The following is a 71646-nucleotide window of genomic DNA, read 5'->3' as shown; positions in this document are numbered from 1 at the left end:
GGGGCCTGAGGACACAGCCGTGTGTATACAGGGAGTACAGTGAGGGGCTGAGGGACACAGCCGTGTGTGTACAGGGAGTACAGTAGGGGGCTGAGGGACACAGCCGTGTGTGGACAGGGAGTACAGTAGTGGGCTGAGGACACAGCTGTGTGTGTGCAGGGAGTAGAGTAGGGGGCTGAGGGACACAGCCGTGTGTGGACAGGGAGTACAGTAGGGGGCTGACGGACACAGCTGTGTGGGTACAGGGAGTAGAGTAGGGGGCTGAGGGACACAGCCGTGTGTGTACAGGGAGTACAGTAGGGGGCTGAGGGACACAGCCGTGTGTGTACAGGGAGTACAGTAGGGGGCTGAGGACACAGCCGTGTGTGTACAGGGAGTACAGTAGGGGTCTGAGTACACAGCCGTGTGTGCACAGGGAGTACAGTAGGGGGCTGAGGGACACATCCGTGTGTGTACAGGGAGTACAGTAGGTGGCTGAGGACACAGCCGTGTGTGTACAGGCAGTAGAGTAGGGGGCTGAGGGACACAGCCGTGTGTGTACAGGGACTACAGTAGGGGGCTGAGGGACGCAGCCGTGTGTGTACAGGGAGTACAGTAGGGGGCTGAGGACACAGCCCTGTGTGGACAGGGAGTACAGTAAGGGGCTGAGGGACACAGCCGTGTGTGTACAGGGAGTACAGTAGGGGGCTGAGGGACACATCCGTGTGTGTACAGGGAGTACAGTAGGGGGCTGAGGGACACAGCCGTGTGTGTACAAGGAGTACAGTAAGGGGCTGAGGGACACAGACGTGTGTGAACAGGGAGTACAGTAAGGGGCTGAGGGACACAGCCATGTGTGGACAGGGAGTACAGTAGGGGGCTGAGTACACAGCCGTGTGTGGACAGGGAGTACAGTAGGGGCTGAGGAACACAGCCGTGTGTGTACAGGGAGTACAGTAGGGGGCTGAGTACACAGCCGTGTGTGGACAGGGAGTACAGTAGGGGCTGAGGAACACAGCCGTGTGTGTACAGGGAGTACAGTAGGGGGCTGAGGACACAGCCGTGTGTGGACAGGGAGTACAGTAGGGGGCTGAGGGACACAGCCGTGTGTGTACAGGTATTGTAGTAGGGGGCTGAGGGACACAGCCGTGTGTGTACAGGGAGTACAGTAGGTGGCTGAGGGACACAGCCGTGTGTGTACAGGGAGTACAGTAGGGGGCTGAGGACACAGCCGTGTGTGTACAGGGAGTACAGTAGGGGGCTGAGGGACACAGCCGTGTGTGTACAGGGAGTACAGTAGGGGGCTGAGGGACACAGCCATGTGTGTACAGGGAGTACAGTAGCGGGCTGAGGACACAGCCATGTGTGGACAGGGAGTACAGTAGGGGGCTGAGGACACAGCCATGTCTGGACAGGGAGTAGAGTAGGGGGCTGAGGGACACAGCCGTGTGTGGACAGGGAGTACAGTAAGGGGCTGAGGGACACAGCCGTGTGTGTGCAGGGAGTACAGTAAGGGGCTGAGGGACACAGACGTGTTGTTACAGGGAGTACAGTAAGGGGCTGAGGGACACAGCCGTGTGTGTACAGGGAGTACAGTAGGGGGCTGAGTACACAGCCGTGTGTGGACAGGGAGTACAGTAGGGGGCTGAGGGACACAGCCGTGTGTGTACAGGGAGTACAGTAGGGGGCTGAGGACACAGCCGTGTGTGGACAGGGAGTACAGTAGGGGGCTGAGGGACACAGCCGTGTGTGTACAGGTAGTATAGTAGGGGGCTGAGGGACACAGCCGTGTGTGTACAGGGAGTACAGTAGGTGGCTGAGGGACACAGCCGTGTGTGTACAGGGAGTACAGTAGGGGGCTGAGGACACAGCCGTGTGTGTACAGGGACTACGGTAGGGGGCTGAGGTACACAGCCATGTGTGTACAGGGAGTACAGTAGGGGGCTGAGGGACACAGCCGTGTGTGTACAGGGAGTACAGTAGGGGGCTGAGGACACAGCCATGTGTGGACAGGGAGTACAGTAGGGGGCTGAGGACACAGCCATGTCTGGACAGGGAGTAGAGTAGGGGGCTGAGGGACACAGCCGTGTGTGGACAGGGAGTACAGTAGGGGGCTGAGGGACACAGCCGTGTGTGTGCAGGGAGTACAGTAAGGGGCTGAGGGACACAGACGTGTTGTTACAGGGAGTACAGTAAGGGGCTGAGGGACACAGCCGTGTGTGTACAGGGAGTACAGTAGGGGGCTGAGTACACAGCCGTGTGTGGACAGGGAGTACAGTAGGGGGCTGAGGGACACAGCCGTGTGTGTACAGGGAGTACAGTAGGGGGCTGAGGACACAGCCGTGTGTGGACAGGGAGTACAGTAGGGGGCTGAGGGACACAGCCGTGTGTGTACAGGTAGTATAGTAGGGGGCTGAGGGACACAGCCGTGTGTGTACAGGGAGTACAGTAGGTGGCTGAGGGACACAGCCGTGTGTGTACAGGGAGTACAGTAGGGGGCTGAGGACACAGCCGTGTGTGTACAGGGACTACGGTAGGGGGCTGAGGTACACAGCCATGTGTGTACAGGGAGTACAGTAGGGGGCTGAGGGACACAGCCGTGTGTGTACAGGGAGTACAGTAGGGGGCTGAGGACACAGCCATGTGTGGACAGGGAGTACAGTAGGGGGCTGAGGACACAGCCATGTGTGGACAGGGAGTAGAGTAGGGGGCTGAAGGACACAGCCGTGTGTGGACAGGGAGTACAGTAGGGGGCTGAGGGACACAGCCGTGTGTGTGCAGGGAGTACAGTAAGAGGCTGAGGGACACAGACGTGTGTGTACAGGGAGTACAGTAAGGGGCTGAGGGACACAGCCGTGTGTGTACAGGGAGTACAGTAGGAGGCTGAGTACACAGCCGTGTGTGGACAGGGAGTACAGTAGGGGGCTGAGGGACACAGCCGTGTGTGTACAGGGAGTACAATAGGCGGCTGAGGGACACAGCTGTGTGTACAGGGAGTACAGTAGGGGACTGAGGGACACAGCCGTGTGTGTACAGGGAGTACAGTAGGGGGCTGAGGGACACAGCCGTGTGTTTACAGGGAGTACAGCAAGGGGCTGAGGGACACAGCCGTGTGTGTATAGGGAGTACAGTAGGGGGCTGAGGGACACATCCGTGTGTGTACAGGGAGTACAGTAGGGGTCTGAAGACAGAGCCGTGTGTGTACAGGGAGTACAGTAGGGGGCTGAGTACACATCCGTGTGTGTACAGGGAGTACAGTAGGTGGCTGAGGACACAGCCGTGTGTGTACAGGCAGTAGAGTAGGGGGCTGAGGGACACAGCCGTGTGTGTACAGGGACTACAGTAGGGGGCTGAGGGACACAGCCGTGTGTGTACAGGGAGTACAGTAGGGGGCTGAGGACACAGCCCTGTGTGGACAGGGAGTACAGTAAGGGGCTGAGGGACACAGCCGTGTGTGTACAGGGAGTACAGTAGGGGGCTGAGGGACACATCCGTGTGTGTACAGGGAGTACAGTAGGAGGCTGAGGGACACATCCGTGTGTGTACAGGGAGTACAGTAGGTGGCTGAGGACACAGCCGTGTGTGTACAGGCAGTAGAGTAGGGGGCTGGGGGACACAGCCGTGTGTGTACAGGGACTACAGTAGGGGGCTGAGGGACGCAGCCGTGTGTGTACAGGGAGTACAGTAGGGGGCTGAGGACACAGCCCTGTGTGGACAGGGAGTACAGTAAGGGGCTGAGGGACACAGCCGTGTGTGTACAGGGAGTACAGTAGGGGGCTGAGGGACACATCCGTGTGTGTACAGGGAGTACAGTAGGGGGCTGAGGGACACAGCCGTGTGTGTACAAGGAGTACAGTAAGGGGCTGAGGGACACAGACGTGTGTGAACAGGGAGTACAGTAAGGGGCTGAGGGACACAGCCATGTGCGTACAGGGAGTACAGTAGGGGGCTGAGTACACAGCCGTGTGTGGACAGGGAGTACAGTAGGGGCTGAGGAACACAGCCGTGTGTGTACAGGGAGTACAGTAGGGGGCTGAGGACACAGCCGTGTGTGGACAGGGAGTACAGTAGGGGGCTGAGGGACACAGCCGTGTGTGTACAGGTATTGTAGTAGGGGGCTGAGGGACACAGCCGTGTGTGTACAGGGAGTACAGTAGGTGGCTGAGGGACACAGCCGTGTGTGTACAGGGAGTACAGTAGGGGGCTGAGGACACAGCCGTGTGTGTACAGGGAGTACAGTAGGGGGCTGAGGGACACAGCCATGTGTGTACAGGGAGTACAGTAGGGGGCTGAGGGACACAGCCGTGTGTGTACAGGGAGTACAGTAGCGGGCTGAGGACACAGCCATGTGTGGACAGGGAGTACAGTAGGGGGCTGAGGACACAGCCATGTCTGGACAGGGAGTAGAGTAGGGGGCTGAGGGACACAGCCGTGTGTGGACAGGGAGTACAGTAGGGGGCTGAGGGACACAGCCGTGTGTGTGCAGGGAGTACAGTAAGGGGCTGAGGGACACAGACGTGTTGTTACAGGGAGTACAGTAAGGGGCTGAGGGACACAGCCGTGTGTGTACAGGGAGTACAGTAGGGGGCTGAGTACACAGCCGTGTGTGGACAGGGAGTACAGTAGGGGGCTGAGGGACACAGCCGTGTGTGTACAGGGAGTACAGTAGGGGGCTGAGGACACAGCCGTGTGTGGACAGGGAGTACAGTAGGGGGCTGAGGGACACAGCCGTGTGTGTACAGGTAGTATAGTAGGGGGCTGAGGGACACAGCCGTGTGTGTACAGGGAGTACAGTAGGTGGCTGAGGGACACAGCCGTGTGTGTACAGGGAGTACAGTAGGGGGCTGAGGACACAGCCGTGTGTGTACAGGGACTACGGTAGGGGGCTGAGGTACACAGCCATGTGTGTACAGGGAGTACAGTAGGGGGCTGAGGGACACAGCCGTGTGTGTACAGGGAGTACAGTAGGGGGCTGAGGACACAGCCATGTGTGGACAGGGAGTACAGTAGGGGGCTGAGGACACAGCCATGTCTGGACAGGGAGTAGAGTAGGGGGCTGAGGGACACAGCCGTGTGTGGACAGGGAGTACAGTAGGGGGCTGAGGGACACAGCCGTGTGTGTGCAGGGAGTACAGTAAGGGGCTGAGGGACACAGACGTGTTGTTACAGGGAGTACAGTAAGGGGCTGAGGGACACAGCCGTGTGTGTACAGGGAGTACAGTAGGGGGCTGAGTACACAGCCGTGTGTGGACAGGGAGTACAGTAGGGGGCTGAGGGACACAGCCGTGTGTGTACAGGGAGTACAGTAGGGGGCTGAGGACACAGCCGTGTGTGGACAGGGAGTACAGTAGGGGGCTGAGGGACACAGCCGTGTGTGTACAGGTAGTATAGTAGGGGGTGAGGGACACAGCCGTGTGTGTACAGGGAGTACAGTAGGTGGCTGAGGGACACAGCCGTGTGTGTACAGGGAGTACAGTAGGGGGCTGAGGACACAGCCGTGTGTGTACAGGGACTACGGTAGGGGGCTGAGGTACACAGCCATGTGTGTACAGGGAGTACAGTAGGGGGCTGAGGGACACAGCCGTGTGTGTACAGGGAGTACAGTAGGGGGCTGAGGACACAGCCATGTGTGGACAGGGAGTACAGTAGGGGGCTGAGGACACAGCCATGTGTGGACAGGGAGTAGAGTAGGGGGCTGAAGGACACAGCCGTGTGTGGACAGGGAGTACAGTAGGGGGCTGAGGGACACAGCCGTGTGTGTGCAGGGAGTACAGTAAGAGGCTGAGGGACACAGACGTGTGTGTACAGGGAGTACAGTAAGGGGCTGAGGGACACAGCCGTGTGTGTACAGGGAGTACAGTAGGGGGCTGAGGGACACAGCCGTGTGTGTACAGGGAGTACAATAGGCGGCTGAGGGACACAGCTGTGTGTACAGGGAGTACAGTAGGGGACTGAGGGACACAGCCGTGTGTGTACAGGGAGTACAGTAGGGGGCTGAGGGACACAGCCGTGTGTTTACAGGGAGTACAGCAAGGGGCTGAGGGACACAGCCGTGTGTGTATAGGGAGTACAGTAGGGGGCTGAGGGACACATCCGTGTGTGTACAGGGAGTACAGTAGGGGTCTGAAGACAGAGCCGTGTGTGTACAGGGAGTACAGTAGGGGGCTGAGGGACACAGCCGTGTGTGGACAGGGAGTACAGGAGGGGGCTGAGGGACACATTCGTGTGTGTACAGGGAGTACAGTAGGGGGTGACGGACACAGCCGTGTGTGTACAGGGAGTTCAGTAGGGGGCTGAGGACACAGCTCTGTGTGTACAGGGAGTACAGTAGGGGGCTGAGGGACACAGCCGTGTGTATACAGGGAGTACAGTAGGGGGCTGAGGGACACAGCCGTGTGTGTACAGGGAGTACAGTAGGTGGCTGAGGGACACAGCCGTGTGTGTACAGGGAGTACAGTAGGGGGCTGAGGACACAGCCGTGTGTGTACAGGGACTACGGTAGGGGGCTGAGGTACACAGCCATGTGTGTACAGGGAGTACAGTAGGGGGCTGAGGGACACAGCCGTGTGTGTACAGGGAGTACAGTAGGGGGCTGAGGACACAGCCGTGTGTGTACAGGTATTGTAGTAGGGGGCTGAGGGACACAGCCGTGTGTGTACAGGGAGTACAGTAGGTGGCTGAGGGACACAGCCGTGTGTGTACAGGGAGTACAGTAGGGGGCTGAGGACACAGCCGTGTGTGTACAGGGAGTACAGTAGGGGGCTGAGGGACACAGCCATGTGTGTACAGGGAGTACAGTAGGGGGCTGAGGGACACAGCCGTGTGTGTACAGGGAGTACAGTAGCGGGCTGAGGACACAGCCATGTGTGGACAGGGAGTACAGTAGGGGGCTGAGGACACAGCCATGTCTGGACAGGGAGTAGAGTAGGGGGCTGAGGGACACAGCCGTGTGTGGACAGGGAGTACAGTAGGGGGCTGAGGGACACAGCCGTGTGTGTGCAGGGAGTACAGTAAGGGGCTGAGGGACACAGACGTGTTGTTACAGGGAGTACAGTAAGGGGCTGAGGGACACAGCCGTGTGTGTACAGGGAGTACAGTAGGGGGCTGAGTACACAGCCGTGTGTGGACAGGGAGTACAGTAGGGGGCTGAGGGACACAGCCGTGTGTGTACAGGGAGTACAGTAGGGGGCTGAGGACACAGCCGTGTGTGGACAGGGAGTACAGTAGGGGGCTGAGGGACACAGCCGTGTGTGTACAGGTAGTATAGTAGGGGGCTGAGGGACACAGCCGTGTGTGTACAGGGAGTACAGTAGGTGGCTGAGGGACACAGCCGTGTGTGTACAGGGAGTACAGTAGGGGGCTGAGGACACAGCCGTGTGTGTACAGGGACTACGGTAGGGGGCTGAGGTACACAGCCATGTGTGTACAGGGAGTACAGTAGGGGGCTGAGGGACACAGCCGTGTGTGTACAGGGAGTACAGTAGGGGGCTGAGGACACAGCCATGTGTGGACAGGGAGTACAGTAGGGGGCTGAGGACACAGCCATGTCTGGACAGGGAGTAGAGTAGGGGGCTGAGGGACACAGCCGTGTGTGGACAGGGAGTACAGTAGGGGGCTGAGGGACACAGCCGTGTGTGTGCAGGGAGTACAGTAAGGGGCTGAGGGACACAGACGTGTTGTTACAGGGAGTACAGTAAGGGGCTGAGGGACACAGCCGTGTGTGTACAGGGAGTACAGTAGGGGGCTGAGTACACAGCCGTGTGTGGACAGGGAGTACAGTAGGGGGCTGAGGGACACAGCCGTGTGTGTACAGGGAGTACAGTAGGGGGCTGAGGACACAGCCGTGTGTGGACAGGGAGTACAGTAGGGGGCTGAGGGACACAGCCGTGTGTGTACAGGTAGTATAGTAGGGGGCTGAGGGACACAGCCGTGTGTGTACAGGGAGTACAGTAGGTGGCTGAGGGACACAGCCGTGTGTGTACAGGGAGTACAGTAGGGGGCTGAGGACACAGCCGTGTGTGTACAGGGACTACGGTAGGGGGCTGAGGTACACAGCCATGTGTGTACAGGGAGTACAGTAGGGGGCTGAGGGACACAGCCGTGTGTGTACAGGGAGTACAGTAGGGGGCTGAGGACACAGCCATGTGTGGACAGGGAGTACAGTAGGGGGCTGAGGACACAGCCATGTGTGGACAGGGAGTAGAGTAGGGGGCTGAAGGACACAGCCGTGTGTGGACAGGGAGTACAGTAGGGGGCTGAGGGACACAGCCGTGTGTGTGCAGGGAGTACAGTAAGAGGCTGAGGGACACAGACGTGTGTGTACAGGGAGTACAGTAAGGGGCTGAGGGACACAGCCGTGTGTGTACAGGGAGTACAGTAGGAGGCTGAGTACACAGCCGTGTGTGGACAGGGAGTACAGTAGGGGGCTGAGGGACACAGCCGTGTGTGTACAGGGAGTACAATAGGCGGCTGAGGGACACAGCTGTGTGTACAGGGAGTACAGTAGGGGACTGAGGGACACAGCCGTGTGTGTACAGGGAGTACAGTAGGGGGCTGAGGGACACAGCCGTGTGTTTACAGGGAGTACAGCAAGGGGCTGAGGGACACAGCCGTGTGTGTATAGGGAGTACAGTAGGGGGCTGAGGGACACATCCGTGTGTGTACAGGGAGTACAGTAGGGGTCTGAAGACAGAGCCGTGTGTGTACAGGGAGTACAGTAGGGGGCTGAGGGACACAGCCGTGTGTGGACAGGGAGTACAGGAGGGGGCTGAGGGACACATTCGTGTGTGTACAGGGAGTACAGTAGGGGGTGACGGACACAGCCGTGTGTGTACAGGGAGTTCAGTAGGGGGCTGAGGACACAGCTCTGTGTGTACAGGGAGTACAGTAGGGGGCTGAGGGACACAGCCGTGTGTATACAGGGAGTACAGTAGGGGGCTGAGGGACACAGCCGTGTGTGTACAGGGAGTACAGTAGGTGGCTGAGGGACACAGCCGTGTGTGTACAGGGAGTACAGTAGGGGTCTGAGGACACAGCCGTGTGTGTACAGGGACTACGGTAGGGGGCTGAGGTACACAGCCATGTGTGTACAGGGAGTACAGTAGGGGGCTGAGGGACACAGCCGTGTGTGTACAGGGAGTACAGTAGGGGGCTGAGGACACAGCCATGTGTGGACAGGGAGTACAGTAGGGGGCTGAGGACACAGCCATGTCTGGACAGGGAGTAGAGTAGGGGGCTGAGGGACACAGCCGTGTGTGGACAGGGAGTACAGTAGGGGGCTGAGGGACACAGCCGTGTGTGTACAAGGAGTACAGTAAGGGGCTGAGGGACACAGACGTGTGTGAACAGGGAGTACAGTAAGGGGCTGAGGGACACAGCCGTGTGCGTACAGGGAGTACAGTAGGGGGCTGAGTACACAGCCGTGTGTGGACAGGGAGTACAGTAGGGGCTGAGGAACACAGCCGTGTGTGTACAGGGAGTACAGTAGGGGGCTGAGGACACAGCCGTGTGTGGACAGGGAGTACAGTAGGGGGCTGAGGGACACAGCCGTGTGTGTACAGGTATTGTAGTAGGGGGCTGAGGGACACAGCCGTGTGTGTACAGGGAGTACAGTAGGTGGCTGAGGGACACAGCCGTGTGTGTACAGGGAGTACAGTAGGGGGCTGAGGACACAGCCGTGTGTGTACAGGGAGTACAGTAGGGGGCTGAGGGACACAGCCATGTGTGTACAGGGAGTACAGTAGGGGGCTGAGGGACACTGCCGTGTGTGTACAGGGAGTACAGTAGGGGGCTGAGGACACAGCCATGTGTGGACAGGGAGTACAGTAGGGGGCTGAGGACACAGCCATGTCTGGACAGGGAGTAGAGTAGGGGGCTGAGGGACACAGCCGTGTGTGGACAGGGAGTACAGTAGGGGGCTGAGGGACACAGCCGTGTGTGTGCAGGGAGTACAGTAAGGGGCTGAGGGACACAGACGTGTTGTTACAGGGAGTACAGTAAGGGGCTGAGGGACACAGCCGTGTGTGTACAGGGAGTACAGTAGGGGGCTGAGTACACAGCCGTGTGTGGACAGGGAGTACAGTAGGGGGCTGAGGGACACAGCCGTGTGTGTACAGGGAGTACAGTAGGGGGCTGAGGACACAGCCGTGTGTGGACAGGGAGTACAGTAGGGGGCTGAGGGACACAGCCGTGTGTGTACAGGGAGTACAGTAGGGGGCTGAGGGACACAGCCGTGTGTTTACAGGGAGTACAGCAAGGGGCTGAGGGACACAGCCGTGTGTGTATAGGGAGTACAGTAGGGGGCTGAGGGACACATCCGTGTGTGTACTGGGAGTACAGTAGAGGTCTGAAGACAGAGCCGTGTGTGTACAGGGAGTACAGTAGGGGGCTGAGGGACACAGCCGTGTGTGGACAGGGAGTACAGGAGGGGGCTGAGGGACACATTCGTGTGTGTACAGGGAGTTCAGTAGGGGGCTGAGGACACAGCTCTGTGTGTACAGGGAGTACAGTAGGGGGCTGAGGGACACAGCCGTGTGTATACAGGGAGTACAGTAGGGGGCTGAGGGACACAGCCGTGTGTGTACAGGAAGTACAGTAGGGGGCTGAGGGACACAGCCCTGTGTGTACAGGGAGTACAGTAGGGGCCTGAGGACACAGCCGTGTATATACAGGGAGTACAGTAAGGGGCTGAGGGACACAGCCGTGTGTGTACAGGGAGTACAGTAGGGGGCTGAGGGACACAGCCGTGTGTGTACAGGGAGTACAGTAGGGGGCTGAGGACACAGCCGTGTGTGGACAGGGAGTACAGTAGGGGGCTGAGGGACACAGCCGTGTGTGTACAGGTAGTATAGTAGGGGGCTGAGGGACACAGCCGTGTGTGTACAGGGAGTACAGTAGGTGGCTGAGGGACACAGCCGTGTGTGTACAGGGAGTACAGTAGGGGGCTGAGGACACAGCCGTGTGTGTACAGGGACTACGGTAGGGGGCTGAGGTACACAGCCATGTGTGTACAGGGAGTACAGTAGGGGGCTGAGGGACACAGCCTTGTGTGTACAGGGAGTACAGTAGGGGGCTGAGGACACAGCCATGTGTGGACAGGGAGTACAGTAGGGGGCTGAGGACACAGCCATGTGTGGACAGGGAGTAGAGTAGGGGGCTGAAGGACACAGCCGTGTGTGGACAGGGAGTACAGTAGGGGGCTGAGGGACACAGCCGTGTGTGTGCAGGGAGTACAGTAAGAGGCTGAGGGACACAGACGTGTGTGTACAGGGAGTACAGTAAGGGGCTGAGGGACACAGCCGTGTGTGTACAGGGAGTACAGTAGGAGGCTGAGTACACAGCCGTGTGTGGACAGGGAGTACAGTAGGGGGCTGAGGGACACAGCCGTGTGTGTACAGGGAGTACAATAGGCGGCTGAGGGACACAGCTGTGTGTACAGGGAGTACAGTAGGGGACTGAGGGACACAGCCGTGTGTGTACAGGGAGTACAGTAGGGGGCTGAGGGACACAGCCGTGTGTTTACAGGGAGTACAGCAAGGGGCTGAGGGACACAGCCGTGTGTGTATAGGGAGTACAGTAGGGGGCTGAGGGACACATCCGTGTGTGTACAGGGAGTACAGTAGGGGTCTGAAGACAGAGCCGTGTGTGTACAGGGAGTACAGTAGGGGGCTGAGGGACACAGCCGTGTGTGGACAGGGAGTACAGGAGGGGGCTGAGGGACACATTCGTGTGTGTACAGGGAGTACAGTAGGGGGTGACGGACACAGCCGTGTGTGTACAGGGAGTTCAGTAGGGGGCTGAGGACACAGCTCTGTGTGTACAGGGAGTACAGTAGGGGGCTGAGGGACACAGCCGTGTGTATACAGGGAGTACAGTAGGGGGCTGAGGGACACAGCCGTGTGTGTACAGGGAGTACAGTAGGTGGCTGAGGGACACAGCCGTGTGTGTACAGGGAGTACAGTAGGGGGCTGAGGACACAGCCGTGTGTGTACAGGGACTACGGTAGGGGGGTGAGGTACACAGCCATGTGTGTACAGGGAGTACAGTAGGGGGCTGAGGGACACAGCCGTGTGTGTACAGGGAGTACAGTAGGGGGCTGAGGACACAGCCATGTGTGGACAGGGAGTACAGTAGGGGGCTGAGGACACAGCCATGTCTGGACAGGGAGTAGAGTAGGGGGCTGAGGGACACAGCCGTGTGTGGACAGGGAGTACAGTAGGGGGCTGAGGGACACAGCCGTGTGTGTGCAGGGAGTACAGTAAGGGGCTGAGGGACACAGACGTGTTGTTACAGGGAGTACAGTAAGGGGCTGAGGGACACAGCCGTGTGTGTACAGGGAGTACAGTAGGGGGCTGAGTACACAGCCGTGTGTGGACAGGGAGTACAGTAGGGGGCTGAGGGACACAGCCGTGTGTGTACAGGGAGTACAGTAGGGGGCTGAGGACACAGCCGTGTGTGGACAGGGAGTACAGTAGGGGGCTGAGGGACACAGCCGTGTGTGTACAGGTAGTATAGTAGGGGGCTGAGGGACACAGCCGTGTGTGTACAGGGAGTACAGTAGGTGGCTGAGGGACACAGCCGTGTGTGTACAGGGAGTACAGTAGGGGGCTGAGGACACAGCCGTGTGTGTACAGGGACTACGGTAGGGGGCTGAGGTACACAGCCATGTGTGAACAGGGAGTACAGTAGGGGGCTGAGGGACACAGCCGTGTGTGTACAGGGAGTACAGTAGGGGGCTGAGGACACAGCCATGTGTGGACAGGGAGTACAGTAGGGGGCTGAGGACACAGCCATGTGTGGACAGGGAGTAGAGTAGGGGGCTGAAGGACACAGCCGTGTGTGGACAGGGAGTACAGTAGGGGGCTGAGGGACACAGCCGTGTGTGTGCAGGGAGTACAGTAAGAGGCTGAGGGACACAGACGTGTGTGTACAGGGAGTACAGTAAGGGGCTGAGGGACACAGCCGTGTGTGTACAGGGAGTACAGTAGGAGGCTGAGTACACAGCCGTGTGTGGACAGGGAGTACAGTAGGGGGCTGAGGGACACAGCCGTGTGTGTACAGGGAGTACAATAGGCGGCTGAGGGACACAGCTGTGTGTACAGGGAGTACAGTAGGGGACTGAGGGACACAGCCGTGTGTGTACAGGGAGTACAGTAGGGGGCTGAGGGACACAGCCGTGTGTTTACAGGGAGTACAGCAAGGGGCTGAGGGACACAGCCGTGTGTGTATAGGGAGTACAGTAGGGGGCTGAGGGACACATCCGTGTGTGTACAGGGAGTACAGTAGGGGTCTGAAGACAGAGCCGTGTGTGTACAGGGAGTACAGTAGGGGGCTGAGGGACACAGCCGTGTGTGGACAGGGAGTACAGGAGGGGGCTGAGGGACACATTCGTGTGTGTACAGGGAGTTCAGTAGGGGGCTGAGGACACAGCTCTGTGTGTACAGGGAGTACAGTAGGGGGCTGAGGGACACAGCCGTGTGTATACAGGGAGTACAGTAGGGGGCTGAGGGACACAGCCGTGTGTGTACAGGAAGTACAGTAGGGGGCTGAGGGACACAGCCCTGTGTGTACAGGGAGTACAGTAGGGGCCTGAGGACACAGCCGTGTATATACAGGGAGTACAGTAAGGGGCTGAGGGACACAGCCGTGTGTGTACAGGGAGTACAGTAGGGGGCTGAGGGACACAGCCGTGTGTGGACAGGGAGTACAGTAGTGGGCTGAGGACACAGCTGTGTGTGTAAAGGGAGTACAGTAGGTGGCTGAGGGACACAGCTGTGTGTGTACAGGGAGTACAGTAGGGGGCTGAGGGACACAGCCGTGTATGTGCAGGGAGTACAGTAGGGGACTGAGGGACACAGCTGTGTGTGTACAGGGAGTAGAGTAGGGGGCTGAGGGACACAGCCGTTTGTGTACAGGGAGTACAGTAGGGGGCTGAGGGACACAGCCGTGTGTGTACAGGGAGTACAGTAGGGGGCTGAGGGACACAGCCGTGTGTGTACAGGGAGTACAGTAGGGGTCTGAGTACACAGCCGTTTGTGCACAGGGAGTACAGTAGTGGTCTGAGGGACACAGCCGTGTGTGTACAGGGAGTAGAGTAGGGGGCTGAGGGACACAGCCGTGTGTGTACAGGGAGTACAGTAGGGGGCTGAGGGACACAGCCATGTGTGTACAGGGAGTACAGTAGGGGGCTGAGGACACAGCCATGTGTGTACAGTGAGTAGAGTAGGGGACTGTGGACACAGCCATGTGTGTACAGGGAGTAGAGTAGGGGACTGAGGACACAGCCGTGTGTGTGCAGGGAGTAGAGTAGGGGGCTGAGGGACACAGCCGTGTGTGGACAGGGAGTACAGTAGATGGCTGAGGGACACAGCTGTGTGTGTACAGGGTGTACAGTAGGGGGCTGAGGACACAGCCGTGTGTGTACAGGGAGTACAGTAGGGGGCTGCGAGACACAGCCATGTGTGTACAGGGAGTACAGTAGGGGGCTGAGGGACACAGCCGTGTGTGTACAGGGAGTACAGTAGTGGGGCTGAGGACACAGCCATGTGTGTACAGTGAGTAGAGTAGGGGACTGTGGACACAGCCATGTGTGTACAGGGAGTAGAGTAGGGGACTGAGGACACAGCCGTGTGTGTGCAGGGAGTAGAGTAGGGGGCTGAGGGACACAGCCGTGTGTGGACAGGGAGTACAGTAGATGGCTGAGGGACACAGCTGTGTGTGTACAGGGTGTACAGTAGGGGGCTGAGGACACAGCCGTGTGTGTACAGGGAGTACAGTAGTGGTCTGAGTACACAGCCGTGTGTGCACAGGCAGTACAGTAGGGGACTGAGGGACACAGCCGTGTGTGTACAGGAAGTACAGTAGGTGGCTGAGGACACAGCCGTGTGTGTACAGGGAGTAGAGTAGGGGGCTAAGGGACACAGCCGTGTGTGTACAGGGAGTACAGTAGGGGGCTGAGGGACACAGCCGTGTGTGTACAGGGAGTACAGTAGGGGACTGAGGACACAGCCGTGTGGGTACAGGGAGTACAGTAGGGGGCTGAGGGACACAGCCATGTGTGTACAGGGAGTACAGTAGGGGGCTGAGGACACAGCTGTGTGTGTACAGGGAGTACAGTAGTGGTCTGAGGGACACAGCCATGTGTGGACAGGGAGTACAGTAAGGGGCTGACCGACACAGCTGTGTGTGTACAGGGAGTACAGTGAGGGGCTGAGGGACACAGCCGTGTGTGTACAGGGAGTACAGTAGGGGGCTGAGGGACACAGCCCTGTATGCACTGGGAGTACAGTAGGGGACTGAGGACACAGCCGTGTGTGCACAGGGAGTAGAGTAGGGGGCTGAGGACACAGCCGTGTGTGTACAGGGAGTACAGTAGGGGGCTGAGGACACAGCTCTGTGTGTACAGGGAGTACAGTAGGGGGCTGAGGGACACAGCCGTGTGTGTACAGGGAGTACAGTAGGGGGCTGAGGACACAGCTCTGTGTGTACAGGGAGTACAGTAGGGGCCTGAGGACACAGCCGTGTATATACAAGGAGTGCAGTAAGGGGCTGAGGGACACAGCCGTGTGTGTACAGGGAGTACAGTAGGGGGCTGAGGGACACAGCCGTGTGTGTACAAATGTACAGTAGGGGACTGAGGGACACAGCTGTGTGTGTACAGGGAGTAGAGTAGGGGGCTGAGGGACACAGCCGTGTGTGTACAGGGAGTACAGTAGGGGGCTGAGGGACACAGCCGTGTGTGTACAGGGAGTACAGTAGGGGGCTGAGGTCATAGCCGTGTGTGTACAGGGATTACAGTAGGGGTCTGAGTACACAGCCGTGTGTGCACAGGGAGTACAGTAGGGGTCAGAGGGACACATCCGTGTGTGTACAGGGAGTACAGTAGGTGGCTGAGGACACAGCCGTGTGTGTACAGGGAGTAGAGTAGGGGGCTGAGGGACACAGCCGTGTGTGTACAGGGAGTACAGTAGGGGGCTGAGGGACGCAGCCGTGTGTGTACAGGGAGTACAGTAGGGGGCTGAGGACACAGCCCTGTGTGGACAGGGAGTACAGTAAGGGGCTGACGGACACAGCTGTGTGTGTACAGGGAGTACAGTAGGGGGCTGAGGGACACAGCCCTGTGTGCACTGGGAGTACAGTAGGGGACTGAGGACACAGCCGTGTGTGCACAGGGAGTAGAGTAGGGGGCTGAGGACACAGCCGTGTGTGTACAGGGAGTACAGTAGGGGGCTGAGGGACACAGCCGTGTGTGTACAGGGAGTACAGTAGGGGGCTGAGGACACAGCTCTGTGTGTACAGCGAGTACAGTAGGGGCCTGAGGACACAGCCGTGTATATACAGGGAGTACAGTAAGGGGCTGAGGGACACAGCCGTGTGTATACAGGGAGTACAGTAGGGGGCTGAGGGACACAGCCGTGTGTGTACAAATGTACAGTAGTGGACTGAGGGACACAGCTGTGTGTGTACAGGGAGTAGAGTAGGGGGCTGAGGGACACAGCCGTGTGTGTACAGGGAGTACAGTAGGGGGCTGAGGGACACAGCCGTGTGTGTACAGGGAGTACAGTAGGGGGCTGAGGACATAGCCGTGTGTGTACAGGGATTACAGTAGGGGTCTGAGTACACAGCCGTGTGTGCACAGGGAGTACAGTAGGGGTCAGAGGGACATATCCGTGTGTGTACAGGGAGTACAGTAGGTGGCTGAGGACACAGCCGTGTGTGTACAGGGAGTAGAGTAGGGGGCTGAGGGACACAGCCGTGTGTGTACAGGGAGTACAGTAGGGGGCTGAGGGACACAGCCGTGTGTGTACAGGGAGTACAGTAGGGGGCTGAGTACACAGCCGTGTGTGGACAGGGAGTACAGTAGGGGGCTGAGGGACACAGCCGTGTGTGTACAGGGAGTACAGTAGGGGGCTGAGGACACAGCCGTGTGTGGACAGGGAGTACAGTAGGGGGCTGAGGGACACAGCCGTGTGTGTACAGGTAGTATAGTAGGGGGCTGAGGGACACAGCCGTGTGTGTACAGGGAGTACAGTAGGTGGCTGAGGGACACAGCCGTGTGTGTACAGGGAGTACAGTAGGGGGCTGAGGACACAGCCGTGTGTGTACAGGGACTACGGTAGGGGGCTGAGGTACACAGCCATGTGTGTACAGGGAGTACAGTAGGGGGCTGAGGGACACAGCCGTGTGTGTACAGGGAGTACAGTAGGGGGCTGAGGACACAGCCATGTGTGGACAGGGAGTACAGTAGGGGGCTGAGGACACAGCCATGTGTGGACAGGGAGTAGAGTAGGGGGCTGAAGGACACAGCCGTGTGTGGACAGGGAGTACAGTAGGGGGCTGAGGGACACAGCCGTGTGTGTGCAGGGAGTACAGTAAGAGGCTGAGGGACACAGACGTGTGTGTACAGGGAGTACAGTAAGGGGCTGAGGGACACAGCCGTGTGTGTACAGGGAGTACAGTAGGAGGCTGAGTACACAGCCGTGTGTGGACAGGGAGTACAGTAGGGGGCTGAGGGACACAGCCGTGTGTGTACAGGGAGTACAATAGGCGGCTGAGGGACACAGCTGTGTGTACAGGGAGTACAGTAGGGGACTGAGGGACACAGCCGTGTGTGTACAGGGAGTACAGTAGGGGGCTGAGGGACACAGCCGTGTGTTTACAGGGAGTACAGCAAGGGGCTGAGGGACACAGCCGTGTGTGTATAGGGAGTACAGTAGGGGGCTGAGGGACACATCCGTGTGTGTACAGGGAGTACAGTAGGGGTCTGAAGACAGAGCCGTGTGTGTACAGGGAGTACAGTAGGGGGCTGAGTACACATCCGTGTGTGTACAGGGAGTACAGTAGGTGGCTGAGGACACAGCCGTGTGTGTACAGGCAGTAGAGTAGGGGGCTGAGGGACACAGCCGTGTGTGTACAGGGACTACAGTAGGGGGCTGAGGGACACAGCCGTGTGTGTACAGGGAGTACAGTAGGGGGCTGAGGACACAGCCCTGTGTGGACAGGGAGTACAGTAAGGGGCTGAGGGACACAGCCGTGTGTGTACAGGGAGTACAGTAGGGGGCTGAGGGACACATCCGTGTGTGTACAGGGAGTACAGTAGGAGGCTGAGGGACACATCCGTGTGTGTACAGGGAGTACAGTAGGTGGCTGAGGACACAGCCGTGTGTGTACAGGCAGTAGAGTAGGGGGCTGGGGGACACAGCCGTGTGTGTACAGGGACTACAGTAGGGGGCTGAGGGACGCAGCCGTGTGTGTACAGGGAGTACAGTAGGGGGCTGAGGACACAGCCCTGTGTGGACAGGGAGTACAGTAAGGGGCTGAGGGACACAGCCGTGTGTGTACAGGGAGTACAGTAGGGGGCTGAGGGACACATCCGTGTGTGTACAGGGAGTACAGTAGGGGGCTGAGGGACACAGCCGTGTGTGTACAAGGAGTACAGTAAGGGGCTGAGGGACACAGACGTGTGTGAACAGGGAGTACAGTAAGGGGCTGAGGGACACAGCCATGTGCGTACAGGGAGTACAGTAGGGGGCTGAGTACACAGCCGTGTGTGGACAGGGAGTACAGTAGGGGCTGAGGAACACAGCCGTGTGTGTACAGGGAGTACAGTAGGGGGCTGAGGACACAGCCGTGTGTGGACAGGGAGTACAGTAGGGGGCTGAGGGACACAGCCGTGTGTGTACAGGTATTGTAGTAGGGGGCTGAGGGACACAGCCGTGTGTGTACAGGGAGTACAGTAGGTGGCTGAGGGACACAGCCGTGTGTGTACAGGGAGTACAGTAGGGGTCTGAGGACACAGCCGTGTGTGTACAGGGAGTACAGTAGGGGGCTGAGGGACACAGCCATGTGTGTACAGGGAGTACAGTAGGGGGCTGAGGGACACAGCCGTGTGTGTACAGGGAGTACAGTAGCGGGCTGAGGACACAGCCATGTGTGGACAGGGAGTACAGTAGGGGGCTGAGGACACAGCCATGTCTGGACAGGGAGTAGAGTAGGGGGCTGAGGGACACAGCCGTGTGTGGACAGGGAGTACAGTAGGGGGCTGAGGGACACAGCCGTGTGTGTGCAGGGAGTACAGTAAGGGGCTGAGGGACACAGACGTGTTGTTACAGGGAGTACAGTAAGGGGCTGAGGGACACAGCCGTGTGTGTACAGGGAGTACAGTAGGGGGCTGAGTACACAGCCGTGTGTGGACAGGGAGTACAGTAGGGGGCTGAGGGACACAGCCGTGTGTGTACAGGGAGTACAGTAGGGGGCTGAGGACACAGCCGTGTGTGGACAGGGAGTACAGTAGGGGGCTGAGGGACACAGCCGTGTGTGTACAGGTAGTATAGTAGGGGGCTGAGGGACACAGCCGTGTGTGTACAGGGAGTACAGTAGGTGGCTGAGGGACACAGCCGTGTGTGTACAGGGAGTACAGTAGGGGGCTGAGGACACAGCCGTGTGTGTACAGGGACTACGGTAGGGGGCTGAGGTACACAGCCATGTGTGTACAGGGAGTACAGTAGGGGGCTGAGGGACACAGCCGTGTGTGTACAGGGAGTACAGTAGGGGGCTGAGGACACAGCCATGTGTGGACAGGGAGTACAGTAGGGGGCTGAGGACACAGCCATGTCTGGACAGGGAGTAGAGTAGGGGGCTGAGGGACACAGCCGTGTGTGGACAGGGAGTACAGTAGGGGGCTGAGGGACACAGCCGTGTGTGTGCAGGGAGTACAGTAAGGGGCTGAGGGACACAGACGTGTTGTTACAGGGAGTACAGTAAGGGGCTGAGGGACACAGCCGTGTGTGTACAGGGAGTACAGTAGGGGGCTGAGTACACAGCCGTGTGTGGACAGGGAGTACAGTAGGGGGCTGAGGGACACAGCCGTGTGTGTACAGGGAGTACAGTAGGGGGCTGAGGACACAGCCGTGTGTGGACAGGGAGTACAGTAGGGGGCTGAGGGACACAGCCGTGTGTGTACAGGTAGTATAGTAGGGGGTGAGGGACACAGCCGTGTGTGTACAGGGAGTACAGTAGGTGGCTGAGGGACACAGCCGTGTGTGTACAGGGAGTACAGTAGGGGGCTGAGGACACAGCCGTGTGTGTACAGGGACTACGGTAGGGGGCTGAGGTACACAGCCATGTGTGTACAGGGAGTACAGTAGGGGGCTGAGGGACACAGCCGTGTGTGTACAGGGAGTACAGTAGGGGGCTGAGGACACAGCCATGTGTGGACAGGGAGTACAGTAGGGGGCTGAGGACACAGCCATGTGTGGACAGGGAGTAGAGTAGGGGGCTGAAGGACACAGCCGTGTGTGGACAGGGAGTACAGTAGGGGGCTGAGGGACACAGCCGTGTGTGTGCAGGGAGTACAGTAAGAGGCTGAGGGACACAGACGTGTGTGTACAGGGAGTACAGTAAGGGGCTGAGGGACACAGCCGTGTGTGTACAGGGAGTACAGTAGGGGGCTGAGGGACACAGCCGTGTGTGTACAGGGAGTACAATAGGCGGCTGAGGGACACAGCTGTGTGTACAGGGAGTACAGTAGGGGACTGAGGGACACAGCCGTGTGTGTACAGGGAGTACAGTAGGGGGCTGAGGGACACAGCCGTGTGTTTACAGGGAGTACAGCAAGGGGCTGAGGGACACAGCCGTGTGTGTATAGGGAGTACAGTAGGGGGCTGAGGGACACATCCGTGTGTGTACAGGGAGTACAGTAGGGGTCTGAAGACAGAGCCGTGTGTGTACAGGGAGTACAGTAGGGGGCTGAGGGACACAGCCGTGTGTGGACAGGGAGTACAGGAGGGGGCTGAGGGACACATTCGTGTGTGTACAGGGAGTACAGTAGGGGGTGACGGACACAGCCGTGTGTGTACAGGGAGTTCAGTAGGGGGCTGAGGACACAGCTCTGTGTGTACAGGGAGTACAGTAGGGGGCTGAGGGACACAGCCGTGTGTATACAGGGAGTACAGTAGGGGGCTGAGGGACACAGCCGTGTGTGTACAGGGAGTACAGTAGGTGGCTGAGGGACACAGCCGTGTGTGTACAGGGAGTACAGTAGGGGGCTGAGGACACAGCCGTGTGTGTACAGGGACTACGGTAGGGGGCTGAGGTACACAGCCATGTGTGTACAGGGAGTACAGTAGGGGGCTGAGGGACACAGCCGTGTGTGTACAGGGAGTACAGTAGGGGGCTGAGGACACAGCCGTGTGTGTACAGGTATTGTAGTAGGGGGCTGAGGGACACAGCCGTGTGTGTACAGGGAGTACAGTAGGTGGCTGAGGGACACAGCCGTGTGTGTACAGGGAGTACAGTAGGGGGCTGAGGACACAGCCGTGTGTGTACAGGGAGTACAGTAGGGGGCTGAGGGACACAGCCATGTGTGTACAGGGAGTACAGTAGGGGGCTGAGGGACACAGCCGTGTGTGTACAGGGAGTACAGTAGCGGGCTGAGGACACAGCCATGTGTGGACAGGGAGTACAGTAGGGGGCTGAGGACACAGCCATGTCTGGACAGGGAGTAGAGTAGGGGGCTGAGGGACACAGCCGTGTGTGGACAGGGAGTACAGTAGGGGGCTGAGGGACACAGCCGTGTGTGTGCAGGGAGTACAGTAAGGGGCTGAGGGACACAGACGTGTTGTTACAGGGAGTACAGTAAGGGGCTGAGGGACACAGCCGTGTGTGTACAGGGAGTACAGTAGGGGGCTGAGTACACAGCCGTGTGTGGACAGGGAGTACAGTAGGGGGCTGAGGGACACAGCCGTGTGTGTACAGGGAGTACAGTAGGGGGCTGAGGACACAGCCGTGTGTGGACAGGGAGTACAGTAGGGGGCTGAGGGACACAGCCGTGTGTGTACAGGTAGTATAGTAGGGGGCTGAGGGACACAGCCGTGTGTGTACAGGGAGTACAGTAGGTGGCTGAGGGACACAGCCGTGTGTGTACAGGGAGTACAGTAGGGGGCTGAGGACACAGCCGTGTGTGTACAGGGACTACGGTAGGGGGCTGAGGTACACAGCCATGTGTGTACAGGGAGTACAGTAGGGGGCTGAGGGACACAGCCGTGTGTGTACAGGGAGTACAGTAGGGGGCTGAGGACACAGCCATGTGTGGACAGGGAGTACAGTAGGGGGCTGAGGACACAGCCATGTCTGGACAGGGAGTAGAGTAGGGGGCTGAGGGACACAGCCGTGTGTGGACAGGGAGTACAGTAGGGGGCTGAGGGACACAGCCGTGTGTGTGCAGGGAGTACAGTAAGGGGCTGAGGGACACAGACGTGTTGTTACAGGGAGTACAGTAAGGGGCTGAGGGACACAGCCGTGTGTGTACAGGGAGTACAGTAGGGGGCTGAGTACACAGCCGTGTGTGGACAGGGAGTACAGTAGGGGGCTGAGGGACACAGCCGTGTGTGTACAGGGAGTACAGTAGGGGGCTGAGGACACAGCCGTGTGTGGACAGGGAGTACAGTAGGGGGCTGAGGGACACAGCCGTGTGTGTACAGGTAGTATAGTAGGGGGCTGAGGGACACAGCCGTGTGTGTACAGGGAGTACAGTAGGTGGCTGAGGGACACAGCCGTGTGTGTACAGGGAGTACAGTAGGGGGCTGAGGACACAGCCGTGTGTGTACAGGGACTACGGTAGGGGGCTGAGGTACACAGCCATGTGTGTACAGGGAGTACAGTAGGGGGCTGAGGGACACAGCCGTGTGTGTACAGGGAGTACAGTAGGGGGCTGAGGACACAGCCATGTGTGGACAGGGAGTACAGTAGGGGGCTGAGGACACAGCCATGTGTGGACAGGGAGTAGAGTAGGGGGCTGAAGGACACAGCCGTGTGTGGACAGGGAGTACAGTAGGGGGCTGAGGGACACAGCCGTGTGTGTGCAGGGAGTACAGTAAGAGGCTGAGGGACACAGACGTGTGTGTACAGGGAGTACAGTAAGGGGCTGAGGGACACAGCCGTGTGTGTACAGGGAGTACAGTAGGAGGCTGAGTACACAGCCGTGTGTGGACAGGGAGTACAGTAGGGGGCTGAGGGACACAGCCGTGTGTGTACAGGGAGTACAATAGGCGGCTGAGGGACACAGCTGTGTGTACAGGGAGTACAGTAGGGGACTGAGGGACACAGCCGTGTGTGTACAGGGAGTACAGTAGGGGGCTGAGGGACACAGCCGTGTGTTTACAGGGAGTACAGCAAGGGGCTGAGGGACACAGCCGTGTGTGTATAGGGAGTACAGTAGGGGGCTGAGGGACACATCCGTGTGTGTACAGGGAGTACAGTAGGGGTCTGAAGACAGAGCCGTGTGTGTACAGGGAGTACAGTAGGGGGCTGAGGGACACAGCCGTGTGTGGACAGGGAGTACAGGAGGGGGCTGAGGGACACATTCGTGTGTGTACAGGGAGTACAGTAGGGGGTGACGGACACAGCCGTGTGTGTACAGGGAGTTCAGTAGGGGGCTGAGGACACAGCTCTGTGTGTACAGGGAGTACAGTAGGGGGCTGAGGGACACAGCCGTGTGTATACAGGGAGTACAGTAGGGGGCTGAGGGACACAGCCGTGTGTGTACAGGGAGTACAGTAGGTGGCTGAGGGACACAGCCGTGTGTGTACAGGGAGTACAGTAGGGGTCTGAGGACACAGCCGTGTGTGTACAGGGACTACGGTAGGGGGCTGAGGTACACAGCCATGTGTGTACAGGGAGTACAGTAGGGGGCTGAGGGACACAGCCGTGTGTGTACAGGGAGTACAGTAGGGGGCTGAGGACACAGCCATGTGTGGACAGGGAGTACAGTAGGGGGCTGAGGACACAGCCATGTCTGGACAGGGAGTAGAGTAGGGGGCTGAGGGACACAGCCGTGTGTGGACAGGGAGTACAGTAGGGGGCTGAGGGACACAGCCGTGTGTGTACAAGGAGTACAGTAAGGGGCTGAGGGACACAGACGTGTGTGAACAGGGAGTACAGTAAGGGGCTGAGGGACACAGCCGTGTGCGTACAGGGAGTACAGTAGGGGGCTGAGTACACAGCCGTGTGTGGACAGGGAGTACAGTAGGGGCTGAGGAACACAGCCGTGTGTGTACAGGGAGTACAGTAGGGGGCTGAGGACACAGCCGTGTGTGGACAGGGAGTACAGTAGGGGGCTGAGGGACACAGCCGTGTGTGTACAGGTATTGTAGTAGGGGGCTGAGGGACACAGCCGTGTGTGTACAGGGAGTACAGTAGGTGGCTGAGGGACACAGCCGTGTGTGTACAGGGAGTACAGTAGGGGGCTGAGGACACAGCCGTGTGTGTACAGGGAGTACAGTAGGGGGCTGAGGGACACAGCCATGTGTGTACAGGGAGTACAGTAGGGGGCTGAGGGACACTGCCGTGTGTGTACAGGGAGTACAGTAGGGGGCTGAGGACACAGCCATGTGTGGACAGGGAGTACAGTAGGGGGCTGAGGACACAGCCATGTCTGGACAGGGAGTAGAGTAGGGGGCTGAGGGACACAGCCGTGTGTGGACAGGGAGTACAGTAGGGGGCTGAGGGACACAGCCGTGTGTGTGCAGGGAGTACAGTAAGGGGCTGAGGGACACAGACGTGTTGTTACAGGGAGTACAGTAAGGGGCTGAGGGACACAGCCGTGTGTGTACAGGGAGTACAGTAGGGGGCTGAGTACACAGCCGTGTGTGGACAGGGAGTACAGTAGGGGGCTGAGGGACACAGCCGTGTGTGTACAGGGAGTACAGTAGGGGGCTGAGGACACAGCCGTGTGTGGACAGGGAGTACAGTAGGGGGCTGAGGGACACAGCCGTGTGTGTACAGGGAGTACAGTAGGGGGCTGAGGGACACAGCCGTGTGTTTACAGGGAGTACAGCAAGGGGCTGAGGGACACAGCCGTGTGTGTATAGGGAGTACAGTAGGGGGCTGAGGGACACATCCGTGTGTGTACTGGGAGTACAGTAGAGGTCTGAAGACAGAGCCGTGTGTGTACAGGGAGTACAGTAGGGGGCTGAGGGACACAGCCGTGTGTGGACAGGGAGTACAGGAGGGGGCTGAGGGACACATTCGTGTGTGTACAGGGAGTTCAGTAGGGGGCTGAGGACACAGCTCTGTGTGTACAGGGAGTACAGTAGGGGGCTGAGGGACACAGCCGTGTGTATACAGGGAGTACAGTAGGGGGCTGAGGGACACAGCCGTGTGTGTACAGGAAGTACAGTAGGGGGCTGAGGGACACAGCCCTGTGTGTACAGGGAGTACAGTAGGGGCCTGAGGACACAGCCGTGTATATACAGGGAGTACAGTAAGGGGCTGAGGGACACAACCGTGTGTGTACAGGGAGTACAGTAGGGGGCTGAGGGACACAGCCGTGTGTGTACAGGGAGTACAGTAGGGGGCTGAGGACACAGCCGTGTGTGGACAGGGAGTACAGTAGGGGGCTGAGGGACACAGCCGTGTGTGTACAGGTAGTATAGTAGGGGGCTGAGGGACACAGCCGTGTGTGTACAGGGAGTACAGTAGGTGGCTGAGGGACACAGCCGTGTGTGTACAGGGAGTACAGTAGGGGGCTGAGGACACAGCCGTGTGTGTACAGGGACTACGGTAGGGGGCTGAGGTACACAGCCATGTGTGTACAGGGAGTACAGTAGGGGGCTGAGGGACACAGCCGTGTGTGTACAGGGAGTACAGTAGGGGGCTGAGGACACAGCCATGTGTGGACAGGGAGTACAGTAGGGGGCTGAGGACACAGCCATGTGTGGACAGGGAGTAGAGTAGGGGGCTGAAGGACACAGCCGTGTGTGGACAGGGAGTACAGTAGGGGGCTGAGGGACACAGCCGTGTGTGTGCAGGGAGTACAGTAAGAGGCTGAGGGACACAGACGTGTGTGTACAGGGAGTACAGTAAGGGGCTGAGGGACACAGCCGTGTGTGTACAGGGAGTACAGTAGGAGGCTGAGTACACAGCCGTGTGTGGACAGGGAGTACAGTAGGGGGCTGAGGGACACAGCCGTGTGTGTACAGGGAGTACAATAGGCGGCTGAGGGACACAGCTGTGTGTACAGGGAGTACAGTAGGGGACTGAGGGACACAGCCGTGTGTGTACAGGGAGTACAGTAGGGGGCTGAGGGACACAGCCGTGTGTTTACAGGGAGTACAGCAAGGGGCTGAGGGACACAGCCGTGTGTGTATAGGGAGTACAGTAGGGGGCTGAGGGACACATCCGTGTGTGTACAGGGAGTACAGTAGGGGTCTGAAGACAGAGCCGTGTGTGTACAGGGAGTACAGTAGGGGGCTGAGGGACACAGCCGTGTGTGGACAGGGAGTACAGGAGGGGGCTGAGGGACACATTCGTGTGTGTACAGGGAGTACAGTAGGGGGTGACGGACACAGCCGTGTGTGTACAGGGAGTTCAGTAGGGGGCTGAGGACACAGCTCTGTGTGTACAGGGAGTACAGTAGGGGGCTGAGGGACACAGCCGTGTGTATACAGGGAGTACAGTAGGGGGCTGAGGGACACAGCCGTGTGTGTACAGGGAGTACAGTAGGTGGCTGAGGGACACAGCCGTGTGTGTACAGGGAGTACAGTAGGGGGCTGAGGACACAGCCGTGTGTGTACAGGGACTACGGTAGGGGGGTGAGGTACACAGCCATGTGTGTACAGGGAGTACAGTAGGGGGCTGAGGGACACAGCCGTGTGTGTACAGGGAGTACAGTAGGGGGCTGAGGACACAGCCATGTGTGGACAGGGAGTACAGTAGGGGGCTGAGGACACAGCCATGTCTGGACAGGGAGTAGAGTAGGGGGCTGAGGGACACAGCCGTGTGTGGACAGGGAGTACAGTAGGGGGCTGAGGGACACAGCCGTGTGTGTGCAGGGAGTACAGTAAGGGGCTGAGGGACACAGACGTGTTGTTACAGGGAGTACAGTAAGGGGCTGAGGGACACAGCCGTGTGTGTACAGGGAGTACAGTAGGGGGCTGAGTACACAGCCGTGTGTGGACAGGGAGTACAGTAGGGGGCTGAGGGACACAGCCGTGTGTGTACAGGGAGTACAGTAGGGGGCTGAGGACACAGCCGTGTGTGGACAGGGAGTACAGTAGGGGGCTGAGGGACACAGCCGTGTGTGTACAGGTAGTATAGTAGGGGGCTGAGGGACACAGCATTGTGTGTACAGGGAGTACAGTAGGTGGCTGAGGGACACAGCCGTGTGTGTACAGGGAGTACAGTAGGGGGCTGAGGACACAGCCGTGTGTGTACAGGGACTACGGTAGGGGGCTGAGGTACACAGCCATGTGTGTACAGGGAGTACAGTAGGGGGCTGAGGGACACAGCCGTGTGTGTACAGGGAGTACAGTAGGGGGCTGAGGACACAGCCATGTGTGGACAGGGAGTACAGTAGGGGGCTGAGGACACAGCCATGTGTGGACAGGGAGTAGAGTAGGGGGCTGAAGGACACAGCCGTGTGTGGACAGGGAGTACAGTAGGGGGCTGAGGGACACAGCCGTGTGTGTGCAGGGAGTACAGTAAGAGGCTGAGGGACACAGACGTGTGTGTACAGGGAGTACAGTAAGGGGCTGAGGGACACAGCCGTGTGTGTACAGGGAGTACAGTAGGAGGCTGAGTACACAGCCGTGTGTGGACAGGGAGTACAGTAGGGGGCTGAGGGACACAGCCGTGTGTGTACAGGGAGTACAATAGGCGGCTGAGGGACACAGCTGTGTGTACAGGGAGTACAGTAGGGGACTGAGGGACACAGCCGTGTGTGTACAGGGAGTACAGTAGGGGGCTGAGGGACACAGCCGTGTGTTTACAGGGAGTACAGCAAGGGGCTGAGGGACACAGCCGTGTGTGTATAGGGAGTACAGTAGGGGGCTGAGGGACACATCCGTGTGTGTACAGGGAGTACAGTAGGGGTCTGAAGACAGAGCCGTGTGTGTACAGGGAGTACAGTAGGGGGCTGAGGGACACAGCCGTGTGTGGACAGGGAGTACAGGAGGGGGCTGAGGGACACATTCGTGTGTGTACAGGGAGTTCAGTAGGGGGCTGAGGACACAGCTCTGTGTGTACAGGGAGTACAGTAGGGGGCTGAGGGACACAGCCGTGTGTATACAGGGAGTACAGTAGGGGGCTGAGGGACACAGCCGTGTGTGTACAGGAAGTACAGTAGGGGGCTGAGGGACACAGCCCTGTGTGTACAGGGAGTACAGTAGGGGCCTGAGGACACAGCCGTGTATATACAGGGAGTACAGTAAGGGGCTGAGGGACACAGCCGTGTGTGTACAGGGAGTACAGTAGGGGGCTGAGGGACACAGCCGTGTGTGGACAGGGAGTACAGTAGTGGGCTGAGGACACAGCTGTGTGTGTAAAGGGAGTACAGTAGGTGGCTGAGGGACACAGCTGTGTGTGTACAGGGAGTACAGTAGGGGGCTGAGGGACACAGCCGTGTATGTGCAGGGAGTACAGTAGGGGACTGAGGGACACAGCTGTGTGTGTACAGGGAGTAGAGTAGGGGGCTGAGGGACACAGCCGTTTGTGTACAGGGAGTACAGTAGGGGGCTGAGGGACACAGCCGTGTGTGTACAGGGAGTACAGTAGGGGGCTGAGGGACACAGCCGTGTGTGTACAGGGAGTACAGTAGGGGTCTGAGTACACAGCCGTTTGTGCACAGGGAGTACAGTAGTGGTCTGAGGGACACAGCCGTGTGTGTACAGGGAGTAGAGTAGGGGGCTGAGGGACACAGCCGTGTGTGTACAGGGAGTACAGTAGGGGGCTGAGGGACACAGCCATGTGTGTACAGGGAGTACAGTAGGGGGCTGAGGACACAGCCATGTGTGTACAGTGAGTAGAGTAGGGGACTGTGGACACAGCCATGTGTGTACAGGGAGTAGAGTAGGGGACTGAGGACACAGCCGTGTGTGTGCAGGGAGTAGAGTAGGGGGCTGAGGGACACAGCCGTGTGTGGACAGGGAGTACAGTAGATGGCTGAGGGACACAGCTGTGTGTGTACAGGGTGTACAGTAGGGGGCTGAGGACACAGCCGTGTGTGTACAGGGAGTACAGTAGGGGGCTGCGAGACACAGCCATGTGTGTACAGGGAGTACAGTAGGGGGCTGAGGGACACAGCCGTGTGTGTACAGGGAGTACAGTAGTGGGGCTGAGGACACAGCCATGTGTGTACAGTGAGTAGAGTAGGGGACTGTGGACACAGCCATGTGTGTACAGGGAGTAGAGTAGGGGACTGAGGACACAGACGTGTGTGTGCAGGGAGTAGAGTAGGGGGCTGAGGGACACAGCCGTGTGTGGACAGGGAGTACAGTAGATGGCTGAGGGACACAGCTGTGTGTGTACAGGGTGTACAGTAGGGGGCTGAGGACACAGCCGTGTGTGTACAGGGAGTACAGTAGTGGTCTGAGTACACAGCCGTGTGTGCACAGGCAGTACAGTAGGAGGCTGAGGGACACATCCGTGTGTGTACAGGAAGTACAGTAGGTGGCTGAGGACACAGCCGTGTGTGTACAGGGAGTAGAGTAGGGGGCTAAGGGACACAGCCGTGTGTGTACAGGGAGTACAGTAGGGGGCTGAGGACACAGCCGTGTGTGTACAGGGAGTACAGTAGGGGGCTGAGGGACACAGCCGTGTGTGTACAGGGAGTACAGTAGGGGGCTGAGGGACACAGCCGTGTGTGTACAGGGAGTACAGTAGGGGACTGAGGACACAGCCGTGTGTGCACAGGGAGTAGAGTAGGGGGCTGAGGACACAGCCGTGTGTGTACAGGGAGTACAGTAGGGGGCTGAGGGACACAGCCGTGTGGGTACAGGGAGTACAGTAGGGGGCTGAGGACACAGCCGTGTGGGTACAGGGAGTACAGTAGGGGGCTGAGGGACACAGCCGTGTGTGTACAGGGAGTACAGTAGGGGGCTGAGGGACACAGCCGTGTGTGTACAGGGAGTACAGTAGGGGGCTGAGGGACACAGCCGTGTGTGTACAGGGAGTACAGTAGGGGGCTGAGGGACACAGCCCTGTATGCACTGGGAGTACAGTAGGGGACTGAGGACACAGCCGTGTGTGCACAGGGAGTAGAGTAGGGGGCTGAGGACACAGCCGTGTGTGTACAGGGAGTACAGTAGGGGGCTGAGGGACACAGCCGTGTGTGTTCAGGGAGTACAGTAGGGGGCTGAGGACACAGCTCTGTGTGTACAGGGAGTACAGTAGGGGCCTGAGGACACAGCCGTGTATATACAAGGAGTGCAGTAAGGGGCTGAGGGACACAGCCGTGTGTGTACAGGGAGTACAGTAGGGGGCTGAGGGACACAGCCGTGTGTGTACAAATGTACAGTAGGGGACTGAGGGACACAGCTGTGTGTGTACAGGGAGTGGAGTAGGGGGCTGAGGGACACAGCCGTGTGTGTACAGGGAGTACAGTAGGGGGCTGAGGGACACAGCCGTGTGTGTACAGGGAGTACAGTAGGGGGCTGAGGTCATAGCCGTGTGTGTACAGGGATTACAGTAGGGGTCTGAGTACACAGCCGTGTGTGCACAGGGAGTACAGTAGGGGTCAGAGGGACACATCCGTGTGTGTACAGGGAGTACAGTAGGTGGCTGAGGACACAGCCGTGTGTGTACAGGGAGTAGAGTAGGGGGCTGAGGGACACAGCCGTGTGTGTACAGGGAGTACAGTAGGGGGCTGAGGGACGCAGCCGTGTGTGTACAGGGAGTACAGTAGGGGGCTGAGGACACAGCCCTGTGTGGACAGGGAGTACAGTAAGGGGCTGACGGACACAGCTGTGTGTGTACAGGGAGTACAGTAGGGGCTGAGGGACACAGCCCTGTGTGCACTGGGAGTACAGTAGGGGACTGAGGACACAGCCGTGTGTGCACAGGGAGTAGAGTAGGGGGCTGAGGACACAGCCGTGTGTGTACAGGGAGTACAGTAGGGGGCTGAGGGACACAGCCGTGTGTGTACAGGGAGTACAGTAGGGGGCTGAGGACACAGCTCTGTGTGTACAGGGAGTACAGTAGGGGCCTGAGGACACAGCCGTGTATATACAGGGAGTACAGTAAGGGGCTGAGGGACACAGCCGTGTGTGTACAAATGTACAGTAGGGGACTGAGGGACACAGCTGTGTGTGTACAGGGAGTAGAGTAGGGGGCTGAGGGACACAGCCCTGTGTGCACTGGGAGTACAGTAGGGGACTGAGGACATAGCCGTGTGTGTACAGGGATTACAGTAGGGGTCTGAGTACACAGCCGTGTGTGCACAGGGAGTACAGTAGGGGTCAGAGGGACATATCCGTGTGTGTACAGGGAGTACAGTAGGTGGCTGAGGACACAGCCGTGTGTGTACAGGGAGTAGAGTAGGGGGCTGAGGGACACAGCCGTGTGTGTACAGGGAGTACAGTAGGGGGCTGAGGGACACAGCCGTGTGTGTACAGGGAGTACAGTAGGGGGCTGTGGACACAGCCATGTGTGTACAGGGAGTACAGTAGGGGACTGAGGACACAGCCGTGTGTGTGCAGGGAGTAGAGTAGGGGGCTGAGGGACACAGCCGTGTGTGGACAGGGAGTACAGTAGGGGGCTGAGGGACACAGCCGTGTGTATACAGGGAGTACAGTAAGGGGCTGAGGACACAGCCGTGTGTGGACAGGGAGTACAGTAGGGGGCTGAGGGACACAGCCGTGTGTGTACAGGGAGTACAATAGGCGGCTGAGGGACACAGCTGTGTGTACAGGGAGTACAGTAGGGGACTGAGGGACACAGCCGTGTGTGTACAGGGAGTACAGTAGGGGGCTGAGGGACACAGCCGTGTGTTTACAGGGAGTACAGCAAGGGGCTGAGGGACACAGCCGTGTGTGTATAGGGAGTACAGTAGGGGGCTGAGGGACACATCCGTGTGTGTACAGGGAGTACAGTAGGGGTCTGAAGACAGAGCCGTGTGTGTACAGGGAGTACAGTAGGGGGCTGAGGGACACAGCCGTGTGTGGACAGGGAGTACAGGAGGGGGCTGAGGGACACATTCGTGTGTGTACAGGGAGTTCAGTAGGGGGCTGAGGACACAGCTCTGTGTGTACAGGGAGTACAGTAGGGGGCTGAGGGACACAGCCGTGTGTATACAGGGAGTACAGTAGGGGGCTGAGGGACACAGCCGTGTGTGTACAGGAAGTACAGTAGGGGGCTGAGGGACACAGCCCTGTGTGTACAGGGAGTACAGTAGGGGCCTGAGGACACAGCCGTGTATATACAGGGAGTACAGTAAGGGGCTGAGGGACACAGCCGTGTGTGTACAGGGAGTACAGTAGGGGGCTGAGGGACACAGCCGTGTGTGGACAGGGAGTACAGTAGTGGGCTGAGGACACAGCTGTGTGTGTAAAGGGAGTACAGTAGGTGGCTGAGGGACACAGCTGTGTGTGTACAGGGAGTACAGTAGGGGGCTGAGGGACACAGCCGTGTATGTGCAGGGAGTACAGTAGGGGACTGAGGGACACAGCTGTGTGTGTACAGGGAGTACAGTAGGGGGCTGAGGGACACATCCGTGTGTGTACAGGGAGTACAGTAGGGGTCTGAAGACAGAGCCGTGTGTGTACAGGGAGTACAGTAGGGGGCTGAGGGACACAGCCGTGTGTGGACAGGGAGTACAGGAGGGGGCTGAGGGACACATTCGTGTGTGTACAGGGAGTTCAGTAGGGGCCTGAGGACACAGCCGTGTATATACAGGGAGTACAGTAAGGGGCTGAGGGACACAGCCGTGTGTGTACAGGGAGTACAGTAGGGGGCTGAGGGACACAGCCGTGTGTGTGCAGGGAGTACAGTAAGAGGCTGAGGGACACAGACGTGTGTGTACAGGGAGTACAGTAAGGGGCTGAGGGACACAGCCGTGTGTGTACAGGGAGTACAATAGGCGGCTGAGGGACACAGCTGTGTGTACAGGGAGTACAGTAGGGGACTGAGGGACACAGCCGTGTGTGTACAGGGAGTACAGTAGGGGGCTGAGGGACACAGCCGTGTGTTTACAGGGAGTACAGCAAGGGGCTGAGGGACACAGCCGTGTGTGTATAGGGAGTACAGTAGGGGGCTGAGGGACACATCCGTGTGTGTACAGGGAGTACAGTAGGGGTCTGAAGACAGAGCCGTGTGTGTACAGGGAGTACAGTAGGGGGCTGAGGGACACAGCCGTGTGTGGACAGGGAGTACAGGAGGGGGCTGAGGGACACATTCGTGTGTGTACAGGGAGTTCAGTAGGGGGCTGAGGACACAGCTCTGTGTGTACAGGGAGTACAGTAGGGGGCTGAGGGACACAGCCGTGTGTATACAGGGGGTACAGTAGGGGGCTGAGGGACACAGCCGTGTGTGTACAGGAAGTACAGTAGGGGGCTGAGGGACACAGCCCTGTGTGTACAGGGAGTACAGTAGGGGCCTGAGGACACAGCCGTGTATATACAGGGAGTACAGTAAGGGGCTGAGGGACACAGCCGTGTGTGTACAGGGAGTACAGTAGGGGGCTGAGGGACACAGCCGTGTGTGGACAGGGAGTACAGTAGTGGGCTGAGGACACAGCTGTGTGTGTAAAGGGAGTACAGTAGGTGGCTGAGGGACACAGCTGTGTGTGTACAGGGAGTACAGTAGGGGGCTGAGGGACACAGCCGTGTATGTGCAGGGAGTACAGTAGGGGACTGAGGGACACAGCTGTGTGTGTGCAGGGAGTAGAGTAGGGGGCTGAGGGACACAGCCGTTTGTGTACAGGGAGTACAGTAGGGGGCTGAGGGACACAGCCGTGTGTGTACAGGGAGTACAGTAGGGGGCTGAGGGACACAGCCGTGTGTGTACAGGGAGTACAGTAGGGGTCTGAGTACACAGCCGTTTGTGCACAGGGAGTACAGTAGTGGTCTGAGGGACACAGCCGTGTGTGTACAGGGAGTAGAGTAGGGGGCTGAGGGACACAGCCGTGTGTGTACAGGGAGTACAGTAGGGGGCTGAGGGACACAGCCATGTGTGTACAGGGAGTACAGTAGGGGGCTGAGGACATAGCCATGTGTGTACAGTGAGTAGAGTAGGGGACTGTGGACACAGCCATGTGTGTACAGGGAGTAGAGTAGGGGACTGAGGACACAGCCGTGTGTGTGCAGGGAGTAGAGTAGGGGGCTGAGGGACACAGCCGTGTGTGGACAGGGAGTACAGTAGATGGCTGAGGGACACAGCTGTGTGTGTACAGGGTGTACAGTAGGGGGCTGAGGACACAGCCGTGTGTGTACATGGAGTACAGTAGGGGGCTGCGAGACACAGCCATGTGTGTACAGGGAGTACAGTAGGGGGCTGAGGGACACAGCCGTGTGTGTACAGGGAGTACAGTAGTGGGGCTGAGGACACAGCCATGTGTGTACAGTGAGTAGAGTAGGGGACTGTGGACACAGCCATGTGTGTACAGGGAGTAGAGTAGGGGACTGAGGACACAGCCGTGTGTGTGCAGGGAGTAGAGTAGGGGGCTGAGGGACACAGCCGTGTGTGGACAGGGAGTACAGTAGATGGCTGAGGGACACAGCTGTGTGTGTACAGGGTGTACAGTAGGGGGCTGAGGACACAGCCGTGTGTGCACAGGGAGTACAGTAGTGGTCTGAGTACACAGCCGTGTGTGCACAGGCAGTACAGTAGGAGGCTGAGGGACACATCCGTGTGTGTACAGGAAGTACAGTAGGTGGCTGAGGACACAGCCGTGTGTGTACAGGGAGTAGAGTAGGGGGCTAAGGGACACAGCCGTGTGTGTACAGGGAGTACAGTAGGGGGCTGAGGGACGCAGCCGTGTGTGTACAGGGAGTACAGTAGGGGGCTGAGGACACAGCCCTGTGTGTACAGGGAGTACAGTAGGGGGCTGAGGGACGCAGCCGTGTGTGTACAGGGAGTACAGTAGGGGGCTGAGGACACAGCCCTGTGTGGACAGGGAGTACAGTAGGGGCTGAGGACACAGCCGTGTGTGTACAGGGAGTACAGTAAGGGGCTGACCGACACAGCTGTGTGTGTACAGGGAGTACAGTAGGGGGCTGAGGGACACAGCCCTGTATGCACTGGGAGTACAGTAGGGGACTGAGGACACAGCCGTGTGTGCACAGGGAGTAGAGTAGGGGGCTGAGGACACAGCCGTGTGTGTACAGGGAGTACAGTAGGGGGCTGAGGGACACAGCCGTGTGTGTACAGGGAGTACAGTAGGGGGCTGAGGACACAGCTCTGTGTGTACAGGGAGTACAGTAGGGGCCTGAGGACACAGCCGTGTATATACAAGGAGTACAGTAAGGGGCTGAGGGACACAGCCGTGTGTGTACAGGGAGTACAGTAGGGGGCTGAGGGACACAGCCGTGTGTGTACAAATGTACAGTAGGGGACTGAGGGACACAGCTGTGTGTGAACAGGGAGTAGAGTAGGGGGCTGAGGGACACAGCCGTGTGTGTACAGGGAGTACAGTAGGGGGCTGAGGGACACAGCCGTGTGTGTACAGGGAGTACAGTAGGGGGCTGAGGACATAGCCGTGTGTGTACAGGGATTACAGTAGGGGTCTGAGTACACAGCCGTGTGTGCACAGGGAGTACAGTAGGGGTCAGAGGGACACATCCGTGTGTGTACAGGGAGTACAGTAGGTGGCTGAGGACACAGCCGTGTGTGTACAGGGAGTAGAGTAGGGGGCTAAGGGACACAGCCGTGTGTGTACAGGGAGTACAGTAGGGGGCTGAGGACACAGCCCTGTGTGGACAGGGAGTACAGTAGGGGCCTGAGGACACAGCCGTGTATATACAGGGAGTACAGTAAGGGGCTGAGGGACACAGCCGTGTGTGTACAGGGAGTACAGTAGGGGGCTGAGGGACACAGCCGTGTGTCTACAGGGAGTACAGTAGGGGGCTGAGGACACAGCTCTGTGTGTACAGGGAGTACAGTAGGGGCCTGAGGACACAGCCGTGTATATACAGGGAGTACAGTAAGGGGCTGAGGGACACAGCCGTGTGTATACAGGGAGTACAGTAGGGGGCTGAGGGACACAGCCGTGTGTGTACAAATGTACAGTAGGGGACTGAGGGACACAGCTGTGTGTGAACAGGGAGTAGAGTAGGGGGCTGAGGGACACAGCCGTGTGTGTACAGGGAGTACAGTAGGGGGCTGAGGGACACAGCCGTGTGTGTACAGGGAGTACAGTAGGGGGCTGAGGACATAGCCGTGTGTGTACAGGGATTACAGTAGGGGTCTGAGTACACAGCCGTGTGTGCACAGGGATTACAGTAGGGGTCAGAGGGACATATCCGTGTGTGTACAGGGAGTACAGTAGGTGGCTGAGGACACAGCCGTGTGTGTACAGGGAGTAGAGTAGGGGGCTGAGGGACACAGCCGTGTGTGTACAGGGAGTACAGTAGGGGGCTGAGGGACACAGCCGTGTGTGTACAGGGAGTACAGTAGGGGGCTGTGGACACAGCCATGTGTGTACAGGGAGTACAGTAGGGGACTGAGGACACAGCCGTGTGTGTGCAGGGAGTAGAGTAGGGGGCTGAGGGACACAGCCGTGTGTATACAGGGAGTACAGTAAGGGGCTGAGGACACAGCCGTGTGTGGACAGGGAGTACAGTAGGGGGCTGAGGGACACAGCCGTGTGTGTACAGGGAGTACAATAGGCGGCTGAGGGACACAGCTGTGTGTACAGGGAGTACAGTAGGGGACTGAGGGACACAGCCGTCTGTGTACAGGGAGTACAGTAGGGGGCTGAGGGACACAGCCGTGTGTTTACAGGGAGTACAGCAAGGGGCTGAGGGACACAGCCGTGTGTGTATAGGGAGTACAGTAGGGGGCTGAGGGACACATCCGTGTGTGTACAGGGAGTACAGTAGGGGTCTGAAGACAGAGCCGTGTGTGTACAGGGAGTACAGTAGGGGGCTGAGGGACACAGCCGTGTGTGGACAGGGAGTACAGGAGGGGGCTGAGGGACACATTCGTGTGTGTACAGGGAGTTCAGTAGGGGGCTGAGGACACAGCTCTGTGTGTACAGGGAGTACAGTAGGGGGCTGAGGGACACAGCCGTGTGTATACAGGGAGTACAGTAGGGGGCTGAGGGACACAGCCGTGTGTGTACAGGAAGTACAGTAGGGGGCTGAGGGACACAGCCCTGTGTGTACAGGGAGTACAGTAGGGGCCTGAGGACACAGCCGTGTATATACAGGGAGTACAGTAAGGGGCTGAGGGACACAGCCGTGTGTGTACAGGGAGTACAGTAGGGGGCTGAGGGACACAGCCGTGTGTGGACAGGGAGTACAGTAGTGGGCTGAGGACACAGCTGTGTGTGTAAAGGGAGTACAGTAGGTGGCTGAGGGACACAGCTGTGTGTGTACAGGGAGTACAGTAGGGGGCTGAGGGACACAGCCGTGTATGTGCAGGGAGTACAGTAGGGGACTGAGGGACACAGCTGTGTGTGTACAGGGAGTAGAGTAGGGGGCTGAGGGACACAGCCGTTTGTGTACAGGGAGTACAGTAGGGGGCTGAGGGACACAGCCGTGTGTGTACAGGGAGTACAGTAGGGGGCTGAGGGACACAGCCGTGTGTGTACAGGGAGTACAGTAGGGGTCTGAGTACACAGCCGTTTGTGCACAGGGAGTACAGTAGTGGTCTGAGGGACACATCCGTGTGTGTACAGGGAGTACAGTAGGTGGCTGAGGACACAGCCGTGTGTGTACAGGGAGTAGAGTAGGGGGCTGAGGGACACAGCCGTGTGTGTACAGGGAGTACAGTAGGGGGCTGAGGGACACAGCCATGTGTGTACAGGGAGTACAGTAGGGGGCTGAGGACACAGCCATGTGTGTACAGTGAGTAGAGTAGGGGACTGTGGACACAGCCATGTGTGTACAGGGAGTAGAGTAGGGGACTGAGGACACAGCCGTGTGTGTGCAGGGAGTAGAGTAGGGGGCTGAGGGACACAGCCGTGTGTGGACAGGGAGTACAGTAGATGGCTGAGGGACACAGCTGTGTGTGTACAGGGTGTACAGTAGGGGGCTGAGGACACAGCCGTGTGTGTACAGGGAGTACAGTAGGGGGCTGCGAGACACAGCCATGTGTGTACAGGGAGTACAGTAGGGGGCTGAGGGACACAGCCGTGTGTGTACAGGGAGTACAGTAGTGGGCTGAGGACACAGCCGTGTGTGTACAGGGAGTACAGTAGTGGTCTGAGTACACAGCCGTGTGTGCACAGGCAGTACAGTAGGAGGCTGAGGGACACATCCGTGTGTGTACAGGAAGTACAGTAGGTGGCTGAGGACACAGCCGTGTGTGTACAGGGAGTAGAGTAGGGGGCTAAGGGACACAGCCGTGTGTGTACAGGGAGTACAGTAGGGGGCTGAGGGACGCAGCCGTGTGTGTACAGGGAGTACAGTAGGGGGCTGAGGACACAGCCCTGTGTGTACAGGGAGTACAGTAGGGGGCTGAGGGACACAGCTGTGTGTGTACAGGGAGTACAGTAGGGGGCTGAGGGACACAGCCCTGTATGCACTGGGAGTACAGTAGGGGACTGAGGACACAGCCGTGTGTGCACAGGGAGTAGAGTAGGGGGCTGAGGACACAGCCGTGTGTGTACAGGGAGTACAGTAGGGGGCTGAGGGACACAGCCGTGTGTGTACAGGGAGTACAGTAGGGGGCTGAGGACACAGCTCTGTGTGTACAGGGAGTACAGTAGGGGCCTGAGGACACAGCCGTGTATATACAAGGAGTACAGTAAGGGGCTGAGGGACACAGCCGTGTGTGTACAGGGAGTACAGTAGGGGGCTGAGGGACACAGCCGTGTGTGTACAAATGTACAGTAGGGGACTGAGGGACACAGCTGTGTGTGTACAGGGAGTAGAGTAGGGGGCTGAGGGACACAGCCGTGTGTGTACAGGGAGTACAGTAGGGGGCTGAGGGACACAGCCGTGTGTGTACAGGGAGTACAGTAGGGGGCTGAGGACATAGCCGTGTGTGTACAGGGATTACAGTAGGGGTCTGAGTACACAGCCGTGTGTGCACAGGGAGTACAGTAGGGGTCAGAGGGACACATCCGTGTGTGTACAGGGAGTACAGTAGGTGGCTGAGGACACAGCCGTGTGTGTACAGGGAGTAGAGTAGGGGGCTGAGGGACACAGCCGTGTGTGTACAGGGAGTACAGTAGGGGGCTGAGGGACGCAGCCGTGTGTGTACAGGGAGTACAGTAGGGGGCTGAGGACACAGCCCTGTGTGGACAGGGAGTACAGTAAGGGGCTGACGGACACAGCTGTGTGTGTACAGGGAGTACAGTAGGGGGCTGAGGGACACAGCCCTGTGTGCACTGGGAGTACAGTAGGGGACTGAGGACACAGCCGTGTGTGCACAGGGAGTACAGTAGGGGGCTGAGGACACAGCTCTGTGTGTACAGGGAGTACAGTAGGGGCCTGAGGACACAGCCGTGTATATACAGGGAGTACAGTAAGGGGCTGAGGGACACAGCCGTGTGTATACAGGGAGTACAGTAGGGGGCTGAGGGACACAGCCGTGTGTGTACAAATGTACAGTAGGGGACTGAGGGACACAGCTGTGTGTGTACAGGGAGTAGAGTAGGGGGCTGAGGGACACAGCCGTGTGTGTACAGGGAGTACAGTAGGGGGCTGAGGGACACAGCCGTGTGTGTACAGGGAGTACAGTAGGGGGCTGAGGACATAGCCGTGTGTGTACAGGGATTACAGTAGGGGTCTGAGTACACAGCCGTGTGTGCACAGGGAGTACAGTAGGGGTCAGAGGGACACATCCGTGTGTGTACAGGGAGTACAGTAGGTGGCTGAGGACACAGCCGTGTGTGTACAGGGAGTAGAGTAGGGGGCTGAGGGACACAGCCGTGTGTGTACAGGGAGTACAGTAGGGGGCTGAGGGACACAGCCGTGTGTGTACAGGGAGTACAGTAGGGGGCTGAGGACACAGCCATGTGTGTACAGTGAGTACAGTAGGGGACTGTGGACACAGCCATGTGTGTACAGGGAGTACAGTAGGGGACTGAGGACACAGCCGTGTGTGTGCAGGGAGTAGAGTAGGGGGCTGAGGGACACAGCCATGTGTGGACAGGGAGTACAGTAGGGGGCTGAGGGACACAGCCGTGTGTATACAGGGAGTACAGTAAGGGGCTGAGGACACAGCCGTGTGTGTACAGGAAGTACAGTAGGGGGCTGAGGGACACAGCCCTGTGTGTACAGGGAGTACAGTAGGGGCCTGAGGACACAGCCGTGTGTGTACAGGAAGTACAGTAGGGGGCTGAGGGACACAGCCCTGTGTGTACAGGGAGTACAGTAGGGGCCTGAGGACACAGCCGTGTATATACAGGGAGTACAGTAAGGGGCTGAGGGACACAGCCGTGTGTGTACAGGGAGTACAGTAGGGGGCTGAGGGACACAGCCGTGTGTGGACAGGGAGTACAGTAGTGGGCTGAGGACACAGCTGTGTGTGTAAAGGGAGTACAGTAGGTGGCTGAGGGACACAGCTGTGTGTGTACAGGGAGTACAGTAGGGGGCTGAGGGACACAGCCGTGTATGTGCAGGGAGTACAGTAGGGGACTGAGGGACACAGCTGTGTGTGTACAGGGAGTAGAGTAGGGGGCTGAGGGACACAGCCGTTTGTGTACAGGGAGTACAGTAGGGGGCTGAGGGACACAGCCGTGTGTGTACAGGGAGTACAGTAGGGGGCTGAGGGACACAGCCGTGTGTGTACAGGGAGTACAGTAGGGGTCTGAGTACACAGCCGTTTGTGCACAGGGAGTACAGTAGTGGTCTGAGGGACACATCCGTGTGTGTACAGGGAGTACAGTAGGTGGCTGAGGACACAGCCGTGTGTGTACAGGGAGTAGAGTAGGGGGCTGAGGGACACAGCCGTGTGTGTACAGGGAGTACAGTAGGGGGCTGAGGGACACAGCCATGTGTGTACAGGGAGTACAGTAGGGGGCTGAGGACACAGCCATGTGTGTACAGTGAGTAGAGTAGGGGACTGTGGACACAGCCATGTGTGTACAGGGAGTAGAGTAGGGGACTGAGGACACAGCCGTGTGTGTGCAGGGAGTAGAGTAGGGGGCTGAGGGACACAGCCGTGTGTGGACAGGGAGTACAGTAGATGGCTGAGGGACACAGCTGTGTGTGTACAGGGTGTACAGTAGGGGGCTGAGGACACAGCCGTGTGTGTACAGGGAGTACAGTAGGGGGCTGCGAGACACAGCCATGTGTGTACAGGGAGTACAGTAGGGGGCTGAGGGACACAGCCGTGTGTGTACAGGGAGTACAGTAGTGGGCTGAGGACACAGCCGTGTGTGTACAGGGAGTACAGTAGTGGTCTGAGTACACAGCCGTGTGTGCACAGGCAGTACAGTAGGAGGCTGAGGGACACATCCGTGTGTGTACAGGAAGTACAGTAGGTGGCTGAGGACACAGCCGTGTGTGTACAGGGAGTAGAGTAGGGGGCTAAGGGACACAGCCGTGTGTGTACAGGGAGTACAGTAGGGGGCTGAGGGACGCAGCCGTGTGTGTACAGGGAGTACAGTAGGGGGCTGAGGACACAGCCCTGTGTGTACAGGGAGTACAGTAGGTGGCTGAGGGACACAGCTGTGTGTGTACAGGGAGTACAGTAGGGGGCTGAGGGACACAGCCGTGTATGTGCAGGGAGTACAGTAGGGGACTGAGGGACACAGCTGTGTGTGTACAGGGAGTAGAGTAGGGGGCTGAGGGACACAGCCGTTTGTGTACAGGGAGTACAGTAGGGGGCTGAGGGACACAGCCGTGTGTGTACAGGGAGTACAGTAGGGGGCTGAGGGACACAGCCGTGTGTGTACAGGGAGTACAGTAGGGGTCTGAGTACACAGCCGTTTGTGCACAGGGAGTACAGTAGTGGTCTGAGGGACACATCCGTGTGTGTACAGGGAGTACAGTAGGTGGCTGAGGACACAGCCGTGTGTGTACAGGGAGTAGAGTAGGGGGCTGAGGGACACAGCCGTGTGTGTACAGGGAGTACAGTAGGGGGCTGAGGGACACAGCCATGTGTGTACAGGGAGTACAGTAGGGGGCTGAGGACACAGCCATGTGTGTACAGTGAGTAGAGTAGGGGACTGTGGACACAGCCATGTGTGTACAGGGAGTAGAGTAGGGGACTGAGGACACAGCCGTGTGTGTGCAGGGAGTAGAGTAGGGGGCTGAGGGACACAGCCGTGTGTGGACAGGGAGTACAGTAGATGGCTGAGGGACACAGCTGTGTGTGTACAGGGTGTACAGTAGGGGGCTGAGGACACAGCCGTGTGTGTACAGGGAGTACAGTAGGGGGCTGCGAGACACAGCCATGTGTGTACAGGGAGTACAGTAGGGGGCTGAGGGACACAGCCGTGTGTGTACAGGGAGTACAGTAGTGGGCTGAGGACACAGCCGTGTGTGTACAGGGAGTACAGTAGTGGTCTGAGTACACAGCCGTGTGTGCACAGGCAGTACAGTAGGAGGCTGAGGGACACATCCGTGTGTGTACAGGAAGTACAGTAGGTGGCTGAGGACACAGCCGTGTGTGTACAGGGAGTAGAGTAGGGGGCTAAGGGACACAGCCGTGTGTGTACAGGGAGTACAGTAGGGGGCTGAGGGACGCAGCCGTGTGTGTACAGGGAGTACAGTAGGGGGCTGAGGACACAGCCCTGTGTGTACAGGGAGTACAGTAGGGGGCTGAGGGACACAGCTGTGTGTGTACAGGGAGTACAGTAGGGGGCTGAGGGACACAGCCCTGTATGCACTGGGAGTACAGTAGGGGACTGAGGACACAGCCGTGTGTGCACAGGGAGTAGAGTAGGGGGCTGAGGACACAGCCGTGTGTGTACAGGGAGTACAGTAGGGGGCTGAGGGACACAGCCGTGTGTGTACAGGGAGTACAGTAGGGGGCTGAGGACACAGCTCTGTGTGTACAGGGAGTACAGTAGGGGCCTGAGGACACAGCCGTGTATATACAAGGAGTACAGTAAGGGGCTGAGGGACACAGCCGTGTGTGTACAGGGAGTACAGTAGGGGGCTGAGGGACACAGCCGTGTGTGTACAAATGTACAGTAGGGGACTGAGGGACACAGCTGTGTGTGTACAGGGAGTAGAGTAGGGGGCTGAGGGACACAGCCGTGTGTGTACAGGGAGTACAGTAGGGGGCTGAGGGACACAGCCGTGTGTGTACAGGGAGTACAGTAGGGGGCTGAGGACATAGCCGTGTGTGTACAGGGATTACAGTAGGGGTCTGAGTACACAGCCGTGTGTGCACAGGGAGTACAGTAGGGGTCAGAGGGACACATCCGTGTGTGTACAGGGAGTACAGTAGGTGGCTGAGGACACAGCCGTGTGTGTACAGGGAGTAGAGTAGGGGGCTGAGGGACACAGCCGTGTGTGTACAGGGAGTACAGTAGGGGGCTGAGGGACGCAGCCGTGTGTGTACAGGGAGTACAGTAGGGGGCTGAGGACACAGCCCTGTGTGGACAGGGAGTACAGTAAGGGGCTGACGGACACAGCTGTGTGTGTACAGGGAGTACAGTAGGGGGCTGAGGGACACAGCCCTGTGTGCACTGGGAGTACAGTAGGGGACTGAGGACACAGCCGTGTGTGCACAGGGAGTACAGTAGGGGGCTGAGGACACAGCTCTGTGTGTACAGGGAGTACAGTAGGGGCCTGAGGACACAGCCGTGTATATACAGGGAGTACAGTAAGGGGCTGAGGGACACAGCCGTGTGTATACAGGGAGTACAGTAGGGGGCTGAGGGACACAGCCGTGTGTGTACAAATGTACAGTAGGGGACTGAGGGACACAGCTGTGTGTGTACAGGGAGTAGAGTAGGGGGCTGAGGGACACAGCCGTGTGTGTACAGGGAGTACAGTAGGGGGCTGAGGGACACAGCCGTGTGTGTACAGGGAGTACAGTAGGGGGCTGAGGACATAGCCGTGTGTGTACAGGGATTACAGTAGGGGTCTGAGTACACAGCCGTGTGTGCACAGGGAGTACAGTAGGGGTCAGAGGGACACATCCGTGTGTGTACAGGGAGTACAGTAGGTGGCTGAGGACACAGCCGTGTGTGTACAGGGAGTAGAGTAGGGGGCTGAGGGACACAGCCGTGTGTGTACAGGGAGTACAGTAGGGGGCTGAGGGACACAGCCGTGTGTGTACAGGGAGTACAGTAGGGGGCTGAGGACACAGCCATGTGTGTACAGTGAGTACAGTAGGGGACTGTGGACACAGCCATGTGTGTACAGGGAGTACAGTAGGGGACTGAGGACACAGCCGTGTGTGTGCAGGGAGTAGAGTAGGGGGCTGAGGGACACAGCCATGTGTGGACAGGGAGTACAGTAGGGGGCTGAGGGACACAGCCGTGTGTATACAGGGAGTACAGTAAGGGGCTGAGGACACAGCCGTGTGTGTACAGGAAGTACAGTAGGGGGCTGAGGGACACAGCCCTGTGTGTACAGGGAGTACAGTAGGGGCCTGAGGACACAGCCGTGTGTGTACAGGAAGTACAGTAGGGGGCTGAGGGACACAGCCCTGTGTGTACAGGGAGTACAGTAGGGGCCTGAGGACACAGCCGTGTGTGTACAGGGAGTACAGTAGGGGGCTGAGGGACACAGCCGTGTGTGGACAGGGAGTACAGTAGTGGGCTGAGGACACAGCTGTGTGTGTAAAGGGAGTACAGTAGGTGGCTGAGGGACACAGCTGTGTGTGTACAGGGAGTACAGTAGGGGGCTGAGGGACACAGCCGTGTATGTGCAGGGAGTACAGTAGGGGACTGAGGGACACAGCTGTGTGTGTACAGGGAGTAGAGTAGGGGGCTGAGGGACACAGCCGTTTGTGTACAGGGAGTACAGTAGGGGGCTGAGGGACACAGCCGTGTGTGTACAGGGAGTACAGTAGGGGGCTGAGGGACACAGCCGTGTGTGTACAGGGAGTACAGTAGGGGTCTGAGTACACAGCCGTTTGTGCACAGGGAGTACAGTAGTGGTCTGAGGGACACATCCGTGTGTGTACAGGGAGTACAGTAGGTGGCTGAGGACACAGCCGTGTGTGTACAGGGAGTAGAGTAGGGGGCTGAGGGACACAGCCGTGTGTGTACAGGGAGTACAGTAGGGGGCTGAGGGACACAGCCATGTGTGTACAGGGAGTACAGTAGGGGGCTGAGGACACAGCCATGTGTGTACAGTGAGTAGAGTAGGGGACTGTGGACACAGCCATGTGTGTACAGGGAGTAGAGTAGGGGACTGAGGACACAGCCGTGTGTGTGCAGGGAGTAGAGTAGGGGGCTGAGGGACACAGCCGTGTGTGGACAGGGAGTACAGTAGATGGCTGAGGGACACAGCTGTGTGTGTACAGGGTGTACAGTAGGGGGCTGAGGACACAGCCGTGTGTGTACAGGGAGTACAGTAGGGGGCTGCGAGACACAGCCATGTGTGTACAGGGAGTACAGTAGGGGGCTGAGGGACACAGCCGTGTGTGTACAGGGAGTACAGTAGTGGGCTGAGGACACAGCCGTGTGTGTACAGGGAGTACAGTAGTGGTCTGAGTACACAGCCGTGTGTGCACAGGCAGTACAGTAGGAGGCTGAGGGACACATCCGTGTGTGTACAGGAAGTACAGTAGGTGGCTGAGGACACAGCCGTGTGTGTACAGGGAGTAGAGTAGGGGGCTAAGGGACACAGCCGTGTGTGTACAGGGAGTACAGTAGGGGGCTGAGGGACGCAGCCGTGTGTGTACAGGGAGTACAGTAGGGGGCTGAGGACACAGCCCTGTGTGTACAGGGAGTACAGTAGGGGGCTGAGGGACACAGCTGTGTGTGTACAGGGAGTACAGTAGGGGGCTGAGGGACACAGCCCTGTATGCACTGGGAGTACAGTAGGGGACTGAGGACACAGCCGTGTGTGCACAGGGAGTAGAGTAGGGGGCTGAGGACACAGCCGTGTGTGTACAGGGAGTACAGTAGGGGGCTGAGGGACACAGCCGTGTGTGTACAGGGAGTACAGTAGGGGGCTGAGGACACAGCTCTGTGTGTACAGGGAGTACAGTAGGGGCCTGAGGACACAGCCGTGTATATACAAGGAGTACAGTAAGGGGCTGAGGGACACAGCCGTGTGTGTACAGGGAGTACAGTAGGGGGCTGAGGGACACAGCCGTGTGTGTACAAATGTACAGTAGGGGACTGAGGGACACAGCTGTGTGTGTACAGGGAGTAGAGTAGGGGGCTGAGGGACACAGCCGTGTGTGTACAGGGAGTACAGTAGGGGGCTGAGGGACACAGCCGTGTGTGTACAGGGAGTACAGTAGGGGGCTGAGGACATAGCCGTGTGTGTACAGGGATTACAGTAGGGGTCTGAGTACACAGCCGTGTGTGCACAGGGAGTACAGTAGGGGTCAGAGGGACACATCCGTGTGTGTACAGGGAGTACAGTAGGTGGCTGAGGACACAGCCGTGTGTGTACAGGGAGTAGAGTAGGGGGCTGAGGGACACAGCCGTGTGTGTACAGGGAGTACAGTAGGGGGCTGAGGGACGCAGCCGTGTGTGTACAGGGAGTACAGTAGGGGGCTGAGGACACAGCCCTGTGTGGACAGGGAGTACAGTAGGGGGCTGAGGGACACAGCTGTGTGTGTACAGGGAGTACAGTAGGGGGCTGAGGGACACAGCCCTGTGTGCACTGGGAGTACAGTAGGGGACTGAGGACACAGCCGTGTGTGCACAGGGAGTACAGTAGGGGGCTGAGGACACAGCTCTGTGTGTACAGGGAGTACAGTAGGGGCCTGAGGACACAGCCGTGTATATACAGGGAGTACAGTAAGGGGCTGAGGGACACAGCCGTGTGTATACAGGGAGTACAGTAGGGGGCTGAGGGACACAGCCGTGTGTGTACAAATGTACAGTAGGGGACTGAGGGACACAGCTGTGTGTGTACAGGGAGTAGAGTAGGGGGCTGAGGGACACAGCCGTGTGTGTACAGGGAGTACAGTAGGGGGCTGAGGGACACAGCCGTGTGTGTACAGGGAGTACAGTAGGGGGCTGAGGACATAGCCGTGTGTGTACAGGGATTACAGTAGGGGTCTGAGTACACAGCCGTGTGTGCACAGGGAGTACAGTAGGGGTCAGAGGGACACATCCGTGTGTGTACAGGGAGTACAGTAGGTGGCTGAGGACACAGCCGTGTGTGTACAGGGAGTAGAGTAGGGGGCTGAGGGACACAGCCGTGTGTGTACAGGGAGTACAGTAGGGGGCTGAGGGACACAGCCGTGTGTGTACAGGGAGTACAGTAGGGGGCTGAGGACACAGCCATGTGTGTACAGTGAGTACAGTAGGGGACTGTGGACACAGCCATGTGTGTACAGGGAGTACAGTAGGGGACTGAGGACACAGCCGTGTGTGTGCAGGGAGTAGAGTAGGGGGCTGAGGGACACAGCCGTGTGTGGACAGGGAGTACAGTAGGGGGCTGAGGGACACCGCCGTGTGTATACAGGGAGTACAGTAAGGGGCTGAGGACACAGCCGTGTGTGTACAGGAAGTACAGTAGGGGGCTGAGGGACACAGCCCTGTGTGTACAGGGAGTACAGTAGGGGCCTGAGGACACAGCCGTGTGTATACAGGGAGTACAGTGAGGGTCTGAGGGACACAGCCGTGTGTGTACAGGGAGTACAGTAGGGGCTGAGGGACACAGACATGTGTGGACAGGGAGTACAGCAGTGGGCTGAGGACACAGCTGTGTGTGTCCAGGGAGTACAGTAGGGGGCTGAGGGACACAGCCGTGTGTGTACAGGGAGTAGAATAGGGGGCTGAGGAACACAGCCGTGTGTGTACAGGGAGTACAGTAGGTGGCTGAGGGACACAGCTGTGTGTGTACAGAGAGTAGAATAGGGGGCTGAGGGACACAGCCGTGTGTGTACAGGGAGTACAGTAGGGGGCTGAGGGACACAGCCGTGTGTGTACAGGGAGTACAGTAGTGGGCTGAGGACACAGCCGTGTGTGTACAGCGAGTACAGTAGTGGTCTGAGTACACAGCCGTGTGTGTACAGGGAGTACAGTAGGGGGCTGAGGACACAGCCATGTGTGTACAGTGAGTACAGTAGGGGACTGTGGACACAGCCATGTGTGTACAGGGAATACAGTAGGGGACTGAGGACACAGCCGTGTGTGTGCAGGGAGTAGAGTAGGGGGCTGAGGGACACAGCCGTGTGTGGACAGGGAGTACAGTAGGGGGCTGAGGACACAGCCGTGTGTGTACAGGAAGTACAGTAGGGGGCTGAGGGACACAGCCCTGTGTGTACAGGGAGTACAGTAGGGGCCTGAGGACACAGCCGTGTGTATACAGGGAGTACAGTGAGGGTCTGAGGGACACAGCCGTGTGTGTACAGGGAGTACAGTAGGGGCTGAGGGACACAGCCATGTGTGGACAGGGAGTACAGCAGTGGGCTGAGGACACAGCTGTGTGTGTACAGGGAGTACAGTAGGGGGCTGAGGGACACAGCTGTGTGTGTACAGGGAGTAGAATAGGGGGCTGAGGGACACAGCCGTGTGTGTACAGGGAGTACAGTAGGGGGCTGAGGGACACAGCCGTGTGTGTACAGGGAGTACAGTAGTGGGCTGAGGACACAGCCGTGTGTGTACAGGGAGTACAGTAGTGGTCTGAGTATCCAGCCGTGTGTGCACAGGGAGTACAGTAGGGGGCTGAGGGACACATCGTGTGTGTACAGGAAGTACAGTAGGTGGCTGTGGACACAGCCGTGTGTGTACAGGGAGTAGAGTAGGGGGCGAAGGGACACAGCCGTGTGTGTACAGGGAGTACAGTAGGGGGCTGAGGGACGCAGCCGTGTGTGTACAGAGAGTACAGTAGGGGGCTGAGGACACAGCCCTGTGTGGACAGGGAGTACAGTAAGGGGCTGACGGACACAGCTGTGTGTGTACAGGGAGTACAGTAGGGGGCTGAGGGACACAGCCCTGTGTGCACTGGGAGTACACTAGGGGACTGAGGACACAGCCGTGTGTGCACAGGGAGTAGAGTAGGGGGTTGAGGGACACAGCCGTGTGTGTACAGGGAGTACAGTAGGGGGCTGAGGACACAGCCGTGTGTGTACAGGGAGTACAGTAGGGGGCTGAGGGACACAGCCGTGTGTGTACAGGGAGTACAGTAGGGGGCTGAGGACACAGCTCTGTGTGTACAGGGAGTACAGTAGGGGGCAGAGGGACACAGCCGTGTGTGTACAAATGTACAGTAGGGGACTGAGGGACACAGCTGTGTGTGTACAGGGAGTAGAGTAGGGGGCTGAGGACACAGCCATGTTTGTACAGTGAGTACAGTAGGGGACTGTGGACACAGCCATGTGTGTACAGGGAGTACAGTAGGGGACTGAGGACACAGCCGTGTTTGTGCAGGGAGTAGAGTAGGGGGCTGAGGGACACAGCCGTGTGTGGACAGGGAGTACAGTAGGGGGCTGAGGGACACAGCCCTGTGTGTACAGGGAGTACAGTAGGGGCCTGAGGACACAGCCGTGTGTATACAGGGAGTACAGTGAGGGTCTGAGGGACACAGCCGTGTGTGTACAGGGAGTACAGTAGGGGGCTGAGGGACACAGCCGTGTGTGGACAGGGAGTACAGCAGTGGGCTGAGGACACAGCCGTGTATATACAGGGAGTACAGTAAGGGGCTGAGGGACACAGCCGTGTGTGTACAGGGAGTACAGTAGGGGGCTGAGGGACACAGCCGTGTGTGTACAGGGAGTACAGTAGGTGACTGAGGAACACAGCTGTGTGTGTACAGGGAGTAGAGTAGGGGGCTGAGGGACACAGCCGTGTGTGTACAGGGAGTACAGTAGGGGGCTGAGGGACACAGCCGTTTGTGTACAGGGAGTACAGTAGGGGGCTGAGGACACAGCCGTGTGTGTACAGGGATTACAGTTGGGGGCTGAGGGACACAGCCGTGTGTGTACAGGGAGTACAGTAGGGGGCTGAGGACACAGCCGTGTGTGTACGGGGAGTACAGTAGGGGGCTGCGAGACACAGCCGTGTGTCTACAGGGAGTACAGTAGGGGAATGAGGGACAGAGCCGTGTGTGTACAGGGATTACAGTAGGGGGCTGAGGGTCACAGCCGAGTGTGTACAGGGAGTACAGCAGGGGGCTGAGCGACACAGCCGTGTGTGTACAGGGAGTATAGTAGTGGGCTGAGGGACACATCCGTGTGTGTACAGGGAGTACAGTAAGGGGCTGAGGGACACAGCCTTGTGTGTACAGGGAGCACAGTCGGGGGCTGAGTACACAGCTCTGTGTGTACAGGGAGTACAGTAGGGGGCTGAGGGACACATCCGTGTGTGTACTGGGAGTACAGTAAGGGGCTGAGGGACACCGCCTTGTGTGTACAGGGAGCACAGTCGGGGGCTGAGTACACAGCTCTGTGTGTACAGGGAGTACAGTAGGGGGCTGAGGGACACAGCCGTGTGTATACAGGGAGTACAGTAAGGTCCTGAGGACACAGCCGTGTGTGTACAGGAAGTACAGTAGGGGTCTGAGGTACACAGCACTGTGTGTACAGGGAGTACAGTCGGGGCCTGAGGACACAGCCGTGTGTATACAGGGAGTACAGTGAGGGGCTGAGGGACACAGCCGTGTGTGTACAGGGAGTACAGTAGGGGGCTGAGGGACACAGCTGTGTGTGTACAGGGAGTAGAGTAGGGGGCTGAGGGACACAGCCGTGTGTGTACAGGGAGTACAGTAGTGGGCTGAGGACACAGCTGTGTGTGTACAGGGAGTACAGTAGGGGGCTGAGGGACACAGCCGTGTGTGTACAGGGAGTACAGTAGGGGGCTGAGGGACACAGCTGTGTGTTTACAGGGAGTAGAGTAGGGGGCTGAGGGACACAGCGGTGTGTGTACAGGGAGTACAGTAGGGAGCTGAGGGACACAGCCGTGCGTGTACAGGGAGTACAGTAGGGGGCTGAGGACACAGCCGTGTGCGTACAGGGAGTACAGTAGGGGTCTGAGTACACAGCCGTGTGTGCACAGGGAGTACAGTAGGGGGCTGAGGGACACATCCGTGTGTGTACAGGGAGTACAGTAGGTGGCTGAGGACACAGCCGTGTGTGTACAGGGAGTAGAGTAGGGGGCTGAGGGACACAGCCGTGTGTGTACAGGGAGTACAGTAGGGGGCTGAGGACACAGCTCTGTGTGGACAGGGAGTACAGTAGGGGGCTGAGTACACAGCCGTGTGTGCACAGGGAGTACAGTAGTGGTCTGTGTACACAGCCGTGTGTGCACGTGGAGTACAGTAGGGGGCTGAGGGACACATCCGTGTGTGTACAGGGAGTAGAGTAGGGGGCTGAGGGACACAGCCGTGTGTGTACAGGGAGTACAGTAGGGGGCTAAGGGACACAGCCGTGTGTGTACAGGGAGTACAGTAGGGGGCTGAGGGACGCAGCCGTGTGTGTACAGGGAGTACAGTAGGGCGCTGAGGACACAGCTCTGTATGTACAGGGAGTTCAGTAGGGGGCTGAGGGACACAGCCCTGTGTGCACTGGGAGTACAGTAGGGGACAGAGGACACAGCCGTGTGTGCACAGGGAGTAGAGTAGGGGGCTGATGGACACAGCCGTGTGTGTACAGGGAGTACAGTAGGGGGCTGAGGACACAGCCGTTGTGTGTACAGGGAGTACAGTAGGGGGCTGAGGGACACAGCCGTGTGTGTACAGGGAGTACAGTAGGTGGCTGAGGACACAGCTCTGTGTATACAGGGAGTACAGTAGGGGGCTGAGGGACACAGCCGTGTGTATACAGGGAGTACAGTAACGGGCTGAGGACACAGCCGTGTGTGTACAGGAAATACAGTAGGGGGCTGAGGGACACAGCCGTGTGTGTACAGGGAGTACAGTAGGGGGCTGAGGACACAGCTCTGTGTGTACAGGGAGTACAGTAGGGGACTGTGGACACAGCCATGTGTGTACAGGGAGTACAGTAGGGGACTGAGGACACAGCCGTGTGTGTGCAGGGAGTAGAGTAGGGGGCTGAGGGACACAGCCGTGTGTGTACAGGGAGTACAGTAGGGGGCTCAGGACACAGCCGTGTGTGTACAGGGAGTACAGTAGGGGGCTGCGAGACACAGCCGTGTGTGTACAGGGAGTACAGTAGGGGACTGAGGGACACAGCCGGGTGTGTACAGGGAGTACAGTAGGGGGCTGAGGGTCACAGCCGTGTGTGTACAGGGAGTACAGCAGGGGGCTGAGCGACACAGCCGTGTGTGTACAGGGAGTACAGTAGGGGGCAGAGGGACACATCCGTGTGTGTACAGGGAGTACAGTAGGGGGCTGAAGACAGAGCCGTGGGTGGACAGGGAGCACAGTAGGGGGATGAGGGACACAGCCGTGTGTGGACAGGGAGTACAGTAGGTGGCTGAGGGACACAGCCGTGTGTGTACAGGGAGTACTGTAGGGGGCTGAGGGACACAGCTGTGTGTGTACAGGGAGTAGAGTAGGGGGCTGAGGGACACATCTGTGTGTGTACAGCGAGTACAGTAAGGGGCTGAGGGACACAGCCGTGTGTGTACAGGGAGTACAGTAGGGGGCTGAGGACACAGCTCTGTCTGTACAGGGAGTACAGTAGGGGGGTGAGGGACACAGCCGTGTGTATACAGGGAGTACAGTAAGGGGCTGCGGACACAGCCCTGTGTGTACAGGAAGTACAGTAGGGGGCTGAGGGACACAGCCCTGTGTGTACAGGGAGTACAGTAGGGGGCTGAGGCACACAGCCCTGTGTGCACTGGGAGTACAGTAGGGGACTGAGGACACAGCCGTGTGTGCACAGGGAATAGAGTAGGGGGCTGAGGGACACAGCCGTGTGTGTACAGGGAGTACAGTAGGGGGCTGAGGACACAGCCGTGTGTGTACAGGGAGTACAGTAGGGGGCTGAGGGACACAGCTGTGTGTGTACAGGGAGTACAGTAGGGGGCTGAGGACACAGCTCTGTGTGTACAGGGAGTACAGTAGGGGGCTGAGGGACACAGCCGTGTGTATACAGGGAGTACAGTAACGGGCTGAGGACACAGCCGTGTGTGTACAGGAAGTACAGTAGGGGGCTGAGGGACACATCCGTGTGTGTACACGGAGTACAGTAGGGGGCTGAGGACACAGCTCTGTGTGTACAGGGAGTACATTAGGGGACTCTGGACACAGCCATGTGTGTACAGAGAGTACAGTAGGGGACTGAGGACACAGCCCTGTGTGTGCAGGGAGTAGAGTAGGGGGCTGAGGGACACAGCCGTGTGTGGACAGGGAGTACAGTAGGGGGCTGAGGACACAGCCGTGTGTGTACAGGGAGTACAGTAGGGTGCTGCGAGACACAGCCGTGTGTGTACAGGGAGTACAGTAGGGGACTGAGGGACACAGCCGTGTGTGTACAGGGAGTACAGTAGGGGGCTGAGGGTCACAGCCGTGTGTGTACAGGGAGTACAGCAGGGGGCTGAGCGACACAGCCGTGTGTGTACAGGGAGTACAGTAGGGGGCTGAGGGACACATCCGTGTGTGTACAGGGAGTACAGTAGGGGTCTGAAGACAGAGCCGTGGGTGGACAGGGAGTACAGTAGGGGGCTGAGGGACACAGACGTGTTTGGACAGGGAGTACAGTAGGGGGCTGAGGGACACATCCGTGTGTGTACAGGGAGTACAGTAAGTGGCTGAGGGACACAGCCGTGTGTGTACAGGGAGTAGAGTAGGGGCCTGAGGACACAGCCGTGTGTATCCACGGAGTACAGTGAGGGGCTGAGGGACACAGAAGTGTGTGTACAGGGAGTATAGTAAGGGGTTGAGGGACACAGCCGTGTGTGTACAGGGAGTACAGTAGGGGGCTGAGTACACAGCCGTGTGTGGACAGGGAGTACAGTAGGGGCTGAGGAACACAGCCGTGTGTGTACAGGGAGTACAGTAGGGGGCTGAGGACACAGCCGTGTGTGGACAAGGAGTACAGTAGGGGGCTGAGGGACACAGCCGTGTGTGGACAAGGAGTACAGTAGGGGGCTGAGGGACACAGCCGTGTGTGTACAGGGAGTGTAGTAGGGGGCTGAGGGACACAGCCGTGTGTGTACAGGGAGTACAGTAGGTGGCTGAGGGACACAGCCGTGTGTGTACAGGGAGTACAGTAGTGGGCTGAGGACACAGCCGTGTGTGTACAGGGAGTGCAGTAGTGGGTTGAGGGACACAGCCATGTGTGTACAGGGCGTACAGTAGGGGGCTGAGGGACTCAGCCGTGTGCGTACAGGGAGTACAGTAGGGGGCTGAGGACACAGCCATGTGTGGACAGGGAGTACAGTAGGGGGCTGAGGGACACATCCGTGTGTGGACAGGGAGTAGAGTAGGGGTCTGAGGGACACAGCCGTGTGTGGACAGGGAGTACAGTAGGGGGCTGAGGGACACAGCCGTGTGTGTGCAGGGAGTACAGTAAGGGGCTGAGGGACACAGACGCGTGTGCACAGGGAGTACAGTAAGGGGCTGAGGGACACAACCGTGTGTGTACAGGGAGAACAGTAGGGGGCTGAGTACACCGCCGTGTGTGGACAGGGAGTACAGTAGGGGGCTGACGGACACAGCCGTGTGTGTACAGGGTGTACAGTAGGGGGCTGAGGGACACAGCTGTGTGTACAGGGAGTACAGTAGGGGACTGAGGGACACAGCCGTGTGTGTACAGGGAGTACAGTAGGGGGCTGAGGGACACAGCCGTGTGTTTACAGGGAGTACAGCAGGGGGCTGAGGGACACAGCCGTGTGTGTACAGGGAGTACAGTAGGTGGCTGAGGGACACAGCCGTGTGTGTACAGGGAGTACAGTAGGGGGCTGAGGACACAGCCGTGTGTGTACAGGGAGTACAGTAGGGGGCTGAGGGACACAGCCATGTGTGAACAGGGAGTACAGTAGGGGGCTGAGGGACACAGCCCTGTGTGTACAGGGAGTAGAATAGGGGGCTGAGGGACACAGCCGTGTGTGTACAAATGTACAGTAGGGGACTGAGGGACACAGCTGTGTGTGTACAGGGAGTAGAATAGGGGGCTGAGGGACACAGCCGTGTGTGTTCAGGGAGTACAGTAGGGGGCTGAGGGACACAGCCGTGTGTGTACAGGGAGTACAGTAGTGGGCTGAGGACACAGCCGTGTGTGTACAGGGAGTACAGTAGTGGTCTGAGTACACAGCCGTGTGTGCACAGGGAGTACAGTAGGGGGCTGAGGGACACATCCGTGTGTGTACAGGAAGTACAGTAGGGGGCTGAGGGACACAGCCGTGTGTGTACAGGGAGTACAGTAGGGGGCTGAGGGACGCAGCCGTGTGTGTACAGGGAGTACAGTAGGGGGCTGAGGACACAGCCATGTGTGTACAGTGAGTACGGTAGGGGACTGTGGACACAGCCATGTGTGTACAGGGAGTACAGTAGGGGACTGAGGACACAGCCGTGTGTGTGCAGGGAGTAGAGTAGGGGGCTGAGGGACACAGCCGTGTGTGGACAGGGAGTACAGTAGGGGGCTGAGGGACACAGCCGTGTGTATACAGGGAGTACAGTAAGGGGCTGAGGACACAGCCGTGTGTGTACAGGAAGTACAGTAGGGGGCTGAGGGACACACACCTGTGTGTACAGGGAGTACAGTAGGGGCCTGAGGACACAGCCGTGTGTATACAGGGAGTACAGTGAGGGTCTGAGGGACACAGCCGTGTGTGTACAGGGAGTACAGTAGGGGCTGAGGGACACAGCCATGTGTGGACAGGGAGTACAGCAGTGGGATGAGGACACAGCTGTGTGTGTACAGGGAGTACAGTATGGGGCTGAGGGACACAGCTGTGTGTGTACAGGGAGTAGAATAGGGGGCTGAGGGACACAGCCGTGTGTGTACAGGGAGTACAGTAGTGGGCTGAGGGACACAGCCGTGTGTGTACAGGGAGTACAGTAGTGGGCTGAGGACACAGCCGTGTGTGTACAGGGAGTACAGTAGTGGTCTGAGTACACTGCCGTGTGTGCACAGGGAGTACAGTAGGGGGCTGAGGGACACATCCGTGTGTGTACAGGAAGTACAGTAGGTGGCTGAGGACACAGCCGTGTGTGTACAGCGAGTAGAGTAGGGGGCGAAGGGACACAGCCGTGTGTGTACAGGGAGTACAGTAGGGGGCTGAGGGACGCAGCCGTGTGTGTACAGGGAGTACAGTAGGGGGCTGAGGACACAGCCCTGTGTGGACAGGGAGTACAGTAAGGGGCTGACGGACACAGCTGTGTGTGTACAGGGAGTACAGTAGGGGGCTGAGGGACACAGCCCTGTGTGCACTGGGAGTACAGTAGGGGACTGAGGACACAGCCGTGTGTGCACAGGGAGTAGAGTAGGGGGCTGAGGGACACAGCCGTGTGTGTACAGGGAGTACAGTAGGGGGCTGAGGACACAGCCGTGTGTGTACAGGGAGTACAGTAGGGGGCTGAGGGACACAGCCGTGTGTGTACAGGGAGTACAGTAGGGGGCTGAGGACACAGCTCTGTGTGTACAGGGAGTACAGTAGGGGGCAGAGGGACACAGCCGTGTGTGTACAAATGTACAGTAGGGGACTGAGGGACACAGCTGTGTGTGTACAGGGAGTAGAGTAGGGGGCTGAGGGACACAGCCGTGTGTGTACAGGGAGTACAGTAGGGTGCTGAGGGACACAGCCGTGTGTGTACAGGGAGTACAGTAGGGGGCTGAGGACATAGCCGTGTGTGTACAGGGATTACAGTAGGGGTCTGAGTACACAGCCGTGTGTGCACAGGGAGTACAGTAGGGGTCTGAGGGACACAGCCGTGTGTGTGCAAATGTACAGTAGGGGACTGAGGGACACAGCTGTGTGTGTACAGGGAGTAGAGTAGGGGGCTGAGGGACACAGCCGTGTGTGTACAGGGAGTACAGTAGGGTGCTGAGGGACACAGCCGTGTGTGTACAGGGAGTACAGTAGGGGGCTGAGGACATAGCCGTGTGTGTACAGTGATTACAGTAGGGGTCTGAGTACACAGCCGTGTGTGCACAGGGAGTACAGTAGGGGTCTGAGGGACACATCCGTGTGTGTACAGGGAGTACAGTAGGTGGCTGAGGACACAGCCGTGTGTGTACAGGGAGTACAGTAGGGGGCTGAGGGACACAGCCGTGTGTGTACAGGGAGTACAGTAGGGGGCTGAGGACACAGCCATGTGTGTACAGTGAGTACAGTAGTGGACTGTGGACACAGCCATGTGTGTATAGGGAGTACAGTAGGGGACTGAGGACACAGCCGTGTGTGTGCAGGGAGTAGAGTAGGGGGCTGAGGGACACAGCCGTGTGTGGACAGGGAGTACAGTAGGGGGCTGAGGGACACAGCCGTGTGTGTACAGGGAGTACAGTAGGGGACTGAGGACACAGCCGTGTGTGTACGGGGAGTACAGTAGGGGGCTGCGACACACCGCCGTGTGTCTACAAGGAGTACAGTAGGGGACTGAGTGACACAGCCGTGTGTGTACAGGGAGTACAGCAGGGTGCTGAGGGTCACAGCCGTGTGTGTACAGGGAGTACAGCAGGAGGCTGAGCGACACAGCCGTGTGTGCACAGGGAGTACAGTAGGGGGCTGAGGGACACATCCGTGTGTGTACAGGGAGTACAGTAGCGGTCTGAAGACAGAGCCGTGGGTGGACAGGGAGTACAGTAAGGGGCTGAGGACACAGCCGTGTGTGTACAGGAAGTACAGTAGGGGGCTGAGGGACACAGCCCTGTGTGTACAGCGAGTACAGTAGGGGCCTGAGGACACAGCCGTGTGTATCCACGGAGTACAGTGAGGGGCTGAGGGACACAGAAGTGTGTGTACAGGGAGTATAGTAAGGGGTTGAGGGACACAGCCGTGTGTGTACAGGGAGTACAATAGGGGGCTGAGTACACAGCCGTGTGTGGACAGGGAGTACAGTAGGGGCTGAGGAACACAGCCGTGTGTGTACAGGGAGTACAGTAGGGGGCTGAGGACACAGCCGTGTGTGGACAAGGAGTACAGTAGGGGGCTGAGGGACACAGCCGTGTGTGTACAGGGAGTGTAGTAGGGGGCTGAGGGACACAGCCGTGTGTGTACAGGGAGTACAGTAGGTGGCTGACGGACACAGCCGTGTGTGTACAGGGAGTACAGTAGGGGGCTGAGGACACAGCCGTGTGTGTACAGGTAGTACAGTAGGGGTTTGAGGGACACAGCCATGTGTGTACAGGGCGTACAGTAGGGGGCTGAGGGACTCAGCCGTGTGCGTACAGGGAGTACAGTAGGGGGCTGAGGACACAGCCATGTGTGGACAGGGAGTACAGTAGGGGGCTGAGGACGCAGCCACGTGTGGACAGGGAGTAGAGTAGGGGGCTGAGTGACACAGCCGTGTGTGGAAAGGGAGTACAGTAGGGCACTGAGGGACACAGCCGTGTGTGTGCAGGGAGTACAGTAAGGGGCTGAGGGACACAGACGTGTGTGCACAGGGAGTACAGTAAGGGGCTGAGGGACACAGCCGTGTGTGTACAGGGAGTACAGTAGGGGGCTGAGTACACCGCCGTGTGTGGACAGGGAGTACAGTATGGGGCTGAGGGACACAGCCGTGTGTGTACAGGGAGTACAGTAGGGGGCTGAGGACACAGCCGTGTGTGTACAGGTAGTACAGTAGGGGTTTGAGGGACACAGCCATGTGTGTACAGGGCGTACAGTAGGGGGCTGAGGGACTCAGCCGTGTGCGTACAGGGAGTACAGTAGGGGGCTGAGGACACAGCCATGTGTGGACAGGGAGTACAGTAGGGGGCTGAGGACGCAGCCACGTGTGGACAGGGAGTAGAGTAGGGGGCTGAGGGACACAGCCGTGTGTGGAAAGGGAGTACAGTAGGGCACTGAGGGACACAGCCGTGTGTGTGCAGGGAGTACAGTAAGGGGCTGAGGGACACAGACGTGTGTGCACAGGGAGTACAGTAAGGGGCTGAGGGACACAGCCGTGTGTGTACAGGGAGTACAGTAGGGGGCTGAGTACACCGCCGTGTGTGGACAGGGAGTACAGTAGGGGGCTGAGGGACACAGCCGTGTGTGTACAGGGAGTACAGTAGGGGGCTGAGGGACACAGCTGTGTGTACAGGGAGTACAGTAGGGGACTGAGGGACACAGCCGTGTGTGTACAGGGAGTACAGTAGGGGGCTGAGGGACACAGCCGTGTGTTTACAGGGAGTACAGCAGGGGGCAGAGGGTCACAGCCGTGTGTGTACAGGGAGTACAGTAGGTGGCTGAGGGACACAGCCGTGTGTGTACAGGGAGTACAGTAGGGGGCTGAGGACACAGCCGTGTGTGTACAGGGAGTACAGTAGGGGGCTGAGGGACACAGCCATGTGTGAACAGGGAGTACAGTAGGGGGCTGAGGGACTCAGCCGTGTGTGTACAGGGAGTACAGTAGGGGGCTGAGGACGCAGCCATGTGTGGACAGGGATTAGAGTAGGGGGCTGAGGGACACAGCCGTGTGTGGACAGGGAGTACAGTAGGGGGCTGAGGGACACAGCCGTGTGTGTGCAGGGAGTACAGTAAGGGGCTGAGGGACACAGACGTGTGTGTACAGGGAGTACAGTAAGGGGCTGAGGGACACAGCCGTGTGTGTACAGGGAGTACAGTAGGGGGCTGAGTACACCGCCGTGTATGGACAGGGAGTACAGTAGGGGGCTGAGGGACACAGCCGTGTGTGTACAGAGAGTACAGTAGGGGACTGAGGGACACAGCCGTGTGTGTACAGGGAGTACAGTAGGGGGCTGAGGGACACAGCCGTGTGTGTACAGGGAGTACAGTAGGGGGCTGAGGACACAGCCGTGTGTGTACAGGTAGTACAGTAGGGGTTTGAGGGACACAGCCATGTGTGTACAGGGCGTACAGTAGGGGGCTGAGGGACTCAGCCGTGTGCGTACAGGGAGTACAGTAGGGGGCTGAGGACACAGCCATGTGTGGACAGGGAGTACAGTAGGGGGCTGAGGACGCAGCCACGTGTGGACAGGGAGTAGAGTAGGGGGCTGAGGGACACAGCCGTGTGTGGAAAGGGAGTACAGTAGGGCACTGAGGGACACAGCCGTGTGTGTGCAGGGAGTACAGTAAGGGGCTGAGGGACACAGACGTGTGTGCACAGGGAGTACAGTAAGGGGCTGAGGGACACAGCCGTGTGTGTACAGGGAGTACAGTAGGGGGCTGAGTACACCGCCGTGTGTGGACAGGGAGTACAGTAGGGGGCTGAGGGACACAGCCGTGTGTGTACAGGGAGTACAGTAGGGGGCTGAGGGACACAGCTGTGTGTACAGGGAGTACAGTAGGGGACTGAGGGACACAGCCGTGTGTGTACAGGGAGTACAGTAGGGGGCTGAGGGACACAGCCGTGTGTTTACAGGGAGTACAGCAGGGGGCAGAGGGTCACAGCCGTGTGTGTACAGGGAGTACAGTAGGTGGCTGAGGGACACAGCCGTGTGTGTACAGGGAGTACAGTAGGGGGCTGAGGACACAGCCGTGTGTGTACAGGGAGTACAGTAGGGGGCTGAGGGACACAGCCATGTGTGAACAGGGAGTACAGTAGGGGGCTGAGGGACTCAGCCGTGTGTGTACAGGGAGTACAGTAGGGGGCTGAGGACGCAGCCATGTGTGGACAGGGATTAGAGTAGGGGGCTGAGGGACACAGCCGTGTGTGGACAGGGAGTACAGTAGGGGGCTGAGGGACACAGCCGTGTGTGTGCAGGGAGTACAGTAAGGGGCTGAGGGACACAGACGTGTGTGTACAGGGAGTACAGTAAGGGGCTGAGGGACACAGCCGTGTGTGTACAGGGAGTACAGTAGGGGGCTGAGTACACCGCCGTGTATGGACAGGGAGTACAGTAGGGGGCTGAGGGACACAGCCGTGTGTGTACAGAGAGTACAGTAGGGGACTGAGGGACACAGCCGTGTGTGTACAGGGAGTACAGTAGGGGGCTGAGGGACACAGCCGTGTGTTTACAGGGTGTACAGCAGGGGGCTGAGGGACACAGCCGTGTGTGGACAGGGAGTACAGTAGGGGGCTGAGGGACACATCCGTGTGTGTACAAGGAGTACAGTATGGGGCTGACGGACACAGCCGTGTGTGTACAGGGAGTACAGTAGGGGGCTGAGGGACACAGCCGTGTGTATACAGGGAGTACAGTAGGGGGCTGAGCGACACAGCCGTGTGTGTACTGGAAGTACAGTAGGGGGCTGAGGGACACAGCCCTGTGTGTACAGGGAGTACAATAGGGGCCTGAGGACACAGCCGTGTATATACAGGGAGTACAGTAAGGGGCTGAGGGACACAGCCGTGTGTGTACAGGGAGTACAGTAGGGGGCTGAGGGACACAGCCGTGTGTGGACAGGGAGTACAGTAGTGGGCTGAGGACACAGCTGTGTGTGTACAGGGAGTACAGTAGGGGGCTGAGGGACACAGCTGTGTGTGTACAGGGAGTACACTAGGGGGCTGAGGGATACAGCCGTGTGTGTACAGAGAGTACAGTAGGGGACTGAGGGACACAGCTGTGTGTGTACAGGGAGTAGAGTAGGGGGCTGAGGGACACAGCCGTTTGTGTACAGGGAGTACAGTAGGGGGCTGAGGGACACAGCCGTGTGTGTACAGGGAGTACAGTAGGGGGCTGAGGACACAGCCGTGTGTGTACAGGGAGTACAGTAGGGGTCTGAGTACACAGCCGTGTGTGAACAGGGAGTACAGTAGGGGTCTGAGGGACACATCCGTGTGTGTACAGGGAGTACAGTAGGTGGCTGAGGACACAGCCGTGTGTGTACAGGGAGTAGAGTAGGGGGCTGAGGGACACAGCTGTGTGTGTACAGGGAGTACAGTAGGGGGCTGAGGGACACAGCCGTGTGTGTACAGGGAGTACAGTAGGGGGCTGAGGACACAGCCATGTGTGTACAGTGAGTAGAGTAGGGGACTGTGGACACAGCCATGTGTGTACAGGGAGTAGAGTAGGGGACTGAGTACACAGCCGTGTGTGTGCAGGGAGTAGAGTAGGGGGCTGAGGGACACAGCTGTGTGTGGACAGGGAGTACAGTAGGGGGCTGAGGGACACAGCCGTGTGTGTACAGGGAGTACAGTAGGGGGCTGAGGACACAGCCGTGTGTGTACGGGGAATACAGTAGGGGGCTGCGAGACACAGCCGTGTGTGTACAGGGAGTACAGTAGGGGACTGAGGGACACAGCCGTGTGTGTACAGGGAGTACAGTAGGGGGCTGAGGGTCACAGCCGTGTGTGTACAGGGAGTACAGCAGGGGGCTGAGCGACACAACCGTGTGTGTACAGGGAGTACAGTAGGGGGCTGAGGGGCACATCCGTGTGTGTACAGGGAGTACAGTAGGGGTCTGAAGACAGAGCCGTGGGTGGACAGGGAGTACAGTAGGGGGTTGAGGGACACAGCCGTGTGTGGACCGGGAGTACAGTAGGGGGCTGAGGGACACATCCGTGTGTGTACAGGGAGTACAGTAAGGGGCTGAAGGACACAGCCGTGTGTGTTCAGGGAGTACAGTAGCGGACTGAGGACACAGCTCTGTGTGTACAGGGAGTACATTTGGGGGCTGAGGGACACAGCCGTGTGTATACAGGGAGTACAGTAAGGGGCTGAGGACACAGCCGTGTGTGTACAGGAAGTACAGTAGGGGGCTGAGGGACGCAGCCCTGTGTGTACAGGGAGTACAGTAGGGGCCTGAGGACACAGCCGTTTGTATACAGGGACTACAGTGAGGGGCTGAGGGACACAGCCGTGTGTGTACAGGGAGTACAGTAGGGGGCTGAGGGACACAGCCATGTGTGGACAGGGAGTACAGTAGTGGGCTGAGGACACAGCCATGTGTGTAGAGGGAGTACAGTAGGGGGCTGAGGGACACAGCCGTGTGTGTACAGGGAGTACAGTAGGGGGCTGAGGGACACAGCTGTGTGTGTACAGCGAGTAGATTAGGGGGCTGAGGGACACAGCCGTGTGTGTACAGGGAGTACAGTAGGGGGCTGAGGGACACAGCCGTGTGTGTACAGGGAGTACAGTAGGGGGCTGAGGACACAGCCGTGTGTGTACAGGGAGTACAGTAGGGGGCTGAGGACACAGCCGTGTGTGTACAGGGAGTACAGTAGGGGGCTGAGGACACAGCCGTGTGTGTACAGGGAGTACAGTAGTGGTCTGAGTACACAGCCGTGTGTGCACAGGGAGTACAGTAGGGGGCTGAGGGACACATCCGTGTGTGTACAGGGAGTACAGTAGGGGCCTGAGGACACAGCCGTTTGTATACAGGGAGTACAGTGAGGGGCTGAGGGACACAGCCGTGTGTGGACAGGGAGTACAGTAGGGGGCTGAGGGACACAGCCATGTGTGGACAGGGAGTACAGTAGTGGGCTGAGGACACAGCTTTGTGTGTACAGGGAGTACAGTAGGGGGCTGAGGGACACAGCCGTGTGTGTACAGGGAGTACAGTAGGGGGCTGAGGGACACAGCTGTGTGTGTACAGCGAGTAGAGTAGGGGGCTGAGGGACACAGCCGTGTGTGTACAGGGAGTACAGTAGGGGGCTGAGGGACACAGCCGTGTGTGTACAGGGAGTACAGTAGGGGGCTGAGGACGCAGCCGTGTGTGTACAGGGAGTACAGTAGTGGTCTGAGTACACATCCGTGTGTGCACAGGGAGTACAGTAGGGGGCTGAGGAACACATCCGTGTGTGTACAGGGAGTACAGTAGGTGGCTGAGGACACAGCCGTGTGTGTACAGGGAGTAGAGTAGGGGGCTAAGGGACACAGCCGTGTGTGTACAGGGAGTACAGTAGGGGGCTGAGGGACGCAGCCGTGTGTGCACAGGGAGTACAGTAGGGGCCTGAGGACACAGCCCTGTGTGGACAGGGAGTACAGTAAGGGGCTGACGGACACAGCTGTGTGTGCACAGGGAGTAGAGTAGGGGGCTGAGGGACACAGCCGTGTGTGCACAGGGAGTAGAGTAGGGGGCTGAGGGACACAGCCGTGTGTGTACAGGGAGTACAGTAGGGGGCTGAGGACACAGCCGTGTGTGTACAGGGAGTACAGTAGGGGGCTGAGGGACACAGCCCTGTGTGTACAGGGAGTACTGTAGGGGCCTGAGGACACAGCCGTGTATATACAGGGAGTACAGTAAGGGGCTGATGGACACAGCCGTGTGTGTTCAGGGAGTACAGTAGGGGGCTGAGGGACACAGCCGTGTGTGTACAAATGTACAGTAGGGGGCTGAGGGACACAGCCGTGTGTGTACAGGGAGTACAGTAGGGGGCTGAGGGACACAGCCGTGTGTGTACAGGGAGTTCAGTAGAGGGCTGAGGACACAGCCGTGTGTGTACAGGGATTACAGTAGGGGTCTGAGTACACAGCCGTGTGTGCACAGGGAGTACAGTAGGGGTCTGAGGGACACATCCGTGTGTGTACAGGGAGTACAGTAGGTGGCTGAGGACACAGCCGTGTGTGTACAGGGAGTAGAGTAGGGGACTGAGGGACACAGCCGTGTGTGTACAGGGAGTACAGCAGGGGGCTGAGGGACACAGCCGTGTGTGTACAGGGAGTACAGTAGGGGGCTGAGCACACAGCCATGTGTGTACAGTGAGTACAGTAGGGGACTGTGGACACAGCCATGTGTGTACAGGGAGTACAGTAGGGGACTGAGGACACAGCCGTGTGTGTGCAGGGAGTAGAATAGGGTGCTGAGGGACACAGCCGTGTGTGGACAGGGAGTACAGTAGGGGTCTGAGGGACACAGCCGTGTGTGTACAGGGAGTACAGTAGGGGGCTGAGGACACAGCCGTGTGTGTACGGGGAGTACAGTAGGGGGCTGCGACACACAGCCGTGTGTCTACAGGGAGGAGAGTAGGGGACTGAGGGACACAGCCGTGTGTGTACAGGGAGTCCAGTAGGGGGCTGAGGGTCACAGCCGTGTGTGTACAGGGAGTACAGCAGGGCGCTGAGCGACACAGCCGTGTGTGTACAGGGAGTACAGTAGGGGTCTGAAGACAGAGCCGTGGGTGGACAGGGAGTACAGTAAGGGGCTGAGGGACACAGCCGTGTGTGTACAGGAAGTACAGTAGGGGGCTGAGGGACACAGCCCTGTGTGTACAGGGAGTACAGTAGGGGCCTGAGGACACAGCCGTGTGTATACAGGGAGTACAGTGAGGGGCTGAGGGACACAGCCGTGTGTGTACAGGGAGTACAGTAGGGGGCTGAGGGACACAGCCGTGTGTGGACAGGGAGTACAGTAGTGGGCTGAGGACACAGCTGTGTGTGTACAGGGAGTACAGTCGGGGGCTGAGGGACACAGCCGTGTGTGTACAGGGAGTACAGTAGGGGGCTGAGGGACACAGCTGTGTGTGTACAGGGAGTAGAGTAGGGGGCTGAGGGACACAGCCGTGTGTGTACAGGGAGTAGAATAGGGGGCTGAGGGACACAGCCGTGTGTGTACAGGGAGTACAGTAGGGGGCTGAGGACACAGCCGTGTGTGTGCAGGGAGTACAGTAGGAGTCTGAGTACACGGCCATGTGTGCACAGGGAGTACAGTAGGAGGCAGAGGGACACATCCGTGTGTGTACAGGGAGTACAGTAGGGGACTGAGGACACAGCCGTGTGTGTACAGGGAGTACAGTAGGGGGCTGAGGGACATAGCCATGTGTGGTCAGGGAGTACAGTAGGGGGCTGAGGACACAGCCGTGTGTGTTCTGGAGTACAGTATGGGGCTGAGGACACAGCCGTGTGTGGACAGGGAGTACAGTAGGGGAATGAGGACACAGCCGTGTGTGTACAGGGAGTACAGTAATGGGCTGAGGGACACAGCCGTGTGTGCACAGGGAGTACAGTAGGTGACTGAGGGACACAGCCGTGTGTGTACAGGGAGTACAGTAGGGCTCTGAGGACACAGCTGTGTGTGGACAGGGAGTACAATGGGGGGCTGAGGGACACAGCGGAGTGTGGACAGGGAATACAGTAGGGGGCTGAGGGACACAGCCGTTTGTGTACAGGGAGTACAGTAGGGGGTTGAGGGACACAGCCATGTTTGGACAGGGAGTACAGTAGGGGGCTGAGTGACACAGCCGTGTGTGTACAGGGAGTACAGTAGGGGGTTGAGGGACACAGCCGTGTGTGGACAGGGAGTACAGTAGGGGGCTGAGGGACACAGCCGTGTGTGTGCAGGGAGTACAGTAAGGGGCTGAGGGACACAGCCGTGTGTGCACAGGGAGTACAGTAGGAGACTGAGGGACACAGCCGTGTGTGTACAGGGAGTACAGTAGGGCTCTGAGGACACAGCCGTGTGTGTACGGGGAGTACAGTAGGGGGCTGAGGACACAGCCGTGTGTGGACAGGGAGTACAGTAGGGGGCTGAGGACACAGCCGTGTGTGGACAGGGAGTACAGTAAGGGGCTGAGGGACACAGCCGTGTGTGTACAGGGAGTACAATAGGGGACTGAGGACACAGCCGTGTGTGTGCAGGGAGTACAGTAGGGGACTGAGGGACACAGCCGTGTGTATACAGGGAGTACAATAGGGGGCTGAGGGACACAGCCGTGTGTGTACAGGGAGTACAGTAAGGGGCTGAGGGTCACAGCCGTGTGTGGACAGGGAGTACAGTAGGGGGCTGAGGACACAGCCGTGTGTGGACAGGGAGTACAGTGGGGGACTGAGGGACACAGCCGTGTGTGTGCAGGGAGTACAGTAGGGCGCTGAGGGACACAGCCGTGTGTGGACAGGGAGTAGAGCAGGGGGCTGAGGGACACAGCCGTGTCTGGACAGGGAGTACAGTAGGGGGCTGAGGGACACTACCGTGTGTGGACAGGGAGTACAGTAGGGGGCTGAGGGACACAGCCGTGTGTGTACAGGGAGTACAGTAGGGGGCTTTGGGACACAGCCGTGTGTGTACAGGGAGTACAGTGGGGGCTTGGGGACACAGCCGTGTGTGTACAGGGCTTACTGTAGGTGGCTGAGGACACAGCCGTGTGTGTACAGGGAGTACAGTAGGGGGCTGAGGACACAGACGTGTGTGTACAGGGAGTACAGTAGGGGTCTGAGGGCACAGCCGTGTGTGGACAGGGAATACAGTAGGGGGCTGAGGGACACAGCCGTGTGTGTGCAGGGAGTACAGTAGGGGGCTGAGGGACACAGCCGTGTGTTCAGGGAGTACAGTAGGAGGCTGAGGGACACAGCCGTGGGAGTACAGGGAGTACAGTAGTGGGCTGAGGGACACAGCCGTGTGTGTACAGGGAGTACAGTAGGGGGCTGAGGGACACAGCCGTGTGTGTACAGGGAGTACAGTAGGGGGCTGAGGACACAGCTGTGTGTGGACAGGGAGTACAGTAGGGGGCTGAGGACACAGCCGTGTGTACAGGGAGTACATTAGGGGGTGAGGGACACCGCCGTGTGTGGACAGGGAGTACAGTCGGGGGCTGAGGACACAGCCGTGTGTGTACAGGGGGTACAGTAAGGGGCTGAGGACGCATCCTTGGGGTATCCAGTGTTGAGTGTGATTGTGGTCGTACTGCAGATACCTATCTTCACAGATTGTGGTCTGTGGGTCTGAAACCGGGGGATCTAGTTGCAGAGGGTGGAGCCCGCGACTAAGGTCACGGAATTTTGAGATCAGTCTGGAGGGTGTAATGATGTTGAAGGTGAAGCTGTAGTCATTGAGCAGGAGTCTGGTGTAAGTGTCCTTGTTGTCTCGATGTCCCAGGGATGAGTGCAGGAATCGGGGTATGGCATCCGTTCTGGACCTGTTACATCAGTAGGCAAATCATATGGGATTAGGTCAGGCTGGGAGACTGGAGCTGATGTGGGCCATAACCAGCCTTTCAAATTACTCCATGTTTCTTGAGGTCAGAGCCACTGGGTGGTAGTCATTAAGACACGTTACATGTGCTTTCTCACTTACGAGGATGATGGTGGTCTTCTCGAAGCAGGTTGGGACTTCAGCTTGTAAGATGGAGAAGCTGAAGTTGTATATGAATACCTCTACCAGTTGGTCCTCACAGGCTCTGAGTACACAGCCGGGAACTTCGTCCAGGTCTGTCACTTCCCTTGCCTTGACTCTCAGGAAGACTGATCATGTCTGCAGCGGTGACAGCGGGCACAGATATATCCGAGGCTGTCGGGGCAGGTTTCAGCCTGGCAGTCACACAGTCATTCATCATAGACATTCCTTCCCCCACCTCCCTCCATTATCATCAACACACAGTTTGTCCAGACAGAATGCCATCAATAGACTGGGATTGTGCACAATAATGAAGTAAACCCACCACAAAACGGGGCAGGGTGTGCTTCTACTGAGAGGCAGTAGAGCAGGGAGTGAAGACTTTGCAGGTGTAATTCCACTCAAGCCATTGCTTCAACATGAATGGAGTCAAGCACCTTGAGTGTTGTGCCTTGTAGATGGTGGGCAGTCCTTACGGAGCCAGGAAATGTATTATATATGGACAAATTGGACAAAGGAGCTGAGGGCAGTTTTGCTAAATTTGAAGATGATGCAGTGATGGTTTGCTGGGAAGATGATATTGAGGAAGTGGGGAGGCTGCAGAAAGACTTGGACAGTTTTGGACTGTGGGAAAACATGTGGCTGATGGAACACAATATGGAATCGTGTGAGATTATGCACTTTGATAGGCGGAATAGAGGCAGACACTATGTTCTAATAAGATCCATTCAATCTGAAGCACAAAAGGATTTTGAATCACTCGTCCTCCCTTATGGTTAATGTGCAGGTTCAGTTAGCAGTTACGAAAGCAAATGCAATGTTCGCATTCATTTCTAGAGAACAAGAATACAAGAGAGGAGACACACTGTTGAGAATGTAATGGGCAATGGTCAGACGGCATTTGGCATATTGTGAACTGCTGAGGGATGACGGCTTGTCATATGAGCGGCAGTATGTGTACTCAATGGAACTTAGAAGAATGGCGGGGTGGCGGGGGGGGGGCATCTGATTGGAATTGATCGATTACTGCAAAGATTGATACAGTCAGTGTGTAGAACATATTTCCACTAGACAGAGAGACAATGCTAAACCAGCATAGTGCAGAATTGTAAGTCTCTGATCTGCTCTTGTTATTATATGTTGATTTGACTTCACGTTCTGGTCAGTGGTAACCCCTGTGACATAGACGGTGGGAGGATTCAGTGTAGCCAGTAGTCCATTAATCTGTTGAATGTAAGCTACTATCTGTGAATCTTACCTGGCGGGAGTACATTGTCTCTATTATGACTGTCATTTGTAATCTGGTCATTTTGAAGGATTGAGCCTGTTACACCAGTATTGTTGATTTTAACTAAAAAGGTGCAATTTATCACAGCACTCAGCAACAATACGTCATCGAATATGGAACACCCTTCCAATAACAGAAAAAGTCTAAAATATTCACTATTAGAAACACTGTTTTCCTGTTCGTGTTCAAATCAGATAATCTGTCCCATCGAGATGCTCGACTTGGAACTATTTATTTTAAAAAATATTTTTTGGATGTGGGCAACACTGGACGGGCCCAGCATTTCTTGCCCATCCCGAGTTGCCCTTGAGAAGGTGGTGGTGAGCTACCTTCTCGAACTGGTGCAATCTACGTGCTGTGCGTTGACCCACTAGTGATTAAAGAGGGAATTCTAGTGTTTTGAACCAGCAACAGGGAAGGAACTGCGATATATTTCCAAATCAGAATGTTGACTGGTTTGGAGGGGAATTTGAAGTTGGTGGTGTTCCCAAAAGTCTACTGCTCTTGTCAGTCTCCATGGAAGTGTTTGTGAAATTGGAAGGAGCTCTCTGAGGATTTTTGTGGAATTTCTGCATTGTATCTAGTAGATAGTACGCACTGCTGTTCCTGAGCGACCGTGGTGAAGGGAGTGAATGCTTGTGGATGTGGTGCAAATCAAATGGGCTACTTTATCCTGGATGGTGTCAAGCTTCTTTAGTGTTGTTGGGGCTGCACTCAGTCAGGCAAGTGAGGATTATTACATCTCATTCCTGACTTGTGCTTGTAAATGTTGGACAGGCTTTGGGAAGTCAGAAGGTGAGTTAATCGTGCAGTATTCCTAGCCTCTGATCTGCTCTTATCTGTGACGAGTCCAGTTGAGTTTATGGTCAATAATACGCCCCAGGATTTTGATAGTGGGGAAATTTAGTTATGATAATGCTGCTGAATAACAAGTGGTTATATTGTTTCTTATTCGTGATGGTCATTGTCTGGATTTGTGTGGCACGAATGTTACTTGCAACTTGTCAACCCGAGCCTGGATAATCCCCACTCCCGACCTTATGATGGAAGGAAGGTCATTGTTGAAGCTGCTGAAGATGTTTGTACCTCGAACATTATCCGAAGGGACTACTGCAGAGATGTTCTGGAGCTGAGATGACTGACCTCCAACAACAATGACCATCTTCCTATCTGTCAGGTATGACTCCAATAATGCAGTGTTGGCCTGCGATACTGTTTTTGCTTGGGGTCCTTGATGTCACATTTGGCAGAATGCAGCCTTGATATCAAGGGCTGGAATTCAGTTCCTTTTTCTATGTTTGAACCAAGACTGTGATGAGGTCAGGAGCTGAGTGACTCTGGTGGAACACAAAATGGGTGTCCCTGAGCAGGTGCTGCTTGATAACACTGTTGATGACACCTTCCATCACTTTCCTGATGATGGAGAGTAGACTGATGAGGCGGTATTGGGTCGGGTTGACTTTGTCCTGCATTTTATGTACAGAACATACTTGAGGAGCTTTCTCCATTGTCTGTTTGTAACTGTACTGGAACAGCTTGTCTAGGGAAGCGGGAAGTTCTGGAGTACAAGTCTTCAGGACTATTGTCGGCATGTTATCAGGGTTATAGCCTTTGCAGTATCCAGTACCTTTAACTGTATCTTGATATCAGTGAATCGAATTTGCTGAAGACTGCAATCTGTAATGATGGGGACCACGGGAGGAGGCCGAAATGGATCATCCACTCAAAACTTCTGACTGAAGATTGCTGCGAAAGCTTCAGCCTAATCTTTTGCACTGATGTTCTGGGATCTTCCATCGTTGAGGATGGGGATAGTTGTGGAGACTCCTACTCCAGTGAGTTGTTTGATCATCCACCACCATCCATGATCAGATTAGGAGGACTGCAGAGCTTGAATCCGATGCATTCATTGTGGGATAGCTCAGTTCTGTCTGTCCCTTGCTGTTTTATGTTATTTGGCACGCAAGTATTTCTGTTTGGAAGCTTCAGCAGATTAACATTTTATATTTGTATATTCCTGGTTCTGCTCCTGGCATGCCCTCCTGCACTCTCCATTGAACCAGAGTTGATCCTCTGCCTTGGTGGCAATGGTTGAGTGGGGAGATATGAGGGTCATGACATTACAGTTTGTGCTGGAATACAGTGCTGCTGCTATTAATGATTCACATTGTCTTATGGATGCTAGTCTTGAGTTGCTAGATCTCTTCGAAATCAGTGCCATTTAGCGTGGTGATAGTGTGACACAACACAATAGAATTTATTCTGAACCTGACCACGAGACTTTTACCGATACTGTCATGGACAGATACGTCTGCAGTTGGTAGATTGGTAAGGATGAGGTCATGTATGATTTTTTCCCCTCCTGTTCTTTCCCTCACCACCTGCTGCAGACCCAATCTAGTAGCTATGTCCTTTAGGACCTGACCAGCCTGATCAATAGTACTGCTGCCGAACCATTTTTGGTGTTCGA

Source organism: Chiloscyllium punctatum, chromosome 29 (genome assembly GCF_047496795.1).
Source record: "Chiloscyllium punctatum isolate Juve2018m chromosome 29, sChiPun1.3, whole genome shotgun sequence".
Lineage (NCBI taxonomy): Eukaryota > Metazoa > Chordata > Chondrichthyes > Orectolobiformes > Hemiscylliidae > Chiloscyllium > Chiloscyllium punctatum.
Note: the sequence above shows the minus strand (reverse complement) of the source record.